Source organism: Vicia villosa, linkage group LG3, assembly GCF_029867415.1.
Source record: "Vicia villosa cultivar HV-30 ecotype Madison, WI linkage group LG3, Vvil1.0, whole genome shotgun sequence".
NCBI classification, from domain to species: Eukaryota; Viridiplantae; Streptophyta; class Magnoliopsida; order Fabales; family Fabaceae; genus Vicia; species Vicia villosa.
In genome coordinates this window covers 166,769,409-166,841,497 of record NC_081182.1, presented here as the reverse complement: position 1 = coordinate 166,841,497, position 72,089 = coordinate 166,769,409, and the positions used below count along the sequence as shown (strand labels likewise).

At 38.0% G+C, this 72,089-nt stretch overlaps 2 protein-coding genes across 2 annotated transcripts; both read left to right on the top strand.

Moving 5' to 3' along the window:
- The first annotated feature begins 47,668 nt into the window (after positions 1-47,668).
- Positions 47,669-49,393, top strand: LOC131659327 (uncharacterized). The gene has a single exon (XM_058928533.1). The coding sequence runs from the start codon at positions 47,669-47,671 to the stop codon at positions 49,391-49,393; it is 1,725 nt and encodes a 574-aa protein (XP_058784516.1).
- A 1,525-nt stretch (positions 49,394-50,918) lies between these two features.
- LOC131659326 (uncharacterized) lies at positions 50,919-52,706 on the top strand. Its single transcript, XM_058928532.1, has 4 exons — positions 50,919-51,378; positions 51,535-51,813; positions 51,862-52,073; positions 52,209-52,706. Exons 1-4 carry the CDS (start codon positions 50,919-50,921, stop codon positions 52,704-52,706), a joined length of 1,449 nt encoding a protein of 482 aa, XP_058784515.1.
- Positions 52,707-72,089: the final 19,383 nt, after the last annotated feature.

Genomic DNA, 72,089 nt, shown 5'->3' with positions numbered 1-72,089 from the left:
TCACCCAAAGTTCATTTTCATAAGATTAGTGAGATTCACATTGAATCTTGCTAATTTTGAACTAAACCTCTTACATTTCTCTCTTTTCTTTGGTTGTTCATCTCCAAATTTGAAGGATCTATACACTTTGTGCTTGCTCTTGAAGCTACTCCAAGACTTTTGTTCAAGAAGTGGTAATTTGCTAGATCCATGATGTAGATATTTATTGCTTGTGTTCAATGCATCTTTGATGCTATATTGATGATATTTGCTGGTTTTGTGATGGAAATTTCGTGCTCAAGTTGATGTGTGATCATAAGGTGTTTGTATATTTGTTCAAATCAAGTTTCATGCCTTTAAATGATGTTTTTGCTGAAATTTGCACTGATGAAATCGATTTCCTTAAGGCTGAAATCGATTTCCTGCTGAACGTAACCCGTTTTTTTTGAAAACTGCACTATGGAAATCGATTTCCCCCTGCATGAAATCGATTTCCTGCTGGCAGAATGTGGTTTTTTGCCTTTTTTATGCTTGTTTTGGCTTCCTTCTTCCTCCATTTCATTAATATCATTGGATCTAGGATGTTGATAGGTTTGAAATGACCTAATCCATAATATTAGATGAATGATATTAATGATAGTGTGAGTTGATTATCTTTTGTGAATTTTATTCTTCTTCCTCCACTTCATTAATATCATTGGATCTAGGATGTTGATAGGTTTGAAAGGACCAAATCCATAATATTAGATGAATGATATTAATGATAGTATGAGTTGATTTCACTTTATGCATTTTATCTTCTTCTTCTCCTTTTTTCTTTTGATCGATGAAAGTCTTAACACTTTGAGGATTCTTATGGATTCTTAGTAAAGACTAGATCGTTACCTATTTTCTTTTTGTGCGGTATTGCTTTCGGAGAATGATCTACATATCATTTCGCTCGCATGCATTAGCACATAAAGTTTTGACCGGCCTCGTTGTAGGGTGATTTCTACATAAATCACTTGGCGATCTGCTTAACATAGCGCAATATTTCGTGTCCCGAACAAAAAAGATCAAATATGGAAGAGAATTGTATGCGGTTGATTTAAGACTTATGGAAATTTATCGTGTAGTCGCTATGATTTTATCAAGCTTCTGATAAAGTTCCATTGAATTTAAATCCGAGAACATCCTTCACTCACCATCGATCTTCCCTACTTACTTTGATAACATACTTGACAAGTTTCAAGATGGTTATCTTTAACATCTAACAATTGAATTTAATTTCCGCACTTTACTATACCGTTCTTTATATTTCTCGCTTTATTGCCTTATTTTATCATTTCATCATATTTACATTCCGCTATTTTTCTCTTTGTCCATTTGGACATATATTTACATTCCGCTATTTTTCTCTTTGTCCATTTGGACATATGTTTATGTTTCCGCTATTTTCTCTTTGTCCACATGGACCATACTTTACTTTTATGCTAAAACACTAATAAATAACAAAAATCTAAAAAACACCTAAGGCTCTCTTTTGGACTATTGGTTACTATCCCTAGCATTTTGGAGACTCGGACTTATGGACTTAGGACCTCTGGACTCTCATTCTGTTATTACTCTGTGATTGTTCTGTCTGTCTGGCATTGGATTGTTGTCTGTTTATGTGTGCAGGTATTTCCTTGAAAGCCCTTGATGGTTAATTCCAAGGCATTAAGATAAGGATTTTACCCGAAAACAGCCGTTACTCTGCCCGATTTTTGTCAGAATTTTAATGTGCTTAATGCAAAGTGGTGCTAAGACAATAAGTTCATCTGGATCCCCAAGTGATAATGTTGGTTTAGTATTGATATTCCAAAGGATGGGAAATCTACCTTGACTCATAATGTCAAGTGTTGGCTTCTTCTTCGGTTAGACCGTTCTTTTCCTTAGCTTTTATTTTACGCAATAGGATAGCCTCTTCATCTCCTCCCATTCTTAAATTTTCAAAATCTTCTCCCTTTTTCAAAAAACCTTCTTATGTTTGCAAACCTTTTTTTCAAAACCTTTCTTTAAAAAACATTTTTTGCCCTTAGTGGCCTTTTTCTTCAAAGTTTAGACACCGTTAATTGTCGAAACGAGTGGTTATACCCCACGATTTTGAAATTGATTGATATAATGAGATCTTTTCCGCGTGAGAGAGCTAGTGGCATACTCGTTGATTTTATCCGAGTTGGATCCCTTCTTTCATTTGCGATGCAAAGAACTCGTTTGTTCTCATACTCAAGATCAATGGCTGAGTATTTCTCTCCAACGACGATAAAGTGTTTATTCGTTTTTAAAACGTTTTTCCCTTTAAGCGGAACTACATTAGCTCTGACTTCTCCATTGCACCGAGGAGGTATGTAGGCACAAAGCTTAACGCTTTGCCGAGCTTATTTTAAAAATAAAACAAACTCTTTTTTTAGCACACACGACACAGATTTTCAAAAAGGTTCATGTTGGAGTACCACAGATATGAGGGGTGCTTAAAACCTTCCCCTCATATAATCAACACCCGAACCTGAGTTCTCTTTCTTGTTTTAAAAACAAAACTTTGGGTTTTTCGTTCTTTTCCCTTTTCCTTTGAAAAAATAAAGCGCGGTGGCGACTTCAAATGAAATATTGATTCGAGTCAATCTTATGGCTTCGATATCAGATTTTCCCCGCTACAGAAAAATGGCGACTTCACTGGGGATGCAATTTTAAGTGTGTTAAGCCTATTTTTGTTTATCTGTGTGTTTTTATTTGTATATATTGTTGTGTGCTTTGTTTGTTTATTTTCTTTTTTTTTTCTTTTTGGTGCTCGATGGTTCCTCTGTGATGAGATAAAGTTCTAACCCGGACTTTGGTGAGTAACTTGAGATAGGAGGTGGTAAGACCAATAGTCGCATGTCAGGAGCAATCCTTACCATGAGCGTCATATGGTGGAACCCCAATCAGTGGAGGCCTCATGGAAGGTAGTAGAGGTTGTTACGAACCATCGTGATAACGCTATTACTTTCAATAGTGAGTGTCCGTAGAAGCTGAATGGCCTAGAACCTTTTTAACCCATCTAAGCCTTTTTAGGATGTAGTGCAGAAACAAGATCAAGTACCAATTTGAGCTTGTTGTCATGCGATACTACGCTCAGACGAGGTCTTTTTAGGCATATTATTGGCGCCCATGAGCAATTGTGCGTGCCGGTAATATCCGATAGAAGATTGAAAACTCTGGGAACCTTTGTAGAACCCGATCGGCAGGTACAAAACTCCTTAGATCACGCCTTGTGGGATGGGTAGACCCCATGGCTCCATGCTCGTGACGTCGAACCTAAGAACCTGGACTGTGTGATTTTGTGTGATTTGATGTGATCTTGTGTGCTCTTGATTGTGATTGATGCATAAACCATGCATTCATGCATTCATAAAAATGACATTCACAAATGGTTTTTAAGGAACTTAGAGACTTTCTTTGTAAACATCACAGGTACCATGGATCAAAAGAGAAGCATCAAGAAGTACACTTTCAGGAATTCAAGCGCAAAGGAATTGAAAGAGCTAGCAACTTTGGTTCCTAATATTGACAACTTCAAAAGCCGTTATGGGAAATTGATCTCTATCTTGAAGACCAAAGTGGAAAAAGGGATTCTTGAGACTCTTGTGCAGTTTTATGACCCAGTTTATCATTGTTTCACCTTTCCTGATTATCAGCTTATGCCCACTTTGGAGGAGTATTCTTATTGGATTGGTTTGCCGGTTACTAATGACATACCGTTTAGTGGTCTGGAGAAAGAGCCTCAGGTTGATGAGATAGCAGAACTCCTTCAGTTGAAAATATCAGATGTGAAAGCGGTAGAGACAACAAGAGGATTTATTTTCCTCTGGTAGTCATGAAGATTCAGTTGCATGGAAGGAAGTTGCTGATAAGTTGATGGTCGAGAATGCTCATTTGAAGGCCTTTTATGAAGATGAGTTGGAGAAGCTCCGTAGGAAGCTGCAGAGAGGAGTTGGATCTTCATCAGAAGTGTTCCCTTCTCCGGGCTTCATTCTAAACAGTTCGTACTCTTGGATTAAAGTATTCAACCTTGATCTTTTAACTTCAGCGGTACCTTCATGAGTTTCTACAAGAGTATCCCAAATCTCCTTTGATGTTGTACATGTTGATATTCGGAAGAATTCATCCATACTAAGAGCACCATGAAGGAGACTGATCGCCTTTTTGTCAGCAAGAACCCTTTTTCTATCATTATCATCCCATGACGCTTTAGGTTTCTCCGATCCAACACCATTAACGACCGTTGTAGGAACATGAGGACCTTGTAGGACAGCCTCCCAAACTTCTTCTCCTTGTGCTTCTAGATGAGCCTTCATTTGGATTTTCCAAAAGTCAAAATATTCACCACAAAACAATGGAGGCTTGTTGTTAGAACCACCATCTTTGAAAACCGGTCTTTGATTTGCGGAAGCCATTCTGGATCTTTAGGAACAAGTTACCTATAACTTGCTCTGATGCCAAATGTAAGTATAAGAGAGCACCTAAGAGGGGGGGTGAATTAGGTTTTCAAAAATTTAATCGGTTTTATGAGAATATTTCTAATACTTTTTGGTTAAGTGTTTGAAGGTTTTTGTAAGGTTCTTTTCTTTTCTTTGGTAATGGTGATAAAAGCTATAAAGTGCGGAAAAGTAAAGGACGCAACGATATATACTGGTTCCCCTCACAATTCGAGAGTACTCCAGTCCCCTTTCAAACACGAAAGAGATTTCACTATAGTTAGAATTATTGTACAAGCCTATGCCTACTATCTAACCTATAGGGTGATCAAAGGTTCTTAACACCTTTAAGATCAAATCAATACTAATGTGAGTGAAGAACAATCCTCTTCAAACACAACACTTACTTCCAACAATCCTGGATAGTAAGGAGATAATACTTTTGAATTTATACAAGAGATGTAGATGAAATTTGTATAGCACTATCAATCTTGGATTGATCTTCTTCTTCAAATAAACAATTCTAACAATGAATATAAATGTTCACAATGTATGCATGAAACTTTGAATAGATTTCTCAATGAAAATGTGTATGGAAAGTTTCACTTGAAAAAGAGAATTTATGAACACTTAAGAATATTGAAAGATGAAGAATATGGTTTATGAATTGTTAATGAAGAAGGTGATTTTTGAATATGAAAGATGTGTAATATATAGTGTGTAAAACACCTCTTCAAAAGGTTATTTTTCATGAAGCAATGCAATGTTTAAAAGGTATAAAGACAATTTCGTTTGAGTGTAAAATGCAATGGAAAAACACACTGGTTCAGTAGGAACCGGTTCCTGCCTGGGACAACCCGGTTCCTGCTGAACGTTACAGCAGAAAATTTGAATTTTGAACGTGGGAACCGGTTCCTGCATAGGGACAACCCGGTTCCCCATAGTAAACCACAGATTGCTGAAATTTGAGAATGCTGGGAACCGGTTCCCCCATAGGGACAACCCGGTTCCTAAAACCTTTATTTTGAATTTTAACTATGAAAAAGGTTTTAAATGAACTCTTTGATATATGAGACTTGTTCATGATTATGATATGCATGAGAGTATATTTTGTGAACAATTATATGTCAAAGTGAGTATTGTTTATACCTTTGCCATTTATTGCTTGATTCTTGAATCTTTATTATTTCTTCAAGACTTTGAAATTGTGTGTTCTTTGCTTTAAGACTTGAGATTCTTTTTGCACATCCTTTATGAAAGCTTGATGTCCATATTGTCTTCATCAAAACAAACTATGCTTGAGATGCTTTGCAATTACAATCTTGTCGAAAACATGCATATCGATCCCTGATGTCGCTGCGTTAATTGAACATCAAAATATTCATCCCTTATTGCAATGTGATACCCCGTACTGTGAAAATACCGTTAGGGCTTTCTATGCAGGATTTACAAAAGGAGACGGTTGTAATTTCCGTTTCAAAATGGGATCTAGATCGCATGTTGTCGACAAACGGGTCTGGATTAGTATCTTTGGTCTGACAATCGTTGGTGATGAACTCCGTATGGTAGACGGGGATGTACCGGGAAACTATGACCATGAGGCCTACATGAAGTCAATCCTCAAAGATCCTTCCGTATTTGACAGATCAAATGAAACAATAACAGCTGGTCATTTGAAGCGAGATCCTAGGCTCTTGAACTGGGTAATCTCAAGAATCATTCGACCAAGGGCAGGAGGATATTCGAGAATTGAAAGAAATGAAGTGGTGCTCATGTATCTGCTGCAAAATAGAACGCGTTTACACTGGCCTCACTTCCTAGCTGCTAAGTTTCATGAGGTCAAACAGAAAACTACAGCCCTGTGTTATGGTTCAATCATTCAAACAATTGTCAATCACTTTGGTATGCGACTTGATCACTTACACTACACTCGCGTACATCAATCCCAGGAATTCTCACAAACCACCTTGACTCTTATGGGATATCATTGGAATCCTGTTAGGAAAACCTATTATCTCATTCAAAAAGGAACAGGGAAGGTTATCTACAACTATGATGATCCTACGGAGTTTGGAAACAATGTAGGAAATGAGGAAGAGGGAAACGATCAAGAAATAGCAAATGATGAGGATCAAACCATGGAAGACATAGCTCATGACACGGATCCAAATTGGCAATATGTTCCGTCTCAACAGGAAGAAGTTCCTTGGGGATACACTGCTCCACCTCCTCCTGATCAATCCAACATAATATCTATGCTTGAAGCTATGCAACTTCAACAACAGCAGAACTTTGAAACTCAACAGCTTCAATTTCAAACAATGCAGCAGCTTCAACAAGATAGATATGAGGAACAACAACGTCAATACCAATCTTTGTACGGCTTGGTTCAGGAACAAAGGAACGATTTTGAAACATTTGCATCCAACTCCATATTGAGGCAGAATCAGTTTGAGGAAACGGCATTGCATCGTCATGCTAACATAAGCCAAAGCTTCAACACTCTTAACATGTCTGTGCTGGATTTGTTGGAACAGGTTGAAGAAGATCGACCTCATACATTTCAAAGAGGAAGAGGAAGAAGGGGCAGGCGTTAGGACATATTGTTTATCATATCATCATTTCATTGCATTTCATGCCATTAAGTTTTTGTTTTGTTGTTAAAAACATTATATGATGTAGTACTCTCTGTTTTCTTTTATAAATCTCTTGAACTACTATGTATGTTGTTGGCTTTCTTTAAAAACATGATTAGCTCTTGTGATTTCACCATTTACATATTATCTATCTCTATGACTACCGGTATTCTTTATTACTCTTGTTTCTCTCCTACTCTGTTCTCTTTGTTTCTCTTTTTGATGTTGTCAAAGGGGGAGATAGATACAATAGATGCTGAGTGTACGGGGGAGCTTTGTTGAGAGATTGCCCTGTTGAGAGATAGATGCTGGATGTACGGGGGAGCTCTGTTGAGTCTTTATCATTTACTACCAAAGCTTAGACGAATGGTTTGCCATCATCAAAAAGGGGGAGTATGTGAATACAAGATTACACTCAAAGATGTTTTTGATTCATGGCAAACTCAAATAAGCATTCAAACAACAAGACGGAAGCAGAAAACTTAAAGAAAAGCAAGCATTGATCTCTCATAGGTCAACCCATTATGTTTATATGTTTATAGGTTGCCTCAACACAAGCAAAACAAGAAGAATGCAGAAAAACAGCAGTTAGGTCGACCTACCATCAACCCAGGTCGACCTAAAATGGAGAAAAACTCATATATCACTGCTAGGTCGACTCACACATCATTTAGGTCGACCAAAATTGATGAATTCTACATACCAGCCTGTTAGGTCGACCTACACATCAACTAGGTCGACCTAATCTGTGAAAATGTCTCCAGAATGCATCAGAAGAGGATTCTGGTCGACCTACTCCTTCAACAGGTCGACCTAACTGGGAGCAAAATTCTGCAAGCTCTGTTAGGTCGACCTAAGCACTACAAGTGGTCGACCTAACTGGTCAAGAAAGTTCAAAAATCAGTTTTTCTTGGTTCTAACTGTTATGCAATCATATATATTGTGCAAGGGTAATTATTGAAGCAACACCAACGACTGAAAGATACACAAACGCTTCTCATCTTCGTTCTTCATCATCTCCAACACAATTACACATAATCATTCTTGCGTTGCGGGTTAGTGATGAGTTCGATAACGTCCATGGAACGGAATTGAAGATTCCTAGTGGGTGAAGGTTTGTGGGGTTTGTTGGTGAATAAAATCTGCGGGTTTTGTCCTCCACGACGGGTGGTTCTTGGGGGTTTTTATCAAGAGGCGTTCATTGAGGATTCGGCTGAGTGTAACGATTGAGGAACGGGGAGTTCAAGGAATCAAGACACTGCAGAAGGGAATCAAAGTGAAGCTCTTGGATAACCTTGATCTGGCTCAAGATTAAGGGGGAAGAAGATTCAAAGGATCGACATAATTGGTTTATCGTTTATCGCTTTGTTATCTTCTTTGTATATACTACTTTCAACATTAATGAAAGATTACCCAATTTCAATTTGGAATTGGGGGCAGACGTAGTCGTAGCGAGGACGATCGACGAACTGCCTAAACAAATATCGTGTTCTTGTCGCTTTTACTTTCTCTTTTATTTTCTGTTCATAATTGGTTATAAGTGCAAAATTGATCAACGATTCAAGTGTTAAAATTGTGAATTAAAGTTCTGCACAAACATCACAATTCACCACAACTTGAATCACTATCAATTTGAACGTATCACCAAGTGTTTGTGTTTTTGCTTAATCCAATCTTACTGCATTGCAAATCAAAGTTGTCAATCTAGGAGTTAATTGGTTTTCAGTTGTTAAACATATTGGTTAGCCATCATATTACTTCACCATCAATTCCACTTACTTTTTGGTTTTGAAACACATACGACCTTTGCAATAGCGGTCCGGAATAGACGCAAGTCGATTCAGAACCGCTTTCGCTCGAGTCAGTAGAAAAATCCGTAAAAACTTAGTGAGATCTATTCACCCCCCCTCTAGATCTTTAGGCCAGCGTCTAACAACACGAACTACGGGCTAGCCTACAAGCTATCTTCACCCAATCAAAACGCCGCTACATCCTTAATCTGAAATCATCAAAGTAAGGGTGAGTTTCATTCGAATTAATAACCATTATACAAACATAGGAAATAAAATCTCATAGCAATTATCATCCATTCAACATACATATAATCGGAAATTATTATGACAAGCAAGCATCAGTACATAAGTATCATCTATCACACCACACAATCATCCAGTTATATCAGGCTATAATGCAATGAATGGACTGACACTCATGCATGTGGTACCAAAATTCGTGAAATCATATTCACAGGACTTCTCTCTTTGATACTGCCCTCTAGTTGCTCACACCCCACATGGGCACACGACTACTGCCTCATCGCTCACACCCCACATGGGTACACGATGACTTCCCGCTAATCTCCGCACAATGGGAATTAGCCTTCCAATGCAAATGATTTATGAATAATGCACACATGACACATACTTATATCATCATATATCATCATCAATCTGATGCTTAACATCGCTTATCACCTCTTACCAATAACGTTACAACAAGTATGTACATGTATAAGCATCATTCAACCATTCACATTCGTACACCACATCAACACAATAACATACACATCATATTAATGTTAATTGCTACCATAATCCAATTCAACAATAATTTAATTGAATAAATAAAATAAGTCGGCCACTGCCCGTATTATTACTTTATCAGATAAAGCATCTCATTAGCTTCGCAACGCCCAAAACGACACATAAATCGGATGCTCGGATCAAAAGTTATGGGTTTTTAAAAATAAAACATTTTTAGAAAAAAATGATGCAGAACCCGGTTCGTCCCACATGGGAACCGGTTCCTGACTGCTTCCAAAAACACGCCTCTGATTTTTACTATGGGGAACCGGGTTATCCCTATCTGGGAACCAGTTCCCAGCAACACAGAATCCATACCTCTCTGTTTTTCTAAGGGGGAACCGGTTCGTCCCACATGGGAACCGGTTCCTACGTACCTGCACAGCCAAATTCACCATTTTGACAGCAATTACCCTATCCCATTTCCCCAATTTCAGGTACATACGAACATAGCACACAGATACCATCAACTTTCACCTCATCACATATTTCAAACAAATTTTATACAAGTATTAACAGCATATATCATGAGTATTAATAGAATCATGTAATTCATACAAATTCATCAAAACCTAACAAATTCCCAAACCCGACAGGTACGATTGAAATAGACAACAATCCTACTACCTACAATCGCATAAGGATTACTAACCCGAAGAATCCCCCCTTACCTCAGAGTCGAATCTTCGAAGGTCTTCTTCCCCTTTGGCTCTTCTCTCTTTCACGTGTTCTTCCTTTCTCCGAGTCTGTCTCCTTTCCTTCTCCTCCTCTTTTCCCAATTCCTTTTATTTTATGAAAAATAAAATAAAATATTAGAATGGGCTTGCTTAGCTAATCCCCCTTACTTACTGCTAACCACCACTCTAGGCCCAATGCCAATATTTCATCATTTTCCAAATAATTCCCAAAAATTATTAATTCTAATAATTTAATTAAAAATAATAATTAAATTAATAAACAAGAATTAACGGGGTGTTACAACTCTCCCCCACTAAAAGAGTTTTCGTCCTCGAAAACATACCTCAAACGAAGAGTTCGGGATAAGAGTCCTTCATCTGACTCTCCAGTTCCCACGTAACATTCCCACCTGCGGCTCCTCCCCAAGCCACTCGGACTAAAGCTATCTCTTTACCACGTAGTTGCTTTAATTTCCGATCTTCAATTCTCATAGGCAACGCCTCAACCGTCATATTATCTCTTACTTGCACATCATCCACTTGGATTACATGAGACGGATCCGCAATATATTTCCTCAATTGAGATATATGGAATACGTCATGTAGGTTTGCAAGTGTTGTTGGTAAAGCAATACGATAAGCCACCTCTCCTACTCTTTCCGTAATCTGAAACGGACCAATAAAACGCGGCGTCAACTTCTTTGACTTCAGTGCTCGACCAACACCCGTCGTAGGAGTTACTCTTAGAAACACATGATCTCCCTCTTGAAATTCAAGTGTTCTTCGCCTCTTGTCATGATATATCTTCTGACGACTTTGAGAAGCCTTCATCTTCTCTTGGATCATCTTAATCTTTTCCGTCGTCTCTTGAACAATTTCTGGTCCAATCACTGCACTTTCACCAGATTCATACCAACACAGTGGTGTCCTACACCTCCTACCATACAAAGCTTCAAATGGAGCCATACCAATACTCGAATGGTAGCTATTGTTGTAAGTAAATTCAATCAACGGCAAGTAACTATCCCATGTACCACCTTTTTCCAATACACAAGCAAGTAATCTATCTTCCAATGATTGAATTGTCCTTTCAGTCTGACCATCAGTCTGTGGATGATAAGCAGAACTCAACCTCAATTTAGTACCTAAAGCCTTCTGTAACCCTTCCCAAAATCTGGATGTAAATCTTGGATCTCTATTTGATACGATACTCGAAGGAATACCATGCAAACTTACTATTTTCTCAATGTACAACTGTGCCAACCTTTCCATAGAATAATCCATTCTCATCGGTATGAAGTGAGCAGACTTCGTCAGTCTATCCACAATAACCCAAATGGCTTCATAGTTCTTAGCTGTTCTTGGCAATCCAGATACAAAGTCCATGGATATGCTATCCCATTTCCATTCAGGAATAAATAAAGGCTGCATAGTTCCATACGGCTTCTAATATTCGATCTTTGACTTCTGACAAGTCAAACAAGAATACACAAATTCAGCTATTTCCTTTTTCATCCCAGACCACCAGAATAACTTCTTCAAATCATGGTACATCTTAGTAGCACCAGGGTGAATACTCAATCCACTACGATGTCCTTCTTCCAAGATACTCTTCTTCAGTTCGGTAACATCAGGAACACAAACACGGTCGCCAAACCTCATTATGCCATTCTCATCAATTCTGAGCTCACCTCCTTTTCCTTGGTTAATCAAAGTCAATTTGTCAACTAGTCCCACATCATCCTTCTGTCTTTCTCTGATCTCATCAAGAATTCTACTTGTCAGCTTTAGCATACCTAACTTGATGCTATTCGAAGTGCCTTCACAAACCAAACTTAAATCCCGGAATTGCTCAGTCAAATCTAGTTCTCGCACCATCAACATTGACATATGCAAGGACTTCCTACTCAAAGCGTCAGCAACAACATTCGCTTTACCCGGATGATAATTCAGCTCAAAATCATAATCTTTAAGGAACTCTAACCACCTCCTCTGTCTCATATTAAGCTCTTTCTGATCAAATAGATATTTCAGACTCTTATGATCACTAAACACCTCGAATCGTGAACCATAAAAGGTAATGCCTCCACAATTTCAACACAAACACCACCGCTGCCAACTCAAAGTCATGAGTCGGGTAATTCTTCTCATGCACTTTAAGTTGTCTCGACGCATAAGCGACTACCTGTTGGTTCTGCATTAGTACATCTCCAAGTCCCATCAATGAAGCATCACAATACACAACAAAAGATTCTGCCGGATTCGGCAAGATTAAAATAGGAGCACTAGTCAGCCTCTTCTTTAATTCTTGGAATCCTTCTTCGCACTTCGAGTCCCAAACGAACGCTTGACCCTTCCTAGTCAACTTCGTCAAAGGTAGAGCTAACTTTGAAAATCCTTCTATAAACTTTCGATAGTAACCAGCAAGACCCATAAAGCTATGAATTTCAGTAACGGACTTCGGAGCTTCCCACTGAGACACGGCTTCTACTTTTGTCGGATCTACGGCAATACCGCTCTTGGAAATTACATGGCCAAGAAAACTCACTTCCTTTAACCAGAAATCACATTTCGACAGTCTGGCATAAAGCTTCTTCTCTTTCAACACTCCCAGCACAATTCTGAGATGCTCTGTATGTTCTTCTTCACTTTTGGAATATATCAGAATGTCGTCAATGAACACCACGACGAACTTGTCAAGATAAGGATGAAAAATCCTATTCATGTATTCCATGAAAACACCAGGTGCGTTAGTAACTCCAAACGGCATCACGGTGTACTCATAATGACCATACCTCGTTCTGAACGCAATCTTCTGAATATCGTCCGTCTTCACACGAATCTGATGATACCCAGACGTCAAATCAATTTTACTGAATATACTAGCTCCGACCAACTGATCCATCAAATCATCAATCCTCGGCAATGGATACAGATTCTTGATAGTAACTTTATTCAGCTGTCTGTAGTCCACACACAACCTCATAGATCCTTCCTTCTTCTTTACCAATAACACCGGTGCACCCCACGGTGATACACTTGGACGAATGAACTCCTTCTCCAACAATTCTTCTAATTGACTCTTCAATTCGGTCAATTCAGATGCTGACATTCTATAAGGTGCCATCGATATAGGACTGGTTCCAGGAACTAACTCAATGGCAAACTTTACTCCCCTTTCAGGTGGTAGCTCTCTAACATCTTCTAGAAAAACTTCTGGAAATTCTCGTACCACTGTTAATTCATTACTCACCACTCTTCCTTTCAGTTCCATCGACGCAAAAAGCATAAACACGGCTGCCCCGTCTTAAATTGCTTCACCCATTTGTCTTGCAGTCATTGCCAACTCATCGACATTAATTTCTTTAGGAAAGATGACCGTCTTCGTAAAACAGTTAATATGAACTCGGTTAAATTGCAAGCAGTTCATCCCCAAAATAATATCAAGTTGTTTGAGCGGAAGGCACACTAAGTCCATTCCAAACTTCCTACCAAATATATCAACAGGACAGTTCAAACATGCAGATGAAGTGGTCACTGAACCCGACGCAGGAGTGTCAATAACCATGCTTCCACTAATCTTTGATATCTCTAAATTTAGCCTCTTAGCACAATCCAATGAAATAAACGAGTGAGTCGCACCAGTATCAATAATCGCAATTAAAGGTGTGTTATGTATGAAACACGTACCTTTAATCAGTCTATCCTCCGGAGTAGTTTCTGATCCGGACAAAGCAAAGACTTTCCCTCCAGCTTGGTCCTTCTTTGGCTTGGTGCACTGCGGACTGATATGACCCTCTTCTCCACAGTTATAGCAAGTTACTGTTCTCATTTTGCAGTCAGCAGCAATATGACCCATTCTGTTACACTTGAAGCACTTCTTCTCTTCTTTCTTGCACTCATTCCTCTTATGTCCTGTCTCACCACAGTTGAAGCACCTAAAGGGAGCACCAGAATCTCCCCCTCTAGGCCTTTTCCAATTACCAGCTCTTGGGTTTCCCCTACCATATGGTGTACCTCTGTCCATAGGCTTCTTACCCTTCTTATCAACTAACTCGCGAGAGTGAGATGATTTCAGCTTAAGACTGTCTTCCTCAAAGATTCTGCTACAGTCCACTAAATCAGCAAATCGGCGAATTCTTTGATACCTGATACCTGCTTGATCTCATCACGAAGACCATTCTCAAACTTGATACACTTACCTTCCACTAGTCGCATACAAGGGAACACTGACACTAAGACTCTGACTCTAACGACCGACTATGCTCTGATACCACTATTGTAACACCCTTCTAACCCCTCGCGGAAATATAATATAATCAGAGTAAATAAACAGCAAGGATGCTACAATTATTAAATAAATAAAAACATCAAGTCGGTTGTCATGCTTTATTAGAAATTAACTAATATCAAACATGTGTTTAGCACAGCGGAACTTAATTCAACAGTATTAGGAAACATCTCCACACAAATACTCAATACATAAATCCATAGCCAAAATGGCAACAATGTATAACAAGTAACGCTAAGACTAGTCGATCCCAGTGTTACAATCAGAGCATGACTCGACACGAACTACGGGCTAGCCTACAAGCTATCTTCACCCAATCAAAACGCCGCTACATCCTTAATCTGAAATCATCAAAGTAAGGGTGAGTTTCATTCGAATTAATAACCATTATACAAACATAGGAAATAAAATCTCATAGCAATTATCATTCATTCAACATACATATAATCGGAAATTATTATGACAAGCAAGCATCAGTACATAAGTATCATCTATCACACCACACAATCATCCAGTTATATCAGGCTATAAGGCAATGAATGGACTGACACTCATGCATGTGGTACCAAAATTCGTGAAATCATATTCACAGGACTTCTCTCTTTGATACTGCCCTCTAGTCGCTCACACCCCACATGGGCACACGACTACTGCCTCATCGCTCACACCCCATATGGGCACACGATAACTTCCCGCTAATCTCCGCACAATGGGAATTAGCCTTCCAATGCAAATGATTTATGAATAATGCACACATGACACATACTTATATCATCATATATCATTATCAATCCGATGCTTAACATCGCTTATCACCTCTTACCAATAACGTCACAACAAGTATGTACATGTATAAGCATCATTCAATCATTCACATACGTACACCACATCAACACAATAACATACACAACATATTAATGTTAATTGCTACCATAATCCAATTAAACAATAATTTAATTGAATAAAGAAAATAAGTCGGCCACTGCCCGTATTATTACTTTATCAGATAAAGCATCTCATTAGCTTCGCAACGCCCAAAACGGCACATAAATCGGATGCTCGGATAAAAAGTTATGGGTTTTTAAAAATAAAACATTTTTAGAAAAAAATGCTGCAGAACCCGGTTCGTCCCACATGGGAACCGGTTCCTGACTGCTTCCAAAAACACGCCTCTGATTTTTACTATGGGGAACCGGGTTGTCCCTATCTGGGAACCGGTTCCCAGCAACCTAGAATCCATACCTCTCTGTTTTTATAAGGGGGAACCGGTTCGTTCCACATGGGAACCGGTTCCTACATACCTGCACAGCCAAATTCACCATTTTGACAGCATTTACCCTATCTCATTTCCCCAATTTCAGGTACATACGAACATAGCACACAGATACCATCAATTTTCACCTCATCACATATTTCAGACAAATTTTATACAAGTATTAACAGCATATATCATGAGTATTAACAGAATCATGTAATTCATACAAATTCATCAAAACCTAACAAATTCCCAAACCCGACACGTACGATTGAAATAAACAACAATCCTAATCAATCCTACTACCTACAATCACATAAGGATTACTAACCCGAAGAATCCCCCCTTACCTCAGAGTCGAATCTTCGAAGGTCTTCTTCCCCTTTGGCTCTTCTCTCTTTCACGTGTTCTTCCTTTCTCCGAGTCTGTCTCCTTTCCTTCTCCTCCTCTTTTCCCAATTCCTTTTATTTTACGAAAAATAAAATAAAATATTATAATGGGCTTGCTTAGCTAACACCCCCTTACTGCTAACCACCACTCTAGGCCCAATGCCAATATTTCATCATTTTCCAAATAATTCCCAAAAATTATTAATTCTAATAATTTAATTAAAAATAATAATTAAATTAATAAACAGGAATTAACGGGGTGTTACATAAGGCACCCATTGCATCCATGGTTATCCATGGGCTCTTAATTGCTTAGCTCACTTGTTTGTTTGAATTTGAAAGAGTGTCGTGTGTGAATAGTAAAAATTTTGTTAAGGATTTTAGCTTGTAAATAAGCGTAGCCTTGTTTGAAAGTATTTGAAAAGGAGGTGTGAAAAGCATGTTTGAATTTGTTTGAATTTGTGAGCAAGCAATCGAGAGCTACCTACCCTAAGTTAGTCTTTCGTGTTCTTTAAGTCTTTCGGGCGAAAGGATCTATCCATACCATGAGAGGGCAGGAAGTCTTTCAATTGGATGTGCGGGTCATCGAAGGGTCATCGAGAATATCGTTCAATATAAGACTATCCCTACCATAAAGAGGGCAGGTAGTCTAAGGGAAGGATATAATAGTCATTAGGCAACAGTAAGGATACCTTAGCATTCGAAGGGACGATTATCATTTATCGAGGTAACATCGAGGGACGAGATCATTTTTTATCGTAGGCAACTCGAATGGACTATGGTCTTTATATCGAGGGACTATGATGATTTTATCGAAGGCAACAGGTGCTAAGGTATCCCTACATCCGAGGGACTTGACTATTTTATCGAAAGGCAACAATAGAGGAGGTTACCTCAAAGGTGTGTGGGTGCAACAATCATGTGATTCTGATTCAATTATATTATCTTGTAAATTAGTGATCTAGATTTAGTTAATAGTTTTGCCACTCCCTATTTTTACTAACCACGCAATTAATATCATGCAGAAAAATAAAGTGTGGAAATTAAAAGTTACTACACTATTACAAGGCTTCGGGGAGGGGGAATTACAAAACCAAAAAACCGGGGGGAAAAGGCAGAAAATAAACCTACAACTATTACAAGGCTTTGGGGCAGTTACATAATAATTAGTAAAATATGCGGAAAATAAAAAGCCTAATTACTATTACAACCCTTAGCAGTTACATAATTTGAAAAACTTGAAGAAATAAAATATGGAAATAAAAATCCTAATTACTATTACAAACCAGGAGCAGTTACATAAATTGTAAAAAATTACGCGAGAAAGTAAATAGCGGACGAATTGAGAAATCGATAAAATATTTGAAGAAGAGGAGGAAAAAGATTTGATGTTTAGAAAAATATTTTAAGTTAATGTTAATCTAAATCTATTTTAATTAATAAAAATAAATCTAATTATCTAATTATGTACAAATTAAATCTAATCTAATTAAATCTCTAATTGATTTTAATTATTAAATCTAAAAAATCTAATCAAATCCTAATTACTAAATTAATCAAAATTATGTTAAAAATAAAATAAATTAAACCTAAATCTAATTATTTTAGAAAATATTCTCATTACTAAATCTAATCTAATTAAATTTTAAATGGAAATTTAGTATTAATTAAAAAATCTAATCTAATCCTAATTATAGTTAATTAAAATAAATGTTAAGACAATAAAATCAAATTAACAATTAAAACTAAATATTTTTGTGATTTTATGACTTTATGGGAATTAAATGAATTAAACAACCTAATTACTAAAATTAAAATAATTAAACAAAAAGGTAAAAGAAAAAATAATTAGTAGTCTAAATCCTAATCCTAGTCCTAATTAGTTATGGGTTGATTTTGATTATGTGGTTAAATGTTAATTGGTTAATTAAAGAAAAGTGTAGAGAAAGAAGAAAGAAGGAAAAATTGACCAAAAGAAAGGACAAACCTGGGGGTCGAATCTGTGTTGAGAAGGTAATTGACGCTTGTATGCCACCAGTTGTGCCAACGTGCTTTTGGTGTTAGTGAATGGATCGCAAGCGGTTAAGGAATGATGCGGATCCGGTTAATTCGGTGGTTCTGAGTAAGTTCCGCTTCTCTTTTATTCTCCTCTTCTACGTCTGGGTAGATTATTTTCCATGTGATTTCATCTTCTCCCCCATATGTATTCTCTCTTCTCCATTCAAACAAAATCAAATCAAAAGAAAACAACACTTTAAAAACAATAATCATGGCTATCAATTGAACCAATAAAAAGCTAACAAAAATAAAAAAAAATAAACAACACCACCTGAGGGCTTCGATGACGGTTTGCGGAGGAAAGATGTGCGTTGAACCACTCGGTTCTACAGTGAGAGGACGATATAAGTTCTTGAGTTTCTTTTTGAAAGTGTTCTTGATGTTCTTCAATAAGCTATGAAGTTGTTATGATATTCATGAGAGAAAGTGAAGTTTGATCTTAGAGAGAAGGAGGAGAGAATAATTTTTGTGTTTGTGAGAAGAGAGAGAGAGTGAGAATAAGGGTTAGAAAGTTGTTGGGTTTAGATGTGTGAAAAGAGTGTCTATTTATAAACAAAAAATAGGTTAAGTAAAAAAGGAAAATAAAAATCTATGAATCAAATCAAGGCCATAAAATTAATCTGTTTTAATTCTAGCAAGAAATTAAATCAAAATAATTTAATGAGATTGACTTGCTCCCTAAGATATGAAAAGGGCTATTAATAGAACAAATAATATAAAAAACTTTCTTTTTTGGATTTTTTGAATATTTTGTGATTTTTGGTGATTTTTTGACTAAAAAATGCATAAAAGTTAAAATTGACTATTCTAAAAAATGCATATTTAATTAGTGCAAAAATTAAATTAAAATAATAAAAAAAATGCAATTTTATGATTTTTGAATAATGGAAATAAAGTAAGAATTAAAATTAGAAAACAAATAAAAAAAGAGAAATGTTAGAAGTGAGATTCGAGCCCGGGTCCTCTCGCTCATATACCTTTTAACCTCAAATTCTTACCAACTATGCTACGTCATTTAGTCGAAATAAAATGACGTTTGCAAATATATCCGGGCAAATTTCGGGGTATGACAGCTACCCCTGTTCAATCTTCTTAAACCTGAAGATGTAGATTGGCCCGTGTGCCTGTCGGAATCTGAAGGTGGAAGAGGATTGAACGCTAGAATACCAAGAAATTTGCCCTTGCTGATGTAGGGACCTTTTCTAGAGATGGGCTCCAGGATATTGAGAGACTTGATTGAGATGGGCTTAAAGATGCCATCCAGCTTGATAGACTTGAGAGTTAGAATACGTCGTACGTTAGATTGTATCTGAAGGATATACTTAGGATGCGTTGTACGTTAGACTGAATCCACTATGTTGATAAGTGTCAAAGTAAGTCATACGTTAGGCTACACTTTTTGGGGCGAGTCGTACGTTAGACCGGATGCAATTTGCATTTGATAAATGTCTGGAAAGTCGTGCGTTAGGCAGAAGGATGGGTCGTGCGTTAGACCAGATCCGATTTTGCATCGGTAGATGTCTGGAAAGCCGTGCGTTAGGCTGAAGGATGGGTCGTGCGTTAGACCAGATCCAATTTTGCATCGATAGATGTGTGAAAAGCTGTGCGTTAGGCTGAAGGATGGGTCGTGCGTTAGACCGGATCCAATTTGCATCTGTAGATGTCTAGAAAGTCGTGTGTTAGGCTGAAGGATGGGTCGTGCGTTAGACCAGATCCAATTTGCATCTGTAGATGTCTGGAGAGCCGTGCGTTAGGCTGAAGGATGGGTCGTGCGTTAGACCGAATCCTTTGTAGTGAGAAGTGTTTGTTGGAGATTAGTCGTGTCAGCACCGTTCGTAGTAACTGAATTAGACTTTGGAAAAGTTTATTGTGTCTACACTGTTCGTGATGATAGAATTAGATCTTTGAAGGTCGATCGTGTCAGCACCGTTCGTAGTCACTGAATTAGATCTTTTTGTCGTGTCAGTACCGTTCGTGGTAACTGAATTAGACTTTGAAAATAGTTGATCGTGTCCACACCGTTCGTGATGATGGAATTAGATCTCGGAAAGATGATCGTGTCTACATCGTTCGTGATGATAGAATTAGATTCTTGGAAATAGAAGATTGTAACGGGTCATACATTAGACCATATGTTGAAGGATGTCAGAACGAGTCATTCATTTAGACCATATTTGAAGAGGAATATCAGAACGAGCCATACATTAGGCCATATCTGATGAAGGATATCAGAATGAGTTATTCATTAAACCATATCTGAAGAGAAATACTAGAACGGGTCATACATTAGACCATATCTGATTGAGAATACTGGAACGGGTCATACATTAAACCATATCTGATTGAGAATGCCGGAACGGGTCATACATTAGACCATATCTGATTGAGAATGCCGGAACGGGTCATACATTAGACCCTATATGATAGAGAATGACTGCTTAGTATGTAAAAAGACTTGTCAGAATGACTCTTCAGCTTGATTATATCTGAGAGGTCTGCTTGTCGAGGCGGAATCTGAAAACAACGTTAGAAATATGCAATGTCATGATGCATGTATTATATAGTGACGTATGCAATGTATGAATACGATGTATGACTGATGCTGTTTGGAGTGTTTTGAGAAAATAAATCTCTGTATCATTGTGACTTGGATATTTGATTTTGTTTTGAAGATGTGTAGCTGGGGATTTATGATTACTGCTTGGGGATGGAAACGATTTGAATGATTCGTCTTGATGTATCCTGACTGGGGATGAAGGATGTCGGAGAACCTGGTAGTGTTGAAGATGTAAATCTCTGTTGGGGAGCTATGTCTTTGTCGGGACGAGAGCATTTGAAGATATCTTCTTAATGATTTCTCTGTGGGGATATGATCTTGTGAACCCGGCTCTATGGGGAGACATGGGTGTCTTGAAAGTTGCCCCCAGTATTATAGTAACTACCATTCCTGGATTTGATTAGGACACACCACTGAATATTGTTCGAGATGTCAAACTGGACTTGCATAGATTTGCCCCTGCTAGTAGGGACTTTGGAAAGATTCGCCTCGCGAGGACTTTATGAGATGTGCACTATGGGCGTCATGCCCCTCGTAATCATAGTCCCAATATAATGCCCCATGTTGATTGGAAATAGATTCAGATTTACTTGGATGCATGCCCCTGATTGTTTTTGGCATCTTCGAGAGATTCTCAGAATCTTGACTTGGTTGCCCCGGATTGATTGGACAAAGCATGTCACGCCCCTTGTATTCATTGACTTCTAGTCAACTGAGTCAGTTATAAGGGATGTTGCTGCTGCAATAGTTTCGTCTGTCGGGATGACTTTTAGTTATTAGTCGTACCCTGTGCAGATTCTTTCTGATGCTAACATTTGAAATTATGTAGCAAAATATGTTTAATAATGAATTCATGAGATGCAATGCATATGTCTGTCTTGAGTTTGTTGAAAAACCTTAAAAATGTATGTGTAAAAGCATGATGTTTATAAAAATGTGATGTTTGTAAAAAACGAAGTGTCAACTCAGCATTTGTGGTAAACCTTAAGGAGTCAGGATACCTTTTTGGTGACAGTATGCTTTCGAACTAACCATGCTTCAGTTAGGACTTTTAAGGGTTATAACGTGGCTCGGTTCACGGTTCAAAAAACAAAGGATAAAGGCTCAAAATTTGATTGTACCCACCCCTCTTCGTGATGATCTTCAATCCTAAGCTCAGTTAATTCAACTTATGCATTCAGTTTCCAGGAGACTTTTGAATTTGCACCTTTGATAATGATGATGGTTCACAAGCAAAGAGAACTTTTGAGATGGCAGTCACTTCTTCCTTTTGGTAGTCACAACATTGTGTTGTTCAGGAATTTATTGACTTCTCTTTTTTCATCTTTTTGATATCCCTAACTTTTGCCTGAACTGTCTATTTGAGCTTACAGTCAACGGGATGCCTTGATTTTTGCCTAAGTCTTCTTTTTTATTTTTTGACTTAGCAGGCTTTTCTTTGTATGTATGTTTTTCATCATTTTTTTGAAAGATATTGACTGCCTTACTTAATGATTGATGAACCATCATTGGCTTTTGATTGACATCTCCAACACTTCTTTGATGTGTTCGGATGAACGCTTGTGATTGAAACCTTTGTTGAAAGGTGTACTGAATGATTCTCTTAAAATAGAATGCACAGCTAAATTAACTGAGAACTACCCTGCCCCAAGTTATAATCAGGGGTTTTAATTATTACAAGAAAGAAACTTCTACTTCTTAGGCTCAAAAGGGGTTGACGAGGGATTAACATCCTTATATCTCCACTGTTTAGGAATTGAAACAATGCCTGTACATCGTCAGCATAGTCCGCTCAAAAGCATACCGTATGAGGTTGTGGTATCGTTTTCGTCATCCTCCCTCAAAAGGTATACAACTTTAGCAGGAGTTGAGTATCATAAAACATATGCAAAGTAAAGATGCAGTTTAGATGAGTGATAGCGAAATAATTTATTCAAGACAAACATATGCAATGCACTGATGATGATTATTAAAACAGATAATGTCTATCATAATCCGAATATTTAAACAAACAGAATAGAAATATGCAAATTAAAGTATATCTAATGATCCAAAAGCTCGTCCGTCTAGACGTCAATCAGTGTTGTCATGACTAGGCATAAATGCGATGGTCACCACATGAATTTTCAGGAGGGTTGAATTTGATTTATCCGTCATTGATCAGACCTTGGATCTTATTCTTCAATGTCCAGCAATCATTTATGTAATGTCCAGGGTTGTTGGAATGGTACATGCACCTCACATTAAGTTTATATCAAGGAGTGGAGGTGTTAGAATTCTTAGGAGCATCCTTCAGAGTAATCAATTTGATCTTCAACAGATGTAGTAATGCTTGATCCGACGATATTTTGATCTTGGTGCATTGACTCTTAGGTACATCTGGCTTACGTTGTTGTTGTAGTGCCGGTATAGAGATCAGAAATGCCCCTTCATATTGGTTGTGTTCATTACGGCCTTTGCAGTATCAGCCATATGAGGCTTCTCAGGTGAGTTAAAATCAAAGATCTTATCATAAATTAAGTTTTGAATCACGTGCTTCAACGGTCTAGAATCCTTTACATCATGACCAAGTTTGTTCGAATAATAAGCACATCTCACATTGTAATTGTACCCAGGAATAGGAGTGCCTTCAATTATTCTTGCACCTTGGCTGAGTTCAGAGTCACGGTTTGGGATCGGATGTTCTGAGCCATAAGGTATTTGACTGATTGCTCAAAATGAATTTGGGCTGAAGTAAACAGCGAGAGAGGATGAGATACCTGTTGTGAGAAAACCTGTTATGCGATGTTATGAATGCAAATGCAATGTTTTCAAGGATCTTTAGGATTTTAGTTAGAAACATTAGAAAGTGATATGGTCGCGTCTTTGTCTGAAGAATTCTGACTTTTGTATTTGAATGTCCTTCTTTGAGAATCAAGCTCACCATATCGAGTGGGTCATCGCCACTGATTCGGGATACTTCTGAATTTGAAGACACGTGGCTAGAGGAAAATAAATCCTCTTGCCCCTTGGCATGTGCTAAGCCTTTGGATTGGAAGGTATGTGGCTAGAGGAAAATAAATCCTCTTGCCACTTGATAGGTACGGTGCCTCTGAATTGGAAGGTACGTGGCTAGAGGAAAATAAATCCTCTTGCCCCTTGATAGAACTTAGTCCTTGATAAAGGCACTTGAAATCGTGCGCCCTAAATTCCTAAGGTCCTTGAAAGGGTTGGTTAACGTGCAATGTTATGATGCCATGACGTCATGCAAATGCAATGCATTAAGTAAAGCATAAGATAATAAAGACGAAAGGTCCTATAAGAAAATCCTGCAAGGAAATAGAAGGGTAAAGCATAAGGTGATAAGGACGAAATGTCCTACAAGCAAATCCTGCAAGGAAATAGAAAGGTTAGATAACAAACAAGTCACACAAGAGTCCTTAAGTTTAAAGGCTTGCATGAAGTATGACCAGGTGACTAACCTTCCCCAAAGGTACTTCTAAGGATAAGGATGATATCAGCAACGGGTTCTACCAAGTTACCCAGAATTGTCAGCCCCTCCAAAGCACCCTCGAACATGGTACATGCATACCACACAATGATACTTTGAGAAAGAACCTATCTGAGTTGTAGTATCGGGTAGCGACTATGCCCTTAACAAACAAGCACCACAAGAAAGGGTTCACTAAGCTTCACAAACAAAGTGTGCTCATATGGACATCTCTCGAACCCTTTCTTGTGGTGCTTGTTTAAGACCATACAATGCCCTTTTTAATATGCACACCTTTAAATCGTCACCCTTTTCACATAACCTTGTGGTTGATCAACAAAAACTTCTTCATTCAACTCTCAGTGCAAAAAAGTGCTTTTTTACATCTAGTTGGTACACATTCCATCTCTTTTGGGCAACAAGAGCAATTACCATTCAAATGGTATCCCATCTAGACACTGGTCCAAATACTTCAGTGTAGTCAAATCCATATTTTTTACAGTACCCTTTGGTCACAAGTCTAACCTTATACTTCTCAACCTCTCCATTCTCATTCAATTTTGTTTTAAATATCCATTTCAGCCCAATATTTTTGCACTTGTTGGTAGGTTAGTCAACTCCCAAATATTATTATTTTCTATTGCCTGTGTAATACCCTGATTCTTCGGCACCGGTAATTGTCATTAATTTGTTAAATGGAAATTGGAGAGCTAATTGGTATTATTCCAATTAAAGAAGTAGCATGTATAACTATATATTAAGAATGGGTATAAGGTATTAGTAGAGAAGTCCAAAGGATTAGTTGGGATTGAACTAAGTGGCAAGGTTGTAATTACCACTTGGTTGAAGGGCAAATTATACATTAAACATTATGCATGATCCATAAAGACTTGTTTGGAATGAAGGAATATGTGTCCTTATTGTACAATCATTTATTTTGGAAAATAAAGAGATTAGATCTAAGAAGAAAAGAAGAACTCCTAACTCAAGTTCCATTTTCGTATTCCATGGTACAGTTGCACTAAAAAGGTAACAACTTTTTGCTCATAACTCCGATTGTAACGATTCTGGTCTTGTTGGAAAGATAACAAAATTCTCTTCGATTTGCATATATGGTTTGCGTTCATAGGTTCTGTATTGATGGAAATAAGCGGATTTGAAGTCGGATGATGCATGCTGAAATAGGTTATAAGAGAGTTACGGATTTGATGAAGAAGATGATGATTTTCTGGGCAAGAGGAGAGTACCATGGCAGCATGAATGTTGTGTTAACCTCCATTTGATCTCAAGGTGAGTTCCATAGTGTAATACGGTAAACTGACTTTTATATCGAAATGTCGCAGTTAAGCATGAGTCGCCACCGACTTTTATTTTATCAAATTGGAAAGGCAAAAAGAACAAGAAAGACCTTTGAAAGATTTTGAGTTCGGGGGATAGGTTATACAAAGGGAAGGTGTAAGGCACCCTTTGCATCCATGGTTATCCACGGGCTCTTAATTGCTTATCTCACTTGTTTGTTTGTTTGAAAAGTTTGAAGTGTCGTGTGTGAATAGTAAAAAGATTTCATTAAGGACTTTAGCTTGTAAATAAGCGTAGCCTTGTTTTGAAATTGTTTTGAAATAGGATGTGTGAAATGTATTTTGTTTTGAATATGAGCAAGCAATTAAGAACTACCTACCCTAAGATCATCTTTCGTGTTCTTTAAGGCTTTCGGGCGAAAGGATCTATCCATACCATAAGAGGGCAGGAAGTCTTTCAATTGGATGTGATCGGGTCATCGAGGATCGTTCGCCATAAGACTGTCCCTACCATAAAGGGGCAGGTAGTCTAAGGGAAGGATATAATAGTCTTTTAGGCAACATGTAAAGACTCCTTAGCATTCGAAGGGACGATCATCATTTATCGAGGCAACATCGAGGGACGAGATCATATGTATCGTAGGCAACTCGAAGAGACTATGATCTTTATATCGAGGGACTATGATGATTTTATCGAGAGCAACAGGCTAAGGAGTCCCTACGCTCGAAGGGACTTGACTATTTTATCGAGAAGGCAGCATAAGAGAGTGTTACCTTAAAGGTGAGTGTGTACACCAATCACGTGAGTTAGATTCGAGTATTTATCTTGCATTAGGTGAATTAAGTCCAATTAATCAGTTGTCACTCCCTAAATTATTAACCACGCAGTTAATATTGACAGAAAATAAATTGCGGAAATTAAATCCTACGCTATTATAGAGCTTCGGGATTGGGGGATACATAATAAACTGGGGGTAATACGAGAAAGTAAAATGTGGGAAATAAAAGGTCCTAATTACTATTACATTAAAAATTGAATGAGCGACCTATACACCTTCTAGAATTTAAATTACAGAAATTAAATAAATAAATAGCATAATAGCAAAATTAATTAAATAAACAATCATGCGTCAATCATAGAATATGGGATGAGGAAGAAGTTCGCGAATAAAAATGAATTTAGAAAAATCAGGGTTAAAAGCCTAATGGCTAAAAAAACCAAACCCATGGGTAAAAGCCTAAAACCTTGCCTACAGTTTTGATCAAGGTTTAAAATTATACCAATGAATTTAATAACTTAAATCCTAGTTGGATTAAATTAGCCTAAATTACCTAATTAATTATTGGTTAAACCTGCAACTAAATTAATTAAAAAAAATTATATTAAAATTATTATAAAACCTAAATTAACTTTAAATTAGTTAATATTAAAAAAAGAGTTTGATTTTAATTAACAAAGTTCGTAAACCTTAAAAAAAAAAGAATAAAAACTATTTATATAAGTATAAAACTATTTAGAAAAGAGAAAAGAGTAAAAACTAATTATATTAATATAAAAACAATTTAGAAAAACCTGGGGTTTGGATCTGGTGTTCTTGAATCTTGAAGGTCTATGATGGACAAGCAAATTCCTGGACGTTGGAATTCTGTGTGTATGCCTCCTGGAGGGTCTATGGTGCGGCAGCGCCTTCGTGTGCGTTGGATTGGAAGTGAGGCAGATCTGATGGCTGCTTCTTGAGAACGCTTGGGGGTGTATAGTAAACCTGCATTAATTGGCTACGCAGGATTTTGAAGATAAAATTGAATGAAAAATAACATAGGGACGCTGGGATTCGAACCCCAATTTTAATGGTGAAAGCTCTTTGCTCTGCCACTTGCGCTATGCTAACTTGATGATAATTTTATGGAAACAATAAATTAAATAAAAGAATTATGGTAAAAGAGAAAAGGTCAAACACTCAGTCAGCGTGGGGCCCTCTGGACAGCTAAACAACCAATTAAAATTGGCGAGAGAAAACAGATCTGTTGACCGTCCATTAAAGAAGTGCCACGCATGGAGGGGGGCACTTGGAATTCTGACCGGCCACACACCACATGCCACGCATGCAAGGAAATGGCCCAGGATACTATTCATCTCCTTCTTCGAAATTTCCTGCGGATTCAGCCACGGAAATCGTTGCGGATTTACCTACGAAAAGCTGTATTTCGTAGGAAACAAAAACTGCACACATGGAATTAATGAAAATGATCGAGACAAATAATACTAAAGGCCCAGGCTGACTTAAAATCACCCCCTGATCCTGAATATGATATTAGTTTGGCCTGAAAATCCCTGTATCATCGAATCCGAAGCTCAAAGCTCCTCATGCCCTAACAATGGCATCTCCTCTTACATACCTTAAATCTTAAAGAATATCGTTCTTAAACACGCCAAACATGATTAGTAATTGATACATATGAATATATGAGTTCCTGGAGTGGTGTGAATCACGAGTTTCAAAGTTTAAAAGTGTGCACAAACCTTTGAAGATGAAGGAGCATGACCTGGAGTGCTACAGGCTTCGAGAACGATTGGTATGAGTTCCTGCTGTCTTCAGGAAGGAGATTCGATGTCTGTAATTACTTGAGAACGGCTGTGAATGAAAAAATTTTATGCCCTAGTTTTATTTGGAAAATTTGGAAGCGTGAGTAGGTTTTTTTTAGGCCAGCCTCCCTGTCCATTAGGGTTGGAAACATTGTATATATATATATATAGAGTAAAAGATTAGGTCAAAACTTGGAGATCAAAATCGTGTTTGATTGACAAAGAGATTTTATTCAAAACTTGTATCTGATCTTCCTATTTTTGCTCCATTTTAATTTCTTGCATATCTTACTTTTAACCATGGCCATTGGATTGATTTTATATTGATTGAATTAAGAAAAAAATTTGGTGTATCAATCATATAATGATTTTATGATTTTTATTTGATTTTAAAATGATAAAATCAAATATAAATAAAATAAATATCATAATAATAATAATAATATAAATTGACCATTGGGCCATCTTAATTTTTTAAAATTGATTGGAAATCAAATCTTTGATTAAAATAATTTTTTCATATTTTAAAAGATTTATTCAATATTTAAATGAATTAAGATTCAATTTAAATAAGATAAATACTATTAATATAAAATAATTATTTCAAAGATCATTTTATGGCCCATGGACAAGTTTGGAGTCAAATATTTGGGCCCATGTAGTTAAAACTCAAAATTCTCCTTTTTGCCTTTTGTACATTCTCTCAAAATCGCCCAACTTGTGCAAGTCATAACTCCTTCATTTTTTATTGTATGGAAGTGTTCTTGAGCTTTTTAGAAAGCTTAGAGTGTCCTCTAAATGATGCTTTTGGTTTCATCTCAATTAAATATTCCATGCTCAAGTTATGAGCTTTGAGAAAAAATGCCTTTTGGCGATCTTTTAGAAGGACCTGTAATGTATTAGCTCATATCTCTCAAATGAAACATTTTTGGACTTGGCATGTGAGAGACAAAGTTGTAGAGAATTCAATTTCCTTAAAAATGAGATTTGGATGGGAAATTTTTGATGTTCCATGTAGGAGTTATGGCTGGTCAAAGTTCAGTTGACTTTCTCTAATGAAACCCTAATTTGGAAACTTTTGAATTTGTTGATTTCTAATCTTTTCTTGAAGAATCATGATCAAACCTTGATCAAATGGTGTAGATAACATTAAAATGTTGATGTTGACCAAAAATCAGGAATTTTGACTGTGGTCAAACCCTTGCTTGACTTTTAGGTCAACTAGTCGATTATTGATCGTTTGAGCAGTAGACTGAGCAATCTTGTGAATCGGGACTTGAAACTTTGTATAGAGGTTCTTTAAGTCATATGAGAGGTTATGAGGTCCACTTGAATTGTCAGAACTTGATTTTACTTTGAAAAGATCAAAACTCTAGTTCACAGGCATTCCTTTAGGAAGGATGTCTATAAGCCCTGTGTCTTGATTTGAATTTGAATGAGAGAAATAGTATGGGCAAATTTTGGGGTATGACAGCTACCCCTGTTCAATTTTCTTATATCTGAAGATGTAGACTGGTATGTGTGTTGGTCGGAATCTGAAGGTAGAAGAGGATTGAACACTAGAATACCCAGAAATTTGCCCTAGCTGCAGTAGGGACTTTGGTCGGAGATGGGCTTGAAGATGCCATCCAGGTGTTTGGAAAAGATGTATGATTGAGATGGGCTTAAAGATGCCATCCAGCCTGATAGACTTGAGAGTCAGAATACGTCATACGTTAGATCGTATCTGAAAGATATACTTAGGATGAGTCGTATGTTATACTAAATCCAATATGCATCAGTAGATGTCTGGAAAGCCATGCGTTAGGCTGTAGGATGAGTCAGGCGTTAGACTAAATCCAAATTGCATCTGTAGATGTATGGAAAACCGTGCGTTAGGTCTAAAGATGAGTCGTGCGTTAGACTAATCCAAATTGCATCTGTAGATGTATGGAAAACCGTGCATTAGGTCGAAGGATGAGTCGTGCGTTAGACTAATCCAAATTGAATGTGTAGATGTCTGGAAAACCGTGCGTTAGGTTGAAGGATCTTAGTATTTTGAGAAGTGTTTGTTGGAGATTAATCGTGTTAGCACCATTCGTAGTAACTGAATTAGACTTGGGAGGGATGATCGTGTCTACACCGTTCGTGAGGATGGAATTAGATCTCTGACCGTGTCAGTACCATTCGTAGTAACTGAATTAGATCTTTGAAAATGATCGTGTCACCACCGTTCGTGGTAAATGAATTAGATCTTGGGAAATAATTGATTGTTTAAGGAACCGTCTGAGGTATCGACTTAAATCTTATTGTAGATTGTTTAAGGAACCGTCTGAGGTATCGACTTAAGTCTGAGGGTAGATTGTTTAAGGAACCGTCTGAGGTATCGACTTAAATCTGAGGGTAGATCATTAAGGAACCGTCCAAGGTATCGACTTAGATCAAAGGTAGATCATTAAGGAACCGTCTAAGGTATCGACTTAGATCCAATGGTAGATCATTAAGGAACCGTCCAAGGTATCGACTTAGATCCAATGGTAGATCATTAAGGAACCGTCCAAGGTATCGACTTAGATCCAATGATAGATCATTAAGGAACCGTCCAAGGTATCGACTTAGATCAAAGGTAGATCATTAAGGAACCGTCCAAGGTATCGACTTAGATCCGAAGGGTTTTAAAGTTGTTTATTTGACTGCAGCAGTAACCTGAAAAAGGCAAAATTAGTTTTTTTATGCCATGTCATGATGCATGTAATGCGTTTATGTGACGGGATTCTCAAAATAAATGAGAACCTTGCATGTTATGTACGCATTTGTCATGTTGCATTATGTATTATGCATGAACATGTATGCAATTGTATGAATATGTTTATGATTTATGACGTATGACTAAGATTTAGGCTATTTGACACATCTTGATTGAGAAGGCGGATTTCCATGTCATTGTGATTTTGATGTTTGCTCTTATCTTGAAGATGCTCAGCTGAGGATTTATGATTTCTGCTTGGGGATGATCAGTAACTTGATGTACCCTGATTGGGGATTAGAGATATTAATACACCATGTTGGAGAAGAGCAAAGTCTTGGAGAACCGATAGTGTTGAAGATGTAAACTCTGTTGGGGAGTCATGTCTTTGTCGGGACGAGTATGTTTGAAGATATCTTCTTGAGAATTGCTCTGTGGGGATATGATCTTGTGAACTCGGAGCTGTGGGGAGACATGGATTTCTTAAACATTTCCCCCCAGTGTTATAGTAACTACCATTCCTGGATTTGATTAGGACACACCACTGAGTATTGATCAAGATGTCAAACTGGACTTGCATAGATTTACCCCCGCTAGTAGATACTTTGGAAAGATTCGCCTCACGAGGACTTTATGAGACGTGCACTATGGGCGACATGCCCCTAGTAATCATAGACAATAACCCATGTTGGTTGGGAAGTAATTTCAGATCTACTTGGATGCTTGCCCCTGATTGTCTCGGCGTCCTTGAGAGATCCTCGGAATCTTGACTCGATTGCCCCAAATTGATCAGAGGAATAGTTGGAAATCCACTTGGGATATATGCCTTTGACTGTTTGTCATTTGAGAGATTCTTGGAATATTGACTTGATTTCCCCAAATTGATTGGGCAGAATGTGTCGTCCCCCTTGTATATGTAAGAGATATGGCTTCTCGGAGTAATCTTGTCTGTCGGGATAACTTTCAGTCATTAGTTGTACCCTGTTGCAAGTTCTTTCTGATGCTAACATTTGAAATTATGTAGCAAAATATGTTTAATAATGAATTCGTGAGATGCAATGCATATGTTTGTCTTGAGTTTTTGGAAAACATTAAAACAAAACATGTAAAAGCGTGATATTTTTAAAAACATGTTATTTGTAACAATGTGATGTTTGTAAAAACAGGATATCAACTTAACATTTGTAGTAAACCTTAAGGAGTCGGGATACCTTTTTGGTGACAGTATGCTTTCGAACAAACCATGCTTCAATTAGGACTTTCAAGGGTTGTAACGTGGCTTGGTTCACGGTTTAAGAAACAAAGGATAAAGGCTCAAAATTTGATTGTACCCACCCCTCTTCGTGATGATCTTCAGTCCTAAGCTCAGTTAATTCAATTTGTGCATTCAGGTTCCAAGAGACTTTTGGATTTGCGCCTTTGATAATGTTGATGGTTCACAAGCAAAGAGAACTTTTGAGATGGCAGTCACTTCTTCCTTTTGGTAGTCACAACATTGTGTTGTTCAGGAATTTATTGACTTCTCTTTTTTCATCTTTTTGATATCCCTAACTTTTGCCTGAACTGTCTATTTTGAGCTTACAGTCAGCGGGGTGCCTTGATTTTTGCCTAAGTCTTCTTTTTGATTTTTTGACTTAGCAGGCTTTTCTTTGTATGTATGTTTTTCATCATTTTATTATTTTTTTGAAAGATATTGACTGTCTTACTTAATGATTGATGAACCATCATTGGCTTTTGATTGACATCTCCAACACTTCTTTGATGTGTGCGGATGAACGCTTGTGATTGAAACCTTTGTTAAAAGGTGTACTGAATGATTCTCTTAAAATAGAATGCACAACCAAATTAATTGAGAACTACCCTGCCCCAGGTTATGATCAAGGGTTTTAATTAGTACAAGAAAGAAACTTCTACTTCTTAGGCTCAAAGGGATTGACGAGGGATTAACATCCTTATATTTCCACTGTTTAGGAATTAAAACAATTCCTGTACATCATCAGCATGGTCCGCTCAAAAGCATACTGTATGAGGCTGCGGTATCGTTTTCGTCATCCTCCCTCAAAAGGTATACAACTTTAGAAGGAGTTGAGTATCATAAAACATATGCAAAGTAAAGACATAATTTAAAATGAGTGATAGCGAAATAAATTATTCAAGACAAACATATGCAATGCACTGATGATGATTATTAAGACAGATAATGTCTATCATAAGACAAATGTTTAAACAAACAGAAAAGAAATATGCAAATGAAAGTAGATCTAATGATCCAAAAGTTCGTCCGTCTAGACGTCAATTAGTATTGTCATGACTAGGCATAAGAGTGGTGATCACCACAGGAGTTTTCAGGAGGGTTGAATTTGATTTATCTGTCATTAATCAGACCTTGGATATTATTCTTCAATGTCCAACAATTGTTTGTGTAATGTCCATGACTGTTGGAATGGTATGCGCGCCTCAGGTTGAGTTTATAGCCAAGAGTGTAGGCGTTAGAATTTTTAGGAGGGTCCCTCAGAGTAATCAATTCGATCTTCAACAGATGTTGTAATGCACGAGCCAATGTCATATTAATTTTGGTGCACTGACGCTTATGTGCATCTGGCTTGCGTCGTTGTTGTGGAGCTGGTGTTTTTTCTTCTAGGTTAACAAAGTTTTTCAACCCGTCTTGTCCCTTGAGCAAATTCAGAATCAAAACTTAGAACTGGATATTCTGAGCCTGGAGATTTTTGACTGATCGCTCGAGATCCATTTGTGCTGAAATAAACAGCGAGAGAGAGTGGGAAGCCTATTACGGAGACCTGTTATGCAATGTTTATGAATGTAGATGCAGTGTTTTTAAGGATCGTTAGGAAATTTAATTTGCGACATTAGGAAATGATTGGTCATTGCTTCGTTTGAAGAATCTTGGTCTTTGTCTTTAAATGTCCTTCTTTGAGAATCAAGCTCACCATACCGAGTGGGTCATCGCCTCTGACTCAGGATATCTCTGAATTTGAAGGTACATGGTTAGAGGGAGATAAATCCTCTTGCCCCTTGATAGGTACGATGTCTCTGAACTGGAAGGCATAAGGCCAAAGGAAAATAAATCCTTTTGCCCCTTGATAGGTGCGGTGTCTTTGAATTGGAAGGTACGTGGCCGGAGGAAAATAAATCCTCTTGCCCCTAGATAGGAGTTCAGTCCTTGATAAGAGCACCTGAAATTGTGCGCCCTAAATTCCTAAGATCCTTGAAAGGGTTAGTTAAATCATGTTATGCTTATGATGTCATGATGTCATATGAATGTAGTGCATTAGGCGCAGTGTGAGATAGTAAGGACAAACAAGTCATTTTAATAAAACCTGCAAGGAAACGTAGGTTAGTAGTAAACACAGGCAAGTCACGCAAGTCACACAATTTTTGGCTTAAGGCTTGCATGGGTCTGATCAGGTGTCCTTCCCAAGGGTATTTATATGGATAAGAAGATTTCAGCAACGGGTTCTACAAGTTATCCAGAATTGTCAGCCCTTCTAAAGCACCCTCGGACATGATACATTTGCATCATGCAATGATACTTTGAGAAAGGACCTATCTGAATTATAGCATCGGGTAGCGACAAGTTCTCAACATTTGTCAAGAGTAGTCCCCCACTACGTTCCTAAAGGCCAAGATGGGTTAAGGGTAACTAAAGGTCCTTGAGCTCCGGCGCACCCACAGACACATACATAGACCCCCCTCATTTGAGAAAGGTGTGCATATGCTATGGAGTCCTAACTCAAGTGTGAACTTCATATTGACTCATCTCCCACATATGTGAAAGAGGTCGCCATGACTATGCCACTCCTAATCTTAAGTGTTCTTGAATCCGGGTATAGGATCCGTCCTTCAGTTATTCCCGAAACGTCCCTAAAAAGTAAAGCAAGCAAATCACACAATAAAAAACATTTAAATGAATCCTAAAATTTTAAGGTAACCCCTCTTTTAATCGAAAATCCCTAGCAGAGTCGCCAGTTCTGTATTACGGTGAACTGACTTTTATATCGAAATGTCGCAGTTAAGCATGAGTCGCCACCGACTTTTATTTTATCCAATTGGAAAGGCAAAAAGAACAGGAAAGACCTTTGAAAGATTTTGAGTTCGGGGGGTAGGTTATACAAAGAGAAGGTGTAAGGCACCCTTTACATCCGTGGTTATCCATGGGCTCTTAATTGCTTAGCTCACTTGTTTGTTTGTTTGAAAAGTTTGAAGTGTCGTGTGTGAATAGTAAAAAGATTTCATTAAGGACTTTAGCTTGTAAGTAAGCGTAGCCTTGTTTTGAAATTGTTTTGAAATAGGAGGTGTGAAAAGTATTTTGATTTGAATATGAGCAAGCAATTAAGAACTACCTACCCTAAGATCATCTTTCGTGTTCTTTAAGGCTTTCGGGCGAAAGGATCTATCCATACCATAAGAGGGCAGGAAGTCTTTCAATTGGATGTGATCGGGTCATTGACAGGATCGTTCGCCATAAGACTGTCCCTACCATAAAGGGGGCAGGTAGTCTAAGGGAAGGATATAATAGTCTTTTAGGCAACATGTAAAGACTCCTTAGCATTAGAAGGGACGACCATCATTTACCGAGGCAATATCGAGGGACGAGATTATATGTATCGTAGGCAACTCGAAGGGACTATGATCTTTATATCGAGGGACTATGATGATTTTATCGAGGGCAACAGGCTAAGGAGTCCCTACGCTCGAAGGGACTTGACTATTTTATCGAGAAGGCATCATAAGAGAGTGTTACCTTAAAGGTGAGTGTGTGCACCAATCACGTGAGTTAGATTCGAGTAGTTATCTTACATTAGGTGAATTAAGTCGAATTAATCAGTTGTCACTCCCTAAATTATTAACCACGCAGTTAATATTGACAAAAAATAAATTGCGGATTCGGGATTGGGGGATACATAATAAACCGGGGGGAATACGAGAAAGTAAAATGTGGGAAATAAAAGGTCCTAATTACTATTACATTAAAAATTGAATGAGCGGCCTATACACCTTCTATAATTTAAATTACATAAATTAAATAAATAAATAGCATAATAGCAAAATTAATTAAATAAACAATCATGCGTCAATCATAGAATATGGGATGAGGAAGAAGATCGCGAATAAAAATGAATTTAGAAAAATCAGGGTTAAAAGCCTAATGGCTAAAAAATCAAACCCAGGGGTAAAAGCCTAAAACCTAACCTACAGTTTTGATCAAGGTTTAAAATTATACCAATTCATTTAATAACTTAAATCCTAGTTGGATTAAATTAGCCTAAATTACCTAATTAATTATTGGTTAAACCTGCAACTAAATTAATTAAAAAAAATTATATTAAAATTATTATAAAACCTAAATTAACTTTAAATTAGTTAATATTAAAAAAAGAGTTTGATTTTAATTAACAAAGTTCGTAAACCTTAAAAAAAAGAATAAAAACTATTTATATAAGTATAAAACAATTTAGAAAAGAGAAAAGAGTAAAAACTAATTATATTAATATAAAAACAATTTAGAAAAACCTGGGGTTTGGATCTGGTGTTCTTGAATCTTGAAGGTCTATGATGGACAAGCAAATTCCTGGACGTTGGGATTCTGTGTGTATGCCTCCTGGAGGGTCTATGGTGCGGCAGCGCCTTCGTGTGCGTTGGATTGGAAGTGAGGCAGATCTGATGGCTGCTGCTTGAGGACGCTTGGGGGTGTACAGTAAACCTGCATTAATTGGCTGCGCAGGATTTTGAAGATAAAATTGAATGAAAAATAACATAGGGACGCTGGGATTCGAACCACAGTTTAAATGGTGAAAGCTCTTCGCTCTGCAACTTGCGCTATGCTAACTTGATGATAATTTTATGGAAACAATAAATTAAATAAAAGAATTATGGTAAATGAGAAAAGGTCAAACACTCGGTCAGCGTGGGGCCCTCTGGACAGCTGAACAACCAATTAAAACTAGCGAGAGAAAACAGATCTGTTGACCGTCCATTAAAGAAGCGCCACGCATGGAGGGGGGCACTTGGAATTCTGATCGGCCACACACCACATGCCACGCGTGCAAGGCAATGGCCCAGGATACTATTCATCTCCTTCTTCGAATTTCCCGCAGATTCAGCCGCGGAAATCGTTGCGGATTTACCTGCGAAAAGCTGTATTTCGTAGGAAACAAAAACTGCACACATGGAATTAATGAAAACGATCGAGAGAAATAATACTAAAGGCCCAGGCTGACTTAAAATCACCCCCTGATCCTGAATATGATATTAGTTTGGCCTGAAAATCCCTGTATCATCGAATCCGAAGCTCAAAGCTGGACAATGGCATCTCCTCTTACATACCTTAAATCTTAAAGAATATCGTTCTGAAACACTCCAAACATGATTAGTAATTGATACATATGAATATAGCTTGTTTATATGGTGTGAATCACGAGTTTCAAAGTTTAAAAGTGTGCACAAACCTTTGAAGATGAAGGAGCATGACCTGGAGTGCTACAAGCTTTGAGAACGATTGGTATGAGTTCCTGCTGTCTTCAGGAAGGAGATTCGATGTCTGTAATTACTTGAGAACGGTTGTGAATGAAAAACTTTTGTGCCCTAGTTTTTTTTGGAAAATTTGGAAGCGTGAGTAGGTTTTTTTTAGGCCAGCCTCCCTGTCCATTAGGGTTGGAAACATTGTATATATATAGAGTAAAAGATTAGGTCAAAACTTGGAGATCAAAATCGTGTTTGAGTGACAAAGAGATTTTATTCAAAACTTGTATCTAATCTTCCTATTTTTGCTCCATGTTCATTTCTTGCATATCTTACTTTTAACCATGGCCATTGGATTGATTTTATATTGATTGAATTAAGAAAAAAATTTGGTGTATCAATCATATAATGATTTTATGATTTTTATTTGATTTTATTTGATTTTAAAATGATAAAATCAAATATAAATAAAATAAATATCATAATAATAATAATATAAATTGACCATTGGGCCATCTTAATTGTTTAAAATTGATTGGAAATCAAATCTTTGATTAAAATAATTTTTTCATATTTTAAAAGATTTATTCAATATTTAAATGAATTAAAATTCAATTTAAATAAGATAAATACTATTAATATAAAATAATTATTTCAAAGATCATTTTAAGGCCCATGGACACGTTTGGAGTCAAATATTTGGGCACATGTAGTTAAAACTCAAAATTCTCCTTTTTGCCTTTTGTACATTCTCTCAAAATCGCCCAACTTGTGCAAGTCATAACTCCTTCATTTTTTATTGTATGGAAGTGTTCTTGAGCTTTTTAGAAAGCTTAGAGTGTCCTTTAAATGATGCTTTTGGTTTCATCTCAATTAAATATTCCATGCTCAAGTTATGAGCTTTGAGAAAAAAATGCCTTTTGGCGATCTTTTAGAAGGACCTGTAATGTATTAGATCATATCTCTCAAATGAAACATTTTTGGACTTGGCATGTGAGAGACAAAGTTGTAGAGAATTCAATTTCCTTCAAAATGAGCTTTGGATGGGAAATTTTTGATGTTCCATGTAGGAGTTATGGCTGGTCAAAGTTTAGTTGATTTCTGATCTTTTCTTGATGAATCATGATCAAACCTTTATCAAATGGTGAAGATAACATTAAAATGTTGATGTTGACCAAAAATCAGGAATTTTGAATGTGGTCTGACCCTTGTTTGACTTTTAGGTCAACTAGTCGATTATTGATCATTTGAGCAGTAGACTGAGCAATCTTGTGAATCGGGACTTGAAACTTGGTATAGAGGTTCTTTAAGTCATATGAGAGGTTATGAGTTCCACTTGAATTGTCAGAACTTGATTTTACTTTGAAAAGATCAAAACCCTAGTTCATAAGCATTCCTTTAGGAGGGATGTCTTTAAGCCCTGTGTCTTGATTTGAATTTGAATGAGAGAAATAGTATGGGCAAATTTTAGGGTATGACACATAGTTAGAACTTGGGGTATGAATTGGGATTTATACATGATTAAGGGTTTAGATAGTGATCAATACCTTGCATGTGGATTTAATCGGTTAAATATATGTTCTTTTAATGCAATTGTATGATATGGACTGTTAATATATGATGGGATTCGTATTTGGATTGTTGGGGAACCTATGGATGAGTTAGAACTCTTTTGGAACTGGTTTTATACAAGAAAAATGCGATTTTTGCTTTTGTTTCAGTAAGCAATCGATTGCAGGGGTCAAACAATCAATTGCACTGTGAAAAATTGGCATTCTGCGCTTCTGGTTCAGTGAGCAATCGATTGCACACCAGTGCAAATCGATTGCACCTGACATAAAATCATCCTTTTACTGTTTTGACCATAACTGGAGTTCCGTAACTCGGAATTAGGCACCGTCGGAAGCATTGGAAAGATAACGGAAAGGGCTACGAGATGCCTAAGCTTCCAAAACCTTATCATACTTTTAAGTACTAATTAAACCCATGTGAATATTCTTGTATCGTGGTTACTAAACGCTAATGCTCGAATAATTGATTCGTTAATCATTCTAAGGGCCTTATTGCCCAAGTGTTCCTTCAACTGGGTTGTAGGGATCATGGAATGAGTGGTAATGTAAATCAAAGCTAGCCATGTTCACTAAAGATGTTTAGGTATTATAGCTTGTGAAGCTAAGCAAGTGAACCAAGAGGCGATGAGGCCTTAAAACTTGGTGAAACTTGTGTACGTCGATAAACAAAATATGGATATGGTAAGCTAAGCATTAGGATACCTAAACTAAGATATATGAACATATTCTAGCCTGATATTCCCTCTTTCCTATCAAGCGACTTCTTCTGAAATTCTACAATCTAATGGTGTAGTAAGTATGTGACGAGGGGTTAGTGGACATACAAAAGGACAGTAACTGCGAGTAGGCACATTACATATATGTTGGCTACTTCTTGTGAAGAAATTCCAAGGATGCCCCTGTGCCACATATATTGCGGGCATTCTCGGGCTTTGGTCTCGGGAATGGGTCGGCTCCTTAGTTCAGGAGTATTCTTCGGGGATGAACTCCCTGGGATGTGTACCTCACCTTCTCCTTTTGTTGTTTCCTTATGGGTGAATTTCTATGTGAGATTTGGACCCAGGAAATTGGACGAGTTGAATCGTTGTAGCGATTCAATGTCGGTTCCATGGTTCTCTATAGTCATATAAGTTACTTACCATGTATATTGAAAAGGTATGTTTTGGGGTCTTGTTTTGAGGGCAGATAGGCAGGTAAACCCGGAAGACCAGACCTTGAGGGTAGCTCCCGACAGAAGGTTGACAGGTAAACCCGGAAGACCTATTCTGGAGGAAACATGTAGCTAATATCCGAACATGTGATATGTTCTCAGAATATCTAATCGGAAGGTCAGTGGACATTCAATCGTGGTGCTACGAGTTGACATGCTTTTCTGTACTGGATAGTGAGGAAACCTTAGGATCTGACATGGATCTGTAGTTGATGTATGTACCCTGTAGAGCCGAGAGAACCCATAAGATAGGGGAACTCACTGAGATTTAGTAATCTCACCCCATTCATCTTATTATTTTTTCAGGTACCATGCAAGATCGAGTTTTGCTAGATGCTTGGATCAAGAGCTTTTGACCGGATGCCGTGAAGACTGTGCTAGATCTTTTCTTCCGCTGTGTATTATTATCATTGTGTAGACATATCAATTGTATCCATCTTCGATATGATTTTGAAAAGTATACATCTTATTTTATTATTCCTGACTTTTGTATGTACTCAGTACCAGTTATTAGTATTATGCTAATATGATTCTAGACACATATTGGTAGGGTATTACAGTTGGTATCAGAGCAGGTCGACCCTCGACCTAGCTGTGAGGCATCATTAGAAAACTTCCTTCTTCCTCCTATGTGTGTGTTGCTAGCTCGATTCTTCTGTCATGTTATTCAATTGTTGAACTTGATCAACTCACCAACTGGATACATGATAGGCAGGATCACGGCAGAGCCGCCACGAGGATGTGTTAGCCCCGAAGTGACTCATGTTGTAGCAGAGGTCCAGTAAGGGGTTGGGGTGAATTTTTGGACGTGGATAATGCTGTATATGCAAGGTGGTTGCAACAGTAGTCTCCACGGGAGAAGTCAGGGGAGTTGGAATTTCCGAACACCTTTTTGGATAAAGAGAACCTTTAAGACGGAGTGTATGTTAGAGGAATTAGTTGAAGTGGTAGAAGTCGGTTAATTTGGGAGAATGTTGGAATTGTCAGACGTAAGAGGAAAAATTGTCACAAAATAGTTGACACCCCAACTGTTGTGGTATGGCCTAAGACGACTAGAGTTCTAAAATTTCGATTGGATGGAGTGAACCTTCTCTGGAATCTCTGTAGTAGTGAAGTGAATCTATGAAGCACCTAAGTAGGAATGATGTAAGGGAATTCCATGATTTGGTTGAGCTTGAATCTGTTAGGGATTCGTTACTAGATAATGATGCCAGTAGCAAACATGGATAGAGAAACGGTTGGATGGAAGACTTTGGGAGTTGGACAGAGGTATTGGATATTTCTAATTACTCTTGCCTAGACAATATTTGGAGGAACAAGATTATTACCTCCGACTCGTTTTGGTGTACCTTAAGATGCGGGTAGTTATCTAGTGAATGGTTGGTAGAACGAGTGGAAGTGGTGATCTCCAAATTGGGAAATCTGAGATGCTTGATAGGGTGGAAGAAACTACTGCATCTCCTTGTGTATTTTGAAATGCGTGAGTCCTAGAACTATGCTAGGCGGAAACCGAATGGAGGGATATGCAGAGGGAAGCAATCCATGTTTTCTGCTAGTTATGAATCATCTAATCCCGAGTGAAGTTGTCAAGCTACGCTATGCATTGGGTACTTAGGTGAACTACACTAGTGGTTGTCTGAAACATCGGTGAGTTGACTGTAGTAGGTGATTGTTATTTATGACCATGATATTCCTATAAGGTGGGAGTTAACATTGGGAATCTTTTCTGCGTGCCATGTGTGAGTGAGTACACACCTAGCATAGGAACTCAAACTAGATTCGTAGTAAGTTGATCTAGTTTGTTGCGTTCAGGGGAGGTAAACCTTGAACATGTGACTAGAAGGATCTAAGTAGCGATGACCTCAGTTGAGACATGTTTGTCATACCCCAAATTTGTCCTACCCTTATTTATCTGGCTTGCAACTCATAAGGATATATCCATCTAGGTCATACCATTGCATGCATCCACATCATTAATCCTTGATTAGAAGGAAAGACTTGAAGCCTAATATGGGGTGTCATCATCTTGCCCAAGACTTTTTGAAATCAGGGTTTCTATCCAATTCATGGCATCAGTGAGAAAGTACAAATTCAAGAGTCATCTGATTACCTTGATCATCCTAATTAGGGCTTCCTTGACTAAAAGTCAACCAGTTGGTTTTTTGGTCAAAATTTAATCAGGAATGGGCTTTATGAGTGAGTAACTTCCATATGGAGCATGTGGGACAATTCATGTGACAAGATTTGATTGGTCAAGATTTAATCACAAATTTCATCAATAATCAGGAAATGTTGACTTTTCAGTCAAAATCAGGGTCAATATTCAAATGTTGACTTTTGGGGGAAAAATTGATCAAGAGACTCATTCAAAATAAGTAAAATCAAAGATAAACTAAAATTGCCAAATTTGGAAAGTGGTTAAAATGTGAAAATGTCAAAAATGGAAAGGAAAATAACTTAGAGAATTTTTGGATAAACTCCAAAATTGGCTGGGCATTCAACTTCAAGCTCATTTATCACACGGATCCAGGTCTCATCTCAAAACAAGTTCACGATAAAAATTGCTCCTCTCATGGCATAGAACAAAAGTGTTGTTGGGAGTTTTCTAATTGGAAACATGGATAAAGAGTTATAAGAGTGCAAAGTTGGGAAATCATCACTGGATCAAGACAAGCTGCCAGGCATGTTCTTTGACCAGCGTGAGCCAGTTAACAAACACGTGGTGTGCAGTTTTTGAGGCCCTTTATAGAGAATTACAAGCAGCATATGGAGTCAAGTCCAACTTCAATCTACTCTACTCCATGCCATATATCCATTTAAACAAGAATCAAGCAAATTGGATGTGTATTGAATCATTTATGAAGCCGTAAAGTCATGCCCTCATCAAGTAACGACTGCAGGGCAAGCTGGGCCAGATTCCTAAGGCATACGCGTGCATTTTGCCAAAGACGTGGTATGCCATTTTGAATTTCAATTTTAAGGATATATGAGGCTTCATATGAATCAAGTTTGATACTAAATCACTCTCTGCCATGCCCTCTATCTAATAAGCCCAAGATCTCTAATTTTGAACATGTGTGGACCGAGATGAAGACACCTAAAGTCATGCCCTGACCAAGCCATAGACTTGCTATGAATGAGAGGCCAAGTCATGTCATATGCGCCCAAGCCCTATGCTAAGTGTGCACCATCATGTTCCAATGCATTTTGAAGAGATTGTAGGCATTATTCCTTGATCATATCAACACAAGACAGGCTCTATTACATGTCACACACATTATAGGTCCAAGAGTGGATCATTTGGGCAAGGGGTTAGAAAGTTAGAAGGCTTTAAAGTCAAGGTTTTGAAGTTAGGGGATCGACAAGGCATGCTCAGTTCCGGCCCGCGCATAATTTTAGTTGTGGTACAGCAAGTTTGTGGCTATTGCTCTTACATTTGCCATCACTATTTTATGAAATCCTCAACACCAATTTGCTTCTATCATATGACATCTTGACGTTAAGCTCAAGTGTGTGTCAAGTGGGGAACTGCAGCATGAGTCATATGTGTTAAAAGCTAGCATCTTGGTCTGTAATGCATAGGGTTCACATGAGTAACACCAGACTGCATGTATCAGCATGTATACCTACGTATTAAAGCGGCCATGCCTCCTTTTGAATGTTAAAAGTGAAAGGAATTCACTACATACACACACTACTCAAAATAACCATGCATCTATATGCAACATGAAAGAAAAGAAAAAGTTCACAACAAATGTCACAAACTTGTTCATTAAGCATGAGATAAAACTACACTACCACAAGCCACTCCATAACACTTATACACTATCCTATATAAATCATGAGCCTTCACAATAAGAGACTTCAATTTTCATTTTCCAGTTTTTCTCTCATCCCTCTTCGCTCTCCCATGCTCTCCTTCCTTTTACACACTCTCACCTTTTCACTTTCTTCACAAACTCTCTCATCGCTCTCCCTTTTTCTCTCTTCATTCTCTCACCATGAAAAAAAGTTTGTTGCATTGTATAACAAACTCTAACTAACTTCTTCATCTTCTTCACATAATCACCATAACCGAAACTTCAACTCTCTACCACCACCATAACCGCATCCTCCATCGTCTTCCTCAACCATCATCTTCATTAACCTTCAATTACCACCACCTTCATCATAACCACCATGCAATCGCCACCACTGTCAACAGAACCACCGTGCCATAAAAAACCAACCATATCCTCAACCTCCATCTTCATCATCATCGAGCGTCACCTCTGAACGTCAGCTTCATCAAGCTTTGGCTCGGTCAGGAATCAAGATCAGATTTAGAACTCAACATCATCATCTTCGTCTCATTTAAGCAGCGAAGGAATCATAAAGCTCTCTTTGCATCTTGAATCAAGATCCGAACAGGTACGTTTCTAGATTCTCTCTCATCATGCTAGCAATGTGGACTAGGACGTGAAATTCATAGGCTCAATGTGTGATGGTTACATGTTGCACAGATCAGATCTTGCATTATTATGATTCTTGAAAGCATGTTAGTTTTTCCTGAGATAATGATTGTGTGTGTGTTTGAATCACATATATGAATGTTGTGGATGTGTGTGAACCTGTTTCTATGATCAGAACGCGTTTTGGTGAAGTTCATGAGATCTAGGGCTTGGTGTTCGCTTTCGATTTGGATGTCAGAGCAAGTTTTAGAAAAATCTAGGGCTAGATTCATGATCAGCGGCAAAATCCGAGTCGAACGGTGGCGTCCTCATATTTTTCTGGGTTGTTTTGCTCGTGACCCCGGCGGAGGAGACCGGATAGGACAACCGGAGTTAGCATCTCCGGCGTCTGCATGTTTCAAATGCTCCTTCCCCATTTGCCTGCGTGTCACTGTGGGATTGGTCCTCCTTTCCCAATTTTTGGGTCTTTTGTTTTACTCATATGATTGACGTGATTAGGTGTTAGCCCGTGATTGGCTGGGATTGATTTTGTCTTCTAGCAACTTAAATGATAGCTGACCAATTTTTTTTTATCCACTACAATTCTTGTCACGTTTAATAAAACCATATGCTAAAAATAAATAATGATAAAAAACAAATGAATAATAAAATTGGAATAAGGTGAGAACGGTGGGCCATATGCTTGGGCCTTGCAATAGTTTCTGAACAAAACCCCTGTATGACTAATGCACCACCATTGAATAACTGGGCCTTGGCGCACCTGTGCTTTCCACACCCCGGTTTTTTGGCCCAGTTTTTCTTGTAAATAATTCTGGTTCATTAGAAAACTACTGATACACCCCCTGCTGTCTAGATTTTAGAGTCTCATTTTAATTTTGTTTTTTAACTTTTAACTCATAAATCTTTTTCTCTCAAATAAATACATATTAAATATTTTTTTTAGATATTTTAGGGTATGTAAATAATTGTCTTAATTTTTGTTTTTTTTTTCTAATTGTTTTTAATCCTTTTAATAAATCTTTTTCTTCACAATATGTTTGAATTTCTTTGTTTTAACACTTCTTTGTATATAATTCGTTAATAGACTTAGGAATAAATTTTAGTCTCGATTTTTTTCATAGACTTAATTTATGTATGTGTGTTTGTGAATACTGTTTACTTGTTATAGTTCTCAACTTTATTTGTCATATATTGATTTCCTTTACCTATCTCATGTATAATTTTCCTTTAATAAATTGTATAGCTTTTATTATTTTGGTTCCCTAGACAACTTAGATTAGAATTTAGAATTAGTGCCCTATTTCATTCTTTTTTCTTTTCAACTTTTAAAATACTTAATAAATACCGGCAAAGGTCATACCGCTACTATTTTTTCATAGTAGGAAAGAAATGGTTGGGGCGTAGGCCCCGATGTATGTTCTTTCCTACTTAGCGGAAGAGAAATGATTGAGGCGTAGGCCTCAGTGTATTTCTTAGTCGCCATTTAGAGAAACGATAGTGGCATAGGCCTCGATGTGCATTCTCTAAATACTCAAAACTTTTTGGTATGATCTAAGTCACAAACAAACTCCCTTAAAAAACACCAACCAAAAACACTTAAAACACTAATAAATGTTCAGATTTAAAACAAAGTAAGGAAGTGATGCGAAGCCTTGTAGTTGGTTTTGTCATCATGGAATTGCCCTAAAAGACACAAACCAATCTCTCTTTTTCTTCTTTCTAAGGGAATCGTTATTTCCGCTCGATCGCATCGTAGGTCGTCCCTTATGCAAGAGCGTGAACGTTAACTCCACCCAACTAAAAAACACAAAAACAAACAGAAAATCTTGATCCGATCTACGGTAACTCTGATTCCTGAAAAGGATACGTAGGTAGCGGGGTAGGGCCCGTGCGAGTATAATTCTTTATTTTCCCTACATTTTGCATTCACTCGCATGTAGACAAAGACATAGTACACACCCTTTAGATAGAAACAAACATAGGTGGATACCATCGAGTACGATGGGCGCGAGGGGTGCTAATACCTTCCTCTTGCGTAACCGACTCCCGTACCTAGATTCTCTGGCCGCAAGACCCTGTTCCTTCCTTTGTTAGGTTTTCTGATATTCCTTTCCCTTAGGGGATAAATATATTGGGGGTGACTCTTTTCATTTTTTCGCGAGCGTGCGCCAGCTGGCTACTCTGCTGGGGACGTTAGACCTATTGCGGGTCCGTACTTAGCGAGTCGATCCTAGCCTTTGTTTGCTTCTTTTCTTTGGGTGTTTCTTTGTTTATTTATATGTGCTGCATTATTTGTATATATGCTTGCATATCATGTTTATTTCCTGCTTGCATATCATATTTACTTTCCGCATGCATCTGGACTATATTATAGGTCCCCGTGGGGACCACATATTTTCTCTGTTTGCAGGTTGGGTGGGTTGTTTCTATGAGGTAAAAGGCCCAATACCCAGGCCAGAGTTGACACATAGGACACCTAGGATAAAGTAGATAGTCATGACGCTGATGAGATGTCAGGTCTTGTCTAGTGCGATCATGAGACCCACGCCCAGTCGAGGTCCAAATAGGGTATCATTGTTGGCATGTAGATGCAACAACAGTGGTGCCTCAGGAGGACTGATAACGCTGGTTGCCATTTTGACCTTACCCTGGCCTAGATTCACCTGTGAGTGGGGAGGGATATACATGACAGGTACCGTTGGTGACTCAGGTTCTATTAATGACTGATCAGTTCTGTTGGTGACTATGTTCCTTTGGTTCTGTGATCTATGTCGGACCTTTGATCCTATGACATCCTCCTGCTCAAAATTATTGCCTTGGTCTCTCCATGTTGTGGGGACCTAACTTGCATAATTTTCATCATAGCATGTTTAAGTTTCCAAAAAAAAAAAGAAGAAAAAAGAACGAAAAAGAAAAAGAAAGTTAACCCTCATGTGCATGTCATTTTTCAGGGTATCCAAAAATATCAACCTCCGTCAAGAATGGATAACAACGTGACCGCCAACCAAGGAGCTACAAGGCGCACACATACTTATACTTTCCACCTTGAAGGCATGGTTCAGCTGGGACAGTTGGGTGAATTGGTTACTGGTCATAACGAAACAGTGTTTAGTGACAGTTATGGCAACATCTTATCCCTTTTGTATTCACGTGTCGACGAATGGACTTTATCTACTCTTCTCCAATTCTACGACCCTGACATACGTTGTTTAACATTCTCAGATTATCAGCTGGCTCCCACTCTCGAAGAGTATTCTCACCTTCTCAACATCAAGGTTCGGCGCAAAGTGCCTTTTGTTTGCGTCCCAAAGAAACCGAGGTTGGATTACATTGCCAACGCTCTTTATTTGAGCCTTGGAGATGTTCATGATAACTGGAAGAAAAATGGCGACACTCATGGTTTCTACATGAGCTTCTTAATTGAAAAAGCCCAGGAATTTGCTAACAAAGAGATGTGGGAGGCTTTTAATGCCCTTCTGGCCGCTCTGATTTATGGGATCGTAATGTTCCCTAACATTCACAAGTTCGTCGACCTGGCCGCCATATGCCTCTTTATGGGTAAGAATCCAGTCCCTACTCTACTGGCTGGTACATACTATTCCATCCACTCTCGGCATGGAAAAAGAGGAGTTGTCCGAAGTTGTTTTCCATTACTATACAACTGGTTCAAATCTCATCTCCCTGCAAGTGGTCAGTTCATTACTTCTACTCAAAAGTGGTCTCAAAGGGTCATGGGACTTACCGCGAACGACATTGTGTGGTATCAACTCCGAACATGTATATTTGAGGTCATTATTAGGTGCGGAAACTTTGGTAACGTCCCGCTCATTGGGACAAGAGGATGTATTAACTACAACCCAGTTCTTGCTCTTCGTCAGTTGGGCTATACCATGAAGAGTGGGCCTTTGGATAAGGAGATTCACCAATCCGTATACTTTGAAAAGGGAACTGACCCTGTAGCGCTTGAGGAAATCAGGAAGGCTTGGAATAACATCCATATAGGTGATAAATCCACTTTGGGAGCCAAAAATGATATTGCCATGGAGCCTTACACCGATTGGGTTAAGGAAAGAGTCAAGAAACTTTTGTTACCATTCCCGGAGGTTCCTCTCTTGTATGCACAACCTCCGAAGATATTGGAAGCTATGGTACCGAGGGAACGTCTCGACCAGGTCCGCATCGCCAATTTGAGATTGAAAGAGAAAGATAGGGATACGGATTTGAAGCACTACTTCCTTAAACAGACAAAGAACGAGCTGGCCCGTGAACTCAAAACGCTCAAAGGAGAATCTTCTCAAGTCAGGAAGAGGACCAGAACTGAAATGAGTGGAAAAGCTGCTGCAATTCTTGCTGAGGACCCTCAAAAGGTCATAGAAAAGGCTGTAAAGGAAGCAGAAGAAAAGCTCAAACGTGAATACCAAGAGGACCTGAAAGCCCACAAGCTGAGGACTATGAAAAAGAAACTGGAAGAAGAGACTACCCAGAGAATCGCAGTGGAGACTCAGTTGAAAGGAAGTCACCTTCGCACCGCCCGACTGACAGAAGAGAATGCCAAGCTCAGAGATCAAATGATGAGTACAGAGGATGCACCCGAGAAGGCTTATCTCCCAGAATGCAAAGGATGTAAAGAACTTAGGGAGAGCTGCAAGAAGCTAGATGGGCAGTTATTCCGAAAGGACGTGGTAATCCAAAGCTTTGTCAAATGAAGAGACCGAAAGGTGACCAAGACACTGTTTGATGAAACCAAAAGGTGGAGCGACAAGTACTTCAGACAGGGAGGACCTTTGTTCTACACTGAGATGGATTAGTACTTGAGTATTGTTCTAAGATCACCACCAGAATTGTTGGATGGGATCCCTATTTTCTTTGTGTTTAATAAATGTTGCTTGTGTATGAACCTATTGACCTTAAGGGGATGTTATGACTGAAAATGAATTGCCTTCTGTTTCTTTTTTTGATATCTTACTTGTCACGTTGTTATTTATTCTTGACCAACAATTAGATTTTGGATACTCTGAAAATGACACAACACATCATATGCACACATGCACACATACATTCACATTATCACATTGCATTTTCAGGTACTTATATCAGAAACTAATTGGGGTCCCTTTCAGATCAAATTTCTTCTTCAACAATAAAGCTGACTACCTTACATCCTTACCGCACCAGGAACAACGAGAAAAGAATCATGGACCAATTTGAACAGAATCAAGCTGCCCTCCGTAGGGATATGGATGTCATGGGGGATAGAATGACTCAACTTATGGAGACCCTCCATGCCATCATTCAAGGACAGGATGAACTCAGGAAAAGCGTCGCTAGTTTGGTCAAAGATGCTCCTACCACTTCTGCTGGTGGAGTACCAAAACCTGGGGAGGTTCATGATGGAGGCATACCTAAGTTGGTGGACGATCACCACGACGTTATTGATCTTGACCATGATCTTACTACTGAGATGACTGAAACCGCTAAGATGTACCAGGCTCTGGAGGAACGCCTTAAGGCCGTTGAAGTCGCCAAAACTTCAAGTTTCAATACTGCTGCTCTGTGGCTGGTACCTGGGATTGTTATTCCCCCGAAATTTAAGGTGCCAGATTTCGATAAGTACAAGGGGGTCACCTGCCCAGAGACTCACCTTCGTTTCTACTGCCGTAAGATGGCCGCCCATGTTGAGAATGAACCATTGCTCATGCATTTCTTTCAGGATAGTCTCACTGGAGCCCCGTTGGAGTGGTATATATTAAACTTGAGAGGGCTAATGTTAGTACTTGGGGAGAACTTGTTGATGCCTTCTTGAAACATTACCACTATAACACTGCTATGGCTCCCAGCCGCGCCCAACTTCAAAATATGGCACAAAAGTCTGAAGAATCTTTCAAAGAGTACGCCCAGAGGTGGCGTGAACTTGCTGCTCGAGTTCAACCTCCTCTCCTCGACTGCGAATTGATTGATCTGTTTATGGGTACTCTGAAAGGGCCGTATCTTCCGCACATGGTCAGCAATACTTCTCCTTCTTTCTCAGATGTAGTCATCATTGGTGAACGGGTTGAGAACTGTGTTAAAGCTGGTACCATTCAAGGTGTTACTAGTCCTGGCAATTCTAATGGCAATGGTAAAAAACCGTACTCCAGATTTGTGAAGAAGAAGGAAGGTGAAACCAGCACTGCTTCAGCCGACCAAGGTTGAACTCCTGTATACTCTGCTGTTCCGCCTCTTTACTACCCAATGCCCTATGATGTTCCTAATCCGTATGCCCTTCAGGCGTACGCTGCTGCACTTCCACAACCATGGGTGGCACCTCAGCTGCCTTTCATCCCACAACAACAAGTTGTTGCCCCTCAGAATCGTCAACAAAATCCTAGGCCTCAAGGTCAAAGAGCTCCACAAAGGCAAAGATACCCTGAAAGGCGTATTGATCCGGTTCCGATGCCATATGCCCAGCTTCTTCCCCAATTGCTTGCTGGTCAGTTGGTGCAACTCCGTGAAATGGGTCCTCCACCTAGCCCTCTTCCCCTAGGATATGATGCTAATGCTCGATGTGAGTTTCACTCAGGTGCTCCAGGCTATACAATTGAAAAGTGTAGAGCATTAAAGTACAAAGTTCAAGATCTCCTCGATGACAAGATTATTTCATTCGCTCCTACTGGTCCTAACGTGCAGAACAATCCTATGCCTCCCTACGCAGGTGCAACCAATGTCGTTGAATTGTGTGACGAACAGGTCCTGGTAACTGATGTTAGTGAGGTTAAGATGCCGCTTGCAACTGTCAGAGAACATCTCGTGCAATAAGGGGTTTTGTGTGAACTACATGACTTCTGTTTACATTGTTCTTCTAATCCAGAGGAATGTGGCAGGTTGAGGGATGAGATTCAAAAGCTTATGGATGAAGGTGTCATTAGAGTGGAAAGAGTTATTCCTGATGAAGAGGTGGTTGTTCTAGAGATTCCTTACTATCCTGCTGATATGACAAAAGCCCGAAGCGCTCCTTTGATTATTCAAACTCCGAGTACTCCTTTGGTTATTCAGACTCCGAATACTCCTCTGTTCATCCGTCCCCAAGCTCCCCAGACTCCGTCTCTTACTCCCTCTTTGTTGGTTGATTCTAAGGCTGTTCCTTGGAGTTATAATGCTGTGTATATCTGAGGGAAAAAGTATGATTGCCCTCCAGTGGGTAACTCGAATGTCACAAATATCGTTGGGACTAGTGGCATCACTCGAAGTGGCCGAATCTTTGCCGCCCCACCTCCGCCTCCCAAAGAGACCAACAAAGATGTTAACACTCAGACTAAAGGGAAACAGGTTGTCGTTGATCCTCCCGAGCCCCGTACCGCACAAGACGCTGAACAACTTCTGAGAATTATAAAGAAAAGTGATTACAAGGTGATTGACCAGCTTGACCAAACTCAAGCTAAGATCTCCATCTTGTCCCTTTTGGTGCACTCAGAAGCTCACCGTGACGCTCTGATGAAGATCCTGGCTTCCGCTCATGTTACTCAAGACATTACTGTACCTCAGTTTGAAGGGGTTGTGACCAATATTGCTGCCGGCAATTGTTTGGGCTTTTGTGATGATGAACTTCCAACCGAGGGTAGAGCACATAACAAAGCGTTGCATATCTCCATGAGGTGCTTGGATACTGTGTTATCCAGATTTCTGATTGATACCGGATCTTCCCTTAATGTGATGCCCAAAGCTACCTTGTTCAAGCTGAGCATGGATGGGGTTATGATGAGACCATGTACTATGAGCGTCAGAGCATTTGATGGTTCTAGGAGGTCCGTAGAAGGGGAAATTGATTTGCCTGTCAAGATTGGTCCGCACACGTTCTACATTTCCTTCTATGTCATGGATATTCGCCCTTCGTACACTTGTCTCTTGGGTCGTCCTTGGATCCACGCTGCTGGAGCTGTGACATCCACCCTTCATCAGTGTTTGAAGTTTGTTGTGGGTGACAAGATTGTTGTGATCACCGGTGAAGAGGATCTGGTAGTCAATAATCTAGCAACATACTGATATGTGGAAGTGGAGGGGGAAATACAGGAGACACCTTTCCAAGCCTTGGAAATCGTGTCGGTTGATAGACTTCCTGTGGTCAAAAACAAGAGGGAACCTGGGACACCCCTCTCGTCCTTGAATGATGCTAAGGAGTTCCTGGAAGCTGGTGTTCCCCATGGTGCTTGGGGCAAGTTGATTGATGTTCATGAGAAACGAGACAAGTATGGTCTTGGGTACCAACCATCCTCTTCCACTCAATTCAGTCCAACCCAAGGAAAGAAGGTGACCCCCCCAATCTCTCAGGTGTTCGTCAGCGCCAGTACTAGTTCTGAAAGTCAGGTTCTCGCCGTGGATGACGATGATGAAGAAGATCTCTCCATATTCATTTGCCATGTTGCGCCCGGACAGGAACTCAACAATTGGACCACAGTGGACATCCCCAGAGTCACTTTTATGGAGATGTAATTTTCCTGTTCCAATAAATCATATGCTTCGCCCCAAGCATATTGATCGCTTGTATAAAGAGGGGCCCACCGTGTGTTTCAATTTGTTTAATGATGAATAAAAGTCATATTTTTGCATACAATTACTGCTCCATTTCTTTCATTTTACTTGTTGTTTTAAATTTTTTTTCAAAAAATGATAAAAATGGCAAAGCTTTTCCTTTTTTTTTCATTTCTTCTATGTGTTTCATTCTAAGGCATAAATCATCCATCGTGCAGATCCAGCTCGGATTCCATAAAAAATGATAATGTTACAGTTCCACGTCCTGATATCCTTGAGAATCCAATTGACCAAGCTGATGAAGATAGTGGGGAAGATTGTGAAGTCCCTGCGGAATTGGAAAGATTATTGAGACAAGAAGAGAAATCTATTCAGCCACATCAAGAAGCCATAGAAATCATCAACCTCGGTACAGAAGAAGCAAAGAAAGAAGTCAAGATAGATGCTGCTCTGCAGAGTAATGTAAAGAGAATGTTGATTGAGTTACTTCGAGAGTATGTTGTCATCTTCGCCTGGTCGTATGAAGACATGCCTGGTTTAGACACTGATATCGTTATTCACAGGTTACCGCTCAAACCAGAATGTCCGCCTGTAAAGCAAAAACCACGAAGAACTCGACCTGATATGGCTTTAAAAATCAAGGAGGAAGTTGAAAAACAGTTGAATGCTGGTTTCTTATCGGTGTGTGAATACCCTCCTTGGATTGCAAACATCGTACCTGTTCCTAAGAAGGACGGAAAGGTGCGCATGTGTGTCGACTATCGAGATCTGAATAGGGCAAGTCCAAATGATGGTTTCCCTCTGCCTCACATTGATGTACTTGTCGACAATATTGCTCAGTATTCGGTATTCTCATTCATGGACGGTTTTTCTGGCTATAATCAAATAAAGATGGCTCCTGAAGATATGACCAAGACTACTTTTACCACTCCGTAGGGTACCTATTGTTATAAGGTGATACCTTTTGGCCTTAAGAACGCCGGTGCAACGTATCAACGAGCAATGGTGACCCTTTTTCATGACATGATCCATAAGGAGATTGAGGTGTACGTCGATGATATGATTGCAAAATATCAAACCGAGGAGGAACACTTAGTATATCTTGAGAAACTGTTTGCTCGTCTGCGAAAATTCAGGTTGAGGCATAATCCAAACAAGTGCACCTTCGGAGTGCGATCTGGAAAATTACTTGGATTCATCGTGAGCCAACGTGGGATTGAGGTCGACCCTGATGAAGTAAGAGCAATACAGAATATGCCAGCACCGAAGAATGAAAAAGAAGCTCGAGGGTTCTTAGGGAGATTGAATTACATAGTGTCGCACTCGATTTTATTGTACCTCTCGTGAGAGAGATACAAACTGACTCTTCTTTTGTTTGTGAATTTTGAAAATCAGAGAGTCGCCACCGACTTTTATTTTATCCAATTAAGGAAAGGTTTATAAAAGAAACAAGAAAAGACCTTTAAGAGATTTTGGGTTCGGGGGTAGGTTATACAAAAGGAAGGTATTAGCACCCCTTTGTATCCATGGTTATCCATAGGCTCTTAAATGCTTAGCTCACTTGTTTTGAATCATTTGTCTTGCTTTGAAATGCTTGTATGCGGTTTTAAAATACCTTTGTAAATTGGCTCTGTAATGATCCTTGTGCGGATGTATACAAAGTGTTTTATCTTTCGAAAGATGTTTTGAAAAAAGAGCTTTAACTTCGTAATGATCCTTGTTTGGATATGTACCAAGTATTGTCTTTTTTGAAAGTTTTATTTTGAAAAACAATGATATATGAGACATTTGTTTGTTTTGATTTGAGCAAGCAATTAGGAGATCTACCCTAAGATTATAAGGTCTTTTCCTATTTCTTTTAGAAAATTCTCCTTTTACCGGATGTAAACAAAAGTTCGATTTTGCATTTGAAATAATAGAATATGATTTTTTTTTTGAAAAGAGTATCAGAGGGATTACCTTAAGAGGTGCAAGTGTGATTGTGTTTTGATTCAGATATTTTTATCTTTGAAGTTAGTGACCTAACGCTTCAGTTTTTATCTTTGACATACACGCAGTTTTATATGTACAGAATTTAAAATGCGGGAATATAAAATGCGGAAAGTAAATCTACGCTATTACATCGATTGTGCGAGAAATGTAAACTACGCTATTTACATGATTTTGACAACCTATACACTTTATCTATGAATTTAAATTGCAATAAGATAAAAGAAATATTTTTGGATTTTTTGTATGGTTAATTTTAATTGGAATTAATGCATAATTAATTTAATTAAAATGAGAAGGAAGGTAGAAATAAAATTTAAACCTAAAATTAAGTTTAAAATATGTTCATATAGCTTGTTAATTAATTTTAAAGTAAAACTAAATTTTTTGGATTTTTTGAAGTTGTTTTTGAAATTATTAAGTTAATTAACATATAACTATGCAAATAATTATACAAATAATTAAAACTTAAAAGGAAAAATATTCTAAATATGTACAAAATTAGTCTATAATATATAAACCTAATTTAATAAAAAGAACAAATTTTTTTCGGATTTTTTGATTGGTTGAAATAATTAAAAAGCAAATATATAAATATATACTAATTAATTAAACAAAATATTTTAATTATTAAGAAAAATAAAATATTTTTGTGTCAAAAATTAATAGATTATTTTATAAACCTAAATATATTTTTATTATATTTTTTTGATTTATTAAACTATTTTAAATTAATTTTGCAAAGAAAACTAAATAAAATAAAATAAATAATAATATGATCATGTGTGATGGATGGTAGAGTCTATGGTATGGACTGGCATGTCATAAGCGTTAGATGAGGGAATTAATGAGATCAGATGGCCTGGAAGCGAAGGAGCATGGCACGTGCATCACCTGCAAAGCACTGAATCAAAGAAAAATTAAATTAAAACGCGCGCGCATACTGGCCAATAGGGAGAGGCCACGTCTTCATCTTCAACCTCTCGCCACCACTTTTAACAGCGCTTTTGTGAGAACAACGCTGTAATAAGTGATTCTTAAACCTGCAAAATAGCGAATAGGGGTAAACTCATGCAAAAAAAATTCGCGACCTATGCAGTCAACTAGCCTTGATCCACTGAGTTCAAATATGCCATTAGTTTTGTCTAATTTTGCCTCTAGCGAAAAATCCCAAATTTTAGCTTAAGAACCCTAAAATGGTATATTCTACAAACGGCCATTAAAATTCAATTAGAGCTCCAGAAACGACCAGAGCACCAATCTAAACACAAATATATGTCTACATCTTATTAAACATGCATGAATGATCAGATACGAGTTGATTTTTGTTTGAACAAACCGTGGCTTGTGTAGCTCGATTTGTGAGGTTTTGATGCTTAGAATTTATTTGGATAGGTTCAATGAAGTTCAGAGATGATGTTTGAATACTTGGGTTGGATTGAAACTAGCTGCAATTTAAAATTCGAATTCTAAATTTTCTTCAAAATTCCAAGTTGTTACAAAAGTGGTATATGCATAGTATTGGTTCTGAACTTGTGTCTCTATGCTACTGAAGTATGCTACTTCATTTAGAAGCTATGAAGTGCTTAAAGACTAAGCTAAGAAGCATTGATGTTCTTTGTTGAATTTTTGAATTCTTTAATATAAAAAAGTTGAATTCTTGACCATGGCTTGATTTTTCTTCAACCTCTTGCTCTAGGCCTGCTTTGTACCTCCATTGCTGCAGAGTTGAATGATTCTTGGTTGCCTTAGCTTAAGAATCAAGCATTGCATCATTATCCTTCACCATTTCTTTTTCAATTTAACTTTAAATGTAATAAAATTAAACCAAAAAAAGAAATAAAAATGCTATGGGCCTTAGGTTGGTCGTGGGAGGCCCTTAACATTGTTAGAAGTATGTTTGGATCATGAAAACTTGGCCCCTTTTGGAAAAAAACACTTTTGATCAATGTTGGTTTCATGCATTTTCCCAAAATATAGCCAACTTCAACAAGGCATAAATCCCTCAATTTTTATCATATGAAGGAGTTCTTGTAGTTTTTAGAAACCTCAAGATGTCCTCTACAAGCCACTTTGGAAACTTTTTTTCATTTGGAGAAGTTATCTTGATGTTATGGCCTTTGACAAAAAAACCATTTTTTGACATTGAAAATGACCTGTAATGTCTAAGCACATATTTTTCAAATGGTGAATCCAATGACCATGGGACCAATTGCATTTGAAAGATAATTGAATTTCCTTTAAAACAAGCTTTGGTTGGAATTTTTTGAATGAACGAGGAGAGAGTTATGGCCGGTCAAAGTTCAGTTGACTTTTTAGGAGAAAACCCTAATTTTGAAACTTAGGGTTTTGTTGATTTTTGATCTTTTCTTGATGAATTATGATCAACCAATGATCAAATGATGAATCATTTGACAAAATATGGATGTTGACAAAAAATTTCATTTTTTACTATCTGTTGACTTTTCGGTCAAACTGGTCGTCTGTTGACTGTTTGAGCTGCTTACTGTGCGTCTGCGCGAATTCAAGTTTGAAAATTTGTATGGTGGTACTTTGAGATATATGGAGGTCCATGAAATCCATTTGAGGTCTCAAAAAACTTGTTCTCCTGAAAAAAAAACAAAAAACCCTAGTTAGGGACTGTTTGTGTGGGAGACAGGTAAGCGTACCTGATTTTTGTGCAGTGCTGAGTCTCTGCTGATCATGTGATTATCAGAAGACTTCTAGGACAAAAATCTTGGAATTTTGAAATGCAAAAGATTGATTTGATTGATGGTACAAAACACGGAGAATTGCACTGTCAGCGGGTTTGACTGTCAACTGACTGTTCAGGCATTAATGTAACAGTTAAAGTGAAAATTCAACAGTTAAAGTTAATTTTTTATTTTTGTTTTTTGTTGTGTTAATGGTGAAAATTTATTTACATGAGTTGTTAGAAAAAACACAAACATAATAAATAAATAAAATATACTGTACGCGAACAAAATTACCGATAATAACCTTGAAAAATATTTAATGCACAGAAAAATAAATACTTAACTGGCAGAAAACACACAAAATATTATCTAGATAATTAAACAACAGTACGACAGATAGTACGGCATTTAATACTGACAGTACAAATATTACATGATATAATGAACAGTACGACAAATAAACAGTACATTATTTGAAAGCAAAAGATACGACAAACTTTAAAAATGACGATTAAAAACCCATGCTATAAATAATAACATATAGATGATTGGGAGTGTAAACAAGCCAGGTCCGCATTTTTCAGGACTGTGCAGACAGAAAAAGGACATGATTACCACCAAAACAGTGATGACCATAAGAAAACACGTATCCATCCACTTTGCCATTTTTGCCGGGGAAGAAGAGAGAATGAATATGATGTAGAAATTTGAGAGATGAGTCGAAATTTGATGTGAGAATTTATGGAAAAAATGAGAGGTATTTATAGAGTGAAAATAAGGATAGAGACGTTGGGGAATGAAGTGATTCCGTACAAAAAGGAAAATTTGAGTGGTAGTAGGATTTGAAAGAAAGTGTACGGTAAGGTTTGAAAAGAGAGATGTATAGAATAAAGTTAGGATTTGATTTTGAAAGAAAGTGATTTGAAAAGAAAGGAAAACATTTTGAAAATAATAGAATATAGTATAGAAATTAGTGGGAAACAAAAAATTAATAATAATTTACTCGTTACCAGTACAGTCTAAATCCCCGGACTTTGCGCCTGCAAAAAGATTTAATTATGTACCAATTGCGTCAGTGCTATTTATCTGCAAATAAATCTCAAATAAACAGCGTATGTGAAGTGATAAACAGTACTTGGCGTTTGTGTAAGAATAAATTCAACAGCGAGCCAAAATACCGTATAATAAAAATTCTAAAAACCGAGTATTCATAAAATCAGGATATTTATGAAATAAAATCCAAGATTTTATGAAACTCCCAATTTTTAGACAGGAGTCTGTTGCCTTCTTTCTGAAAAAAGATGCGGGCAAATTTTGGGGTATAACAGTTGCCCCTATTCAATCTTCTTAAACCTGAAGAGATTGTTTGAAATTTGAAGGTAGAAGATGATTGAATATTAGATGCCCTGAAAATTTGCACTTACCTCCACCGGAAGAGATGTTGGAAATTGCATTTGAATGTTGTCTAAGAAATGTCTTTGGCAGATCGAAACATTACCTGAGATGGGCTTTCAGATGCCATCTGGCAAATGTGTTGATGGTTTGTTCATCAGAATGAATCCATTGATTATATCTTGATGAAGGATTTGAAAACCTCTGCGTTGACCGTTACAGAACCGTCCGAGGTTACCTCTTTAAGTCTTGGAGGCTGATCGTTACGGAACTGTCCAAAGTTTTTCCGCTTTAGATTTTGAAAGTTGATCGTTGTGGAACCGTCTGAGGTATCCGCTTTGGATCTTTGATGGTAGATCATTAAGGAACCGTCCAAGGTATCAGTTTAGATCTTTGATGGTAGATCATTAAGGAACCGTCCAAGGTATCAGCTTTAGATCTTTGATGGTAGATCATTAAGGAACCTTCCAAGGTATCAGCTTTAGATCTTTGATGGTAGATCGTTAAGGAACCGTCCAAGGTATCAACTTTAGATCTTTGATGGTAGATCATTAAGGAACCGTCCAAGGTATCGACTTAGATCTGTGTTGCTTATTTTTGAGTTGATAGGTGATTTGAAAAGAGAGATCCCTTCAGAATGAATCTTTGGCTTGATTATATCTGAGAGAAATGTCTGTCTGAATAGAATCCAGGGGAACACTGCATGTGATTTGAAGCTATTCGTCCACCTAAAAAAAATCAAGTTAGTGACATGCAATGTTATGATGCATGTAATGTATATGTTGAGATTCTCAATCTAAAGGAGAAATATGCATGTTATGTATGCGTTTGTCATGACACATTATATGCTGTGTATGAATATGCGTATGATGTATGACTTATGCAGTTTAGAGCGTTTCAAACTTCTGGTTGGGAAAATAAATCCCTGCTTGCAATTTGGAAATGAAGGCATTGTGATTGTTGATGATCTTTTCTATCTTGTTGGAGTATACTCGGCTGGGGGACCTTTTTACGGACCAGGGTACTCTGTTGAGGGATTTTTTACTACTGCTTGGAGATGAAAGGTAATTTGAACATTCTGATTTTGATGCCCTTTAAATGGGAGTGAGAGAGATGCATAATCCTCCGATGCACTATTTGACCAAGCCTTGGTGTGGAGACCACACTTTCTGGGGATAGCGCTCTTGAACAGCCCTGCTAGGGAATAGGATTTCTCGAATCATTTTGTTGGAGAGAAAAATCTCATTGAGGAATTTGCTGAGAAACACATCTCTGTTGGGGAACTTTTCTTCAGATGCTGGTTTCGGGATGATGCCCAAATGATTGGGACATTACCTGAATGCTATTCCTGTTTTTCTTATAAACATCAATCATATTTAAATGCATATGCTCATTCAAAATTATCATTGGGACGTTTACGTATTCAAAACAGAAAAAGTGAAAACGTTGATCTTGAGCATGAGCTGCATTGATTTTTTGAAAAAGAGACACAATAGGCTGATTAGTACAAGGAGACAAAAATCCTAGTAGTAGGAAATTGTCATAAAGCTTTGAAAATTATTTATAAAGAGAAATAGCTATGTGAAAACAATCCAGTCAAGTTTCAATTCTGCTATTGCCAATCTGTCTTCAAGCATCTCATCCCTCACTTGTTGGAAGGAAGTAATTGGACTGATTGGTGCCTTTGATGTGTTGAACCTTGAAGGTGAGTAGGTAGCTAAACGGGACATAGTCGTACGCTTTATTCACTCTTGTTGAAGGCTTTAATCATACGTTTCAAGTACAACTGACCATGACAAATAGCTGCGAGCCTCTTCTCATCAATCAAGTTTATTTGGTCCAACCGAGTCTGAATCCAATCGTCTTCGTCTAGATTAGCTTATTTCATAATCCTTAGGGAAGGAATCTGAATTTCAATTGGAAGAACTGCCTCCATACCATAGACTAAGGAAAATGGAGTTTCCCCTGTTGAAGTACGTGCTGATGTGCGATAACCATGAAGAGCAAAAGGTAACATCTCATGCCAGTCTTTGTAGGTTACTGTCATCTTTTGTATGATCTTTTTGATGTTCTTGTTGGCAGCTTCCACCGCGTCATTCATCTTTGGTCGATATGGAGAGGAATTATGATGTTTGATCTGGAATTGTGTGCAGAGTTCAGTAATCATTCTGTTATTTAAATTTGTGCCATTGTCTGTGATGATCCTTTCAGGGATGCCATACCGACAAATGAGATTGTGCTTGATAAACCGGGACACAAAATTCTTGGTGACAGAAGCAGACGAGGCTGCTTCTACCCACTTTGTGAAGTAATCAATAGCGACCAGGATAAAACGATGTCCGTTGGAGGCAGTAGGCTTGATTTCTCCGATCATATCAATACCCCACATTGCAAAAGGCCAAGGAGCTGTCAGGACATTTAATGGGACTGGAGGTACATGTACTTTGTCGGCATATATCTGGCATTTGTGACAAGTTCTGGAGTGACGATGGCAGTCTGTCTCCATGGTAGACTAGTAATATCCTGCTCTTAAGATCTTTTTAGCCATTGTATGTCCACTTGAATGAGTACCAAAAGCACCATTGTGTATGTCTTCCATAATCTGTTCTGCTTCTTTCTTGTTCACACAACGAAGCAAAGTCAAGTCATGGTTGCGTTTGTACAAAATTCCATTAGATAGAATTTAGCATCAAATCTTCTTAGAAACTTTCTATCGTTAATGGATGCCCCTTCAGGGTACTCTTGAGCTTCGAGATATCTATTTACTTCATGGAACCATGGTTTTTCTTCCATTCCTTCGGTATCGATCTCATTGCAATAGGCTGGTTCATCCTGTCTATAAATGGTGTTCATTGGCGCCTCATTGTCCCACCTGACTTTGAACATAGATGACATGGTAGCTAGAGCATCAGCTAGTTGATTTTCTTCGTCCAGGATGTGTTCAAAAGTGATTTCTTCAAAGTAAGGAATCAAACTCAGCACATATTCTTTGTATGGAATTAGATTCGGGTGCTTTGTGTCCCAATCCTCTTTGACTTGATAAATTACAAGGGCCGAGTCCCCGTAGACCTCCAAGAACTTGATTCTTAGATCGATTGCAGCTTTGAGACCCAGAATACATGCTTCATACTCGGCTATATTGTTAGTGCAGTTGAAGCATAATCTGGCAGTGAATGGTGTATAACCTCCTGCAGGAGAAATGATCATAGCTCCGATGCCATTCCCAAGTGCATTAGAAGCTCCATCAAAAACCATAGTCCATCGGGATCCTGGCTCGGGTCCTTCCTCCGGTCCTGGTTGTTCATAGTCAGCAACTAGCATAATGTCTTCATATGGGAAGTCAGAGTTTAACGCTTGATAATCATCCACTACTTGATAAGCCAGATGATCAGCTACCACACTTCCTTTGATCGCTTTTTGTGAAGTGTACTGGATGTCATACTCTGTTAAGATCATTTGCCATCTTGCTATTCTTCCAGAGAGAGCAGGTTTTTCGAACACATACTTGATAGGATCCATTTTGGAGATTAGGAAAGTGGTGTGGTTTAGCATATACTGTCTTAGTCGGCGAGCCGCCCATGCTAAGGCACAACAAGTTTTCTCGAGTAGTGAGTATCTTGTTTCACAATCGATAAACTTTTTGCTAAGATAGTAGATTGCATGCTCCTTTCGGCCAGACTCGTCATGTTGCCCCAGTACACACCCTATTGAATCTTCTAACACAGTTAGGTACATTATCAGAGGTCTTCCTTCCACTGGTGGTAACAAGATTGGCGGTTCTTGAAGATATTCTTTGATTTTATCAAAGGCTAATTGGCATTTGTCATTCCATCTTTCCACTTGATCTTTCTTCAACAGTTTGAAGATTGGCACACAAGTGGTAGTCATATGGGCAATAAATCTGGCTATGTAATTCAGACGTCCCAAGAATCCTCTGACTTTTTTCTCGGTACGGGGTATAGGCATTTCTTGAATGGATTTGACCTTGGCAGGATCGACCTCAATACCTTTGCTGCTGACGATGAAACCTAAGAGTTTACCGGATCTTACTCCAAAGGTACACTTGTTCGGATTCAGTTGCAACCTGTACTTCTTGAGTCTGTCAAACAGCTTGTGTAGATGACCCAAATGTTCTTCTTCGGTGTTGGACTTTGCAGTCATATCATCGACATAAACCTTTATCTCCTGATGAATCATATCATGGAACAAAGCTACCATTGCGCGTTGATAGGTTGCTCCTGCATTCTATAAACCAAAGAGCATCACTTTGTAACAAAAGGTTCCCCAGGGTGTTGTGAAGGTTGTTTTTTCCATGTCTTCAGGTGCCATCTTGATTTGATTGTACCCTGAGAATCCATCCATAAAGGAGAATACCTTGCATTGTGCAGTATTGTCAACTAGTACATCGACGTGAGGTAAAGGGAAATCATCTTTGGGGCTTGCCCGATTCAGATCTCTATAGTCGACACACATTCTGACTTTCTCGTCTTTTTTAGGCATAGGCACTATGTTAGCTATCCATGGAGGATAACTTACAACTTTCAGAAAGCCAGCATTGAATTTCTTCTCAACCTCGTCTTTGATCTTCTTGGACATATCGGGCCTACTCCTCCACAGCTTCTGCTTAACTGGAGTGCTACCTTCTTTGATCGGCAGGCGATGAACCACAATGTTCGTGTCAAGGCCAGTCATATCTACATAAGACCAGGCGAATATCTCAACGTAGTCTTGTAACATTTGAATCAGTCTTTGTTTGACACTGTCTTCTAGATCAGCCCCTATCTTGACTTATTTCTTTTCTTCGTCACTGCCCAAGTTGATAACCTCAATTGGTTCTTCATGCGGCTGTATAGTCTTTTCCTCTTGTTCTAACAGCCTTGCAAGTTCCCTTGGTACTTCACAATCCTCCTCACTTTCGTCCTCAGTTTGGCAGATCGGATTTTCAAAGTCATTATTGGCAATAGCAGAATCGTTAATAACAGGATCCAGAGTGAATGTGAATTCCTGATCAAAGGAGATCACATCCTCAACTTCCGAGTTGTTCAATCCATTATTGTGAGCAGGGTGTATCCAGCTGCTCCAGTTGCAGTTGTCTTCTTCGTCTTCCACAACATTGATTTCTTTGGTGGGGAAATGAGTTGTTGATCCTTCGGGATAAGCAAGATACTCTGATGGATACGAGAGCCCAGGCTAAGATACTTCTGTTGGCTGAGCGAGATACCCGATAAGATCATCCCATCCGGTTGGAATGATGTCTTCAAGGGAGACTTGTGCATTCTGGGGAGCAATGTATTGTGTCAGGAAATCATTCTCATTATTTGGTGTTTCCCATGCTTCTTCAGGAGCGTCAGGGCTTGTGAATGTCATATTGTCTTCGAAATGGTTGTCCCATCCAGTTGGGGTGATGTCTTCAATAACAATCTTCGAGCTCAGGGGAGTAGAATATTTCACCATAAAGTCATACTTGCCACTTGGTTCTCCTAGTGTATCCCAGACTTCTTTTGGACTAGGTGGACTTTGGTATTGCTCATTGATGGAACTTGTGAAACTTTTGCAATCTTCAAACTGATCACCCCATCCAGTTGGGGTAATGTCTTCCATGGCAATAAAAGAACTCTGAGGTGCAGTATACTTTACTAGAAAATCATACCCGCCGCTTGGTTCTCCCAAAGTATCCCAAACTTCCGTGGAAACAGGTGGAACTTCATTTGGATATTGCTGAATAATATGGTTCAAAAACACTACTTCGTCTTCAATAGCATTCACACATTGGCTGATGAAATGCGACATTAATCCTCCAGAACAAGGACTTTGATCGTTCTTCTGAGTTCCATTAGCATAGCCCAGACCTAGCTTATCGAACTTGTAAGGTACATCGAGGAGCTGTCCCCATACTGTGCAACCACCTTCTTCGATCACAGCTTTGGCATCTTTGAGAGAAGCCATAGTTGGAGTTATTTTTGTAGCAGGAGTAGCAGAAATATGTTTGGCAGTAGAGACATCTGGAGAGACCACCTCAAAAGATTGGCAGGGAGTTTCGATGAATTCGCCCTCCATCTAAACATACTTGGAGTTACTTAGGTGACTAACCACATATTCTTCCTCGCCATAAACTATGACAACCTTGCCTTTTACCGGATACTTCAACTTCTGATGTAGGGTAGAAGTTACAGCATTTGCCCCATGTATCCAAGGGCGTCCTAGTAAACAGGAATATGCTGGGTGAATTTCCATTACATAAAAGGTAGAATCAAAGATCTGAGAGCCCACTCTGATTGGGAGCTTCACTTTTCCGTACACTATTCTTATTGACCCGTCGAAGGCTCTTACCACAACATCGCTTGGTTGTAACACAACTCCTTCAAAGTCAAGTTTTTCCAGTACTGCTTTTGGTAACACGTTCAAAGAGGAACCGTTATCTACCAGTACATGAGACAGAGTGGTGCTGTTACATTCAATAGAGATGTGCAAGGCTTTATTGTGATTTTTCCAGCAGGGGTTAGATCAACATCAGAGAAACCGAGACCATTATTCACTGTTAGATTGGCAACACAATTTTTGAATTGATCGATTGAAATCTCCTGTGGTACATGGGCAGCTTTTAGGAACTTCATTAGGGATTTGGCATGAGCTTCTGAATATTTCAGCAGAGACAGCATTGAGATTTTTGAAGCAGTGTGTCCCAGTTGTTCGACAATATTGTAATCACTTTTGCAGATGATTTTCAATATTTCCTCCATTTTTTGTTTCGACGGATCTTCAACAGTGACTTCCATCGGTACTTGAACTGGTTCAACTAGTGGTTCCTTGCCTCGAGCGTTGATATCTTGATTAGGAACTGGGATTTGGACTGGATTGGTAGCAACATTTGGAGAAATTTCTGGTGAAAAGATCCTTCCACTTCTCGTAATCTTACTAGTACCCATAATATTATCAATAGTTGGAGTAGTAAAATTCATAGCCTCTTCAGTCAATGTGTCTTGCTTAACTCCATGGACATAAACATTAGTGTCATAACTCCAGGGACAGCTTTGTCTAAGGAGTATGGAAATGGAGCCGGACTGGTGATGATTACAGATGCCACTTTGGGTGCAGTAGAAATTTTGAAAGGAGCTTTGGTAGGGATTTTCAATGGTATGTTAGAAACCACCGAAACGTCCTCTATTCTCATCCCATTTGAAAAGACTTCGCATAAATCGTCCATAGAAGGGAGCCTCTCAAACATAATGATACGGCGATCCATCCACTTCTGAATTCCTATTTTCAAATTCTCACAACCATTGGGTAGGTGTGCACAATAAAAGCAATCAGGGTCGCAACCTGGAAAGTAACCAGCTCGGATTAGCTTTCTTTTGACTTCAAGGAGCGGAGTTGACAATTCTCTCACATCATAGATATAAACAGTGTCTATGATAGCATTAATGGTCTTGTCGTGTTTCGGAATAGGTGCAATGATGACATTTGGAGTCTCTGGAGGATCGAACTCAATTTCTCCAGCATTTATCGTGTCTTGTATTTTATTTTTCAGGGCCCAACAATGATCTGCATAATGTCCTGGACAGTTAGAATGGTATGCACATGTGGCATCGGGGCAATAACTCGGAGAGGAAGTGTTGACATTCTTTGGAGGATCTTTCAATGTGATCAGATTTGCTTTTAACAAGTGCTGCAATGCTTGAGAGATTGGCATATTGATTCTGGTGAAATTTCTTCTTGGTGCATCTGGTCGACGCATATATTTCGGCGGTTGATCTTTTTGAGGTGCAGATGCGGAGATCAGAACTGCCCCTACAGATTGGTGACGCTCACTTTTGCGACCTTTCTGACTGTGCATTGTATTGATTTCATTTCTCCCACTGATGGGCCTTTTTGTAGTACCAGAGGAAGAGCCTGTTTGAATTTTTCCATTTTGAATGCCGCTTTCGACACACTCTCCAGTTAATATCAGGTCAGTGAAACCTGATGATGAGCTTCCCAACAAATGACTGTAAAAAGGGCCAGTTAAAGTGCCCGTGAACATGTCGACCAGCTCGCGATCAGATAAGGGTGGTTGATCCCTTCCAGCCAGATCTCTCCACTTTTGTGCATACCCTTTGAAACTTTCTTTTGGTGCCATAGACATGCTCCGTAGTTGAGTACGGGTTGGTTTAAGGTCAGCGTTGTATTGATACTGTTTGTAGAAAGCAGCAGCCAAATCTTCCCAGGTATGAACTTTTGTACTTTCCAGTTGGTAGTACCACTCGAGTTGTGTACCCGACAGACTTTCCTGGAAGAAATGAATCCACAATTTGTTATCTGCTGTATAGGGTAGTATCTTCCTCACATAGGACCTTAGATGTAGTTTTGGGCAAGAAACTCCATCATACTTTGCAAAGACAGGAACTTTGAATTTTGGAGGAATAACAATATCTGAGACGAGTCCAAGATCTTTGAAGACTAGACCAGGTATTTTTTGTATCTCCATAGCTTTTATTTTATCAATTCAATTTCATTTCTCTTTCAATTATATTATATGAATTTGCATTTGCTTAATCTGTTATTTTGTGGAATATTTTGATTAATTTTGTATGATTGTATTCCTAACTGTTAATCGTTGTTTACGTCGCTTCGTCGTTAAATTGCGTTTCTATATCGTGTTTGCTTAATTCGCGATTGTATTAATCCGTTTGCTTAATTCAGAATAGGAATCCAATCTGTTTAATATCTTTTGCGCTTGTCAATTGATATTGAAATCGAATAGAGATCGAAGCCGCTTAAGGAATTGGTAAGGTAGAAACCCATGATAAGCCGGAACCAAAAACAGTAGATTGGCTTAATTTTATAATCACTTTTTTAAAACAACTTATTTCATTAATCGCTTTTGATAATCATTTTTTCTATAATTAGAACCTAAACCAACCCCCCTAAATCGATTTACCTTTGGTTAATAATCAACGAGAATCCTTGTGATACGATACGCGAGTCACTTGTCGCTTTCTACGGTTTTATTCAAAACTACTCGTTTTTGATCCGCGCGCGACAGCGGAACAAATTGAAGGATGAGTCTCATACTGTGTTCTTTGACTTCTACACTCGGATTCAATCTGAGAAGGAATGCAAAATCATAAAGGTCAGAAGTGATCATGGTGGTGAATTTGAGAATAGATTCTTTGAAATTTATTTCAAAGAAAATGGTATTGCCCATGATTTCTCTTGTCCTAGAACTCCGTAGCAAAATGGAGTTGTAGAAGGAAAGAATATGACTTTACAAGAAATGGCCAGAACCATGATCAATGAAACCAATATGGCTAAGCATTTCTGGGAAGAAGTAATTAACACAACGCGTTATATTCAGAATAGAATCTCCCTAAGACCTGTTCTAAATAAGACTCCTTATGAATCATGGAAGAACAGAAAGCCCAATATTTCTTATTTCCATCCATTTGGATGTGTATGCTATATTGTGAATACTAAAGATCATCTGCATAAGTTTGATTCTAAAGCTCAAAAGTGTTTTCTACTTGGATATTCTGAACGCTCAAAAGGCTACAAAGTATACAATACTAAACTCTTTTAGTTGAAGAATTAATCAATATTAGATTTGATGATAAGCTTGGTCTTGAAAAGCCAAAGTAGTTTGAGAATTTTGCAGATACAGAAATCTCTAACTCAGATCATGAAGAACCCGGAAGCAAAGTTTCAGCAGATCAAGTTGCCGCCTCTTTAGAGAATCTCAGAATATCTGAAGAGCCAACACCTAGAAGATCTTCTAGACTCAACTCTGATCATCCAGAAGATGTTATCATTGGAAAGAAAGATGATCCTATAAGAACCAGAGCATTCCTTAAGAACAATGTAGAATGTCAATTTGGTCTAGTATCTCTGATTGAGCCAACTTCTGTTGATCAAGCTCTGGAGGATGCTGACTGGATAATTGCCATGTAAGAAGAACTTAATCTGTTTACAAGGAATGGTGTTTGGGATCTGGTTCCAAGACCAAAAGGATTTAACATCATTGGAACTAAGTGGGTCTTCAAAAACAAGCTAAGTGAAAGAGGAGAAGTTGTAAGAAACAAAACTAGACTGGTTGCTCAGGGCTATAATCAGCAAGAAGGCATTGACTATACAGAAACCTTTACACTAGTGGCCAGGTTAGAATCTATTTGCTTATTAATTTCATTTTCTACTCAGCATAACATCACTCAGTATCAGATGGATGTTAAGAGTGCCTTCTTAAATGGTTATATAGATGAAGAAGTATATGTCCACCAACCTTCTGGTTTTGAAGACTCTAAGTCTCCAGAACACGTTTTCAAATTAAAGAAATCAGTATATGTCCTGAAGCAAGCTCCCAGAGCTTGATATGAAAGATTAAGTTCTTTCCTTCTTGACAATGGTTTCACTAGAGGACAAGTGGATACAACTCTCTTCTGTAAAACCTTTAAAAAGGATATTTTAATTTGTCAAATATATGTTAATGATATCATATTTGGAACATCTAATGCTACACTTGGAAAGGAGTTTGCTAAGTCTATGCAGGCTGAGTTTGAAATGAGCATGATGGAAGAACTCAAGTATTTCCTTAAGATCCAGATCAATCAAACTTCTGAAGGAACTTATGTTCATCAGACCAAGTATGTGAAAGAACTTCTGAAAAAGTTTAATCTTTCAGAAAGCAAAGAAGCAAAGACTCCAATGCATCCAATGTGTGTATTAGGTAAGGATGAGGTAATTAAGAAGGTAGATCAAAAGCTCTACAGAGGTGTGATTGGATCTCTTCTATATCTTACTACTTCTAGACCTAATATTTTATTCAGTGTACGCATGTGTGCTAGATTCCAATCAGATCCTAGAGAATCTTACTTAACTGATGTTAAGAGAATTTTGAGGTATCTGAAAGGTACTACTAATGTTGGTTTAGTCTACAGAAGATCTGAAGATTACAACCTAGTAGGATTTTGTGATGCTGATTATGCTGGAGATAGAGTTGAAAGGAAAAGTACTTCTAGAAGCTGCCAGTTTCTGGGAAGTCATCTGATCTCTTGGTACATCAAGAAACAAGCCACAATTTCCCTCTCTACAACAGAAGCAGAATATGTTGCTGCTGCTGGATGTAGTACACAGATGCTCTGGATGAAGAGTCAGCTAGAAGATTATCAGATATATGAAAGTAACATTCCTATATTCTGTGATAATACTTCTGCTATTTGCTTATATAATAATCCTATCTTAAATTCCAAAGCTAAACATATTGAGATTAAACATCACTTCATTAGGGACTATGTTCAAAAGGGTGTTCTTTCTTTAAACCTTGTGGATACAGAATATCAGCGGGTTGATATTGTAACAGCCCGAATTTAATTAATTGGATAATTAAATTAAATAAGGATTTATTTACTTAATTTGGACGAAGTTTGATAATTAATTGGATCATCGGTGTTATTGAGAAACATGTTCGGATTATTAAATGAAGTTGGAATTTATTCGGTTAATCGAAGAATTAATAAAGTGAAATATGTAGAGAAATAATATTAGAAATAATATTAGAAATAATATTATTATTAGACTTTTATTTAATTAAGATAAAGTCGGGTTTAATTTGATTAACGAAAAATAATATTAAGAGTAATAATATTATTTGTTGGAGCATAATTATTTATTTGAACTACTCTATTTCATCAACTGGGCCAAATTAGTTAGGAAGTGGAATTATATGGGTTAAGCCCAATATGAATAATATAGTAAGGCTTTGGGAAGAGTAGAGGTATCATAACTTTGGCTCATTTTGGAGAGGAGGAAGAGGAAGAAAGGGGAATAATAACAAGGGACAAAAGTTAGGGTTTGAAATACATTGAAGAGGTAAGGGGGAGAATCCCTATTATTATGGGTTAGTATAATTGGGTCAATGGGTAGATTAACATGATTTAGGGATTTTTGTTCTTCAATTTTTAGGTTTTGACATTGTTAGGTTTTGATAAGCAATCTATGAATATAATGAATAATTGTGTGTTATGAAAAGTTGATTCTTACTAATTTTATTGGTGTTCATTTGAGAGCGCATTACTTCCATTTCTATATAATATAGCGTTATACTGTGTAGGCTGCAACATTAGTTCAATTTAATAGCAGTTCATTTCTTTTATTATATAAGCAGCAATATATATTATTTGGTTATTATAATGTAGCAGTTCATTTCTTTTATTATATAAGCAGCAGTATATATTATTTGGTTATTATAATGTATCACAAATTTTCCATCAATATATAGGTTGTATTGTATCATTATCGTATACACTCGATTACGTTTTAATAGAGATGGCTATTGACATATATGAATTGGAACAATAGCAACACCATGTATTAGATGACCATTGCCATATATTAATTAGTACTGTAGCATGAAAATTTTGGTACTGTAATCATGTTTCAAGTCTATATATAAACATATAAGTCATTAGATTATAACAATAATATTAATAATAATAAATAATAGAATAATATTTAGGAGTTAAATATTTGAGTTAATTGGATAGTTTAAGTTATTTAAATTCCGATAGAGTTGTTAGTAGAGTTGTTGGAGTTGTCAATAAATTGTCGGAGTTGTTTCAAGTTATTACGAGTCATATTTAATTGTTTCGCGTAATTCTGACATGTTTAGAGTTGTAAGTGTATGGTGTCGGTGTTTGTTTTTGTAGAAACTTTAAAAATTCATAACTTTTGAACCGTAACTCCGTTTGAGTCTCCATTCGAAGTGTTAGAAAGCTAGTACAATATTCTTTTCAATAAAAATGGTTTTGAGCAATAGAATGCTAGAAAGTGGAAATGGAATAGAAATAGAAAT

What these genes read in the sequence shown, in the direction of transcription:
- LOC131659327 (XM_058928533.1), top strand. Translation starts at nt 47,669, where the DNA reads ATGGATAACAACGTGACCGCCAACCAAGGAGCTACAAGGCGCACACAT.
- LOC131659326 (XM_058928532.1), top strand. Translation starts at nt 50,919, where the DNA reads ATGCCCTATGATGTTCCTAATCCGTATGCCCTTCAGGCGTACGCTGCT. An exon ending in TCCTATGCCTCCCTACGCAG is followed by an intron (nt 51,379 to 51,534) that starts GTGCAACCAATG and finishes CTTCTAATCCAG; the next exon opens with AGGAATGTGGCAGGTTGAGG. An exon ending in TTCTAAGGCTGTTCCTTGGA is followed by an intron (nt 51,814 to 51,861) that starts GTTATAATGCTG and finishes ATTGCCCTCCAG; the next exon opens with TGGGTAACTCGAATGTCACA.